This window comes from Triticum urartu, chromosome 7A (assembly GCF_056163025.1).
Source record: "Triticum urartu cultivar PI428250 chromosome 7A, HENAU_Tu73, whole genome shotgun sequence".
In the NCBI taxonomy this organism is placed as follows: Eukaryota; Viridiplantae; Streptophyta; class Magnoliopsida; order Poales; family Poaceae; genus Triticum; species Triticum urartu.
In genome coordinates, this window is record NC_141879.1 from 456,901,628 (window position 1) to 456,973,716 (window position 72,089).

Genomic DNA, 72,089 nt, shown 5'->3' on the forward strand with positions numbered 1-72,089 from the left:
TATGAGGCAGCATAGCCGGCCACGGGAGGCGGGAGTAGGCAGTCCCACCGGTGCTGGTTTGGGCGGCTGGAGCAAGAAGACCAAAGGTTGAAGAAAAACTACGGCCGTTGGATGGACATCGTATGGTCTCTACAGCTAGAATCGTTTATATTAACTAAGTTGACAAAGCCCTTGGTACGTGTCAACTTAGTGAGCTGACTGGTCAGCCTCCGAAACGGTGCGCCCCAGATGTCAGGGGAAGGAATCATTTTTTGGGTGGCTGAAGCTAGAATATCCGAGATTGAAGAAGAAGCACTACATCCATTAGATGGACATCCAACGGACACTGCTGCTAGAACCGTGTGTTGACTATAAGTTGACAAAGCCTTGCATACGCGTCAACTTACTTTTTTATGGGACGCATCAACTTAGTAGGCCCACAAGTGTGTGGCAGAGAACTTATATCCCATTTGCGATTTGTAAGAATGAACAAGCCAATTTTTAATTCTAATAGAATCTACTACAACCCATTTATAGTTTGTTAAAAGTACAACCCATTTTCTAGCTAAGACAACGATTAATAATTTCAACCAACCGTTCAAAACAGAATTTAATAAAATTTCCCACGTTTTGACGGGATCCGAAATATATTTATCCCAAAATTTCTAGTCATATTAAATACAATTTCAATATAAATTTGTATTATGTAAAAATCCAATGAAACATTGTGCGCGCAACAATTAATGAAATTAAAATTTTCAAAATCCAAAAGTAATATTTTATAAACTAATTACGTGTTTGGTGCATTTTTTATAGTTACTACCCAGTTTTTATAATTACATCCCATTTATTATTTCTTAAAGCCCATTTTCTTGTTAAGCCTAATGCATCCCTCCTAGGAAAGATTTGCAGCCCAGCGGGGCGGAGAATAAAAGTTGACCCGGATTGTTTACAACTGTCGGCCCAGTTGCATTGCTGATGTAGAAAAAAAGGCCTATGTACTACAGTACAACCTTACATGGCTACTCAGCCCACATTCAGCGACGCCAGAAAGGCCAAACAAGGCTTCTGTACAATGTTTTGAAGTCACTGAGCTTAATTAATAACTTAAGAAAAAAGTTAGAGTACAATGGAACCTAATTAAAAGTTGTCACGAGCGAAGAAATAATTCAACGAGTCCCACTTGTGTGTGTGTGCATGTGTGTGTATGTTTGTGTGTGTGTGTGCATTCATGTGTGTGTGTGTGTGTTTGTGTGTGTGTGTGAGAGAGACCCATCGGTCGATGCTCGTAAATACATCTTTCAGCCATATGCATTGATGATGCTCAGTAAAAACTTATATAGTTGACACAATCATATAGAACATCATAGCACACTGAACTTGCATACAAAAATTTCACGCAGGCGGCACAATCAGGGTGGAAGCAGTGGATCACTACGGGTAGTGCTATGTTGAAACCAAGGAACTCGTACATAACGGTTCATCGTCTTTATCAATGATGGAGAAATATCTTGAATGCTGTGCAAAGAAAACAGACAGACAACATAATATATAAGTTCTGCAAGAACATTAAGTTGACATTTAGCCCTTTCTAAAAAAAGTTCAGGAAAAAAAGTAGAACAGGTCACAATCAAATGTACTGGCACATCAGTGCTTCACACACATAGCTTGGATTTAACTAGTACAGTATCTGACAAGATTCAGTTGTTACCTCAAATTAGGCAGCCAGCCCTGCCTCTTCTCCCAAAGAAGCAGCGACCTCCGCCGCGCGATGGAGTAGGCCCTGTGCCATCCATCGTTCCGAGCAACATGGGGAAAGTCTGACGTTGACTCCTGTAATGGACGTCGTTGACGGACCCGGTTACCAGCGGCGGCGACATGACTTCAATCGATGGATTGACCACTTCTTTGACATGCACGAACAGTCGATACAGGTACATCCCTAACGTGGTCCACGATGGTCTTGGTGGCAATGAATAGTACAACCCTGGTTCCTGCACCGGTATCTCAACACTAATCACCTTCGGTATGGTGGACGGCTTCTTCATCCATGCCATAACCATCAGATCCCAGCTGTCTGGAGGAACAAACATACTTACGAGCTCACCTCCAAGGTCGTTGATAAGCTCATTCATGGACTCGTTGTTCCAAGCACGTCGAGGCATGCCATGGAAGGTGAGCTTTGTTAAAAACACAAGCTCAGAGGGCATCGAGCTGTATCCTTGGTGCCACTGATCAAAGCTCACCAGTGCGCCATCGCAGAACAAACGCCGGGAAGATTCGAATACACGACTACAGTCAAAAGTTTTCCGGAACCTGAAGAAGAAATCAACCAGTGGTGGACAGACTTCGACGAGCAAGTCACTTATTTGGATGCCATGCGCAATGCCAAGAGCTTTGACAAGGTCGTCTGGAGAGACGGGATGCCGGTCGCCGTTGATGGTTACCATCAGCACTTTGCTGGCAAACTAGTCGTCAAGCGCCGCCATGCCACTATTGAGCGACAGCACACAGCGCCCAAAGGCAGGACGGACCTCAGGATCTCCGGCTCGGAGATCTGTGATGACCGGCGACATGATAGTGCGCTTGAGTAGAGGGAGTACATGAGGAGGATTTGGGGGAACTGGAGTAGGAATCGAGATTCCAGAGGTGGGGGGTGGGAGATTGGGGATGAAAAGGTAGCATGAATTTCGAACACGTGCCAATATGCTCTCGGCGCGCAAGCGCACGAAAACACCGATGGCGCCCACATGTCGGCCTAAGAGTCCCTATTCTTTCTTTTTTTGAGAGCCCGGCCTGAGAGTCATAATTGACCTATTTTGGCATTGCGTTACTACTCGGCCCATATTCAACGACACCTCACTGGCCCAAACAAGTGAACATCATCGAGAAGACACTGAGCTCAAATTATAACTTGAAAAAAGGAGATATACTCTGAACACTAGAGAATGGTGATGCCCTCATTTAGCCCACCAGCAGTTCAAGTCAATTAACAGTTTGAAACAATGATATATACAACATTCAAACGCTGACTAGTGACTACTACTGACATAAACAACAAGAAATGATAGTTCATAAGAAGTCTTGCTACACCACCAAAATGCACCCATCTGCAGCGCTCAGACTCTCCTGATCCATATGAGAATGACATTCTAAATAGAGGCAACTATTACATAGTAAGAGTGACATAGACGAGGATGACCAACTGATCCGAAGACACCAGTACTCCTCCCTTTCGTCACAACAACCCAATTACCTATCAACCTGAAGGCTTGAACCACATCACTGCCTGTCGGACTCGACACATCCAAGGATCAAAGTTAATCTAGATGCCTTTGTCATTCTCACCTTGTTTTGGCTGCAGGCTATATCGTTGACCATCAGGGGAGTTTTCCCCCATACTCCTAGGGCTCGCCGTGTAGACACAGTTTTCCATAGCAAACATAGCCTCTCTGCCATCAAGGTCCTTGCCAACGGTGATCTCCTGGTTAATCGGATAATAGAGTCCGAGAAACAGAGAGTGTGAACCAAGGCTGTTTACCTGCCTCCAACTCAAAAATCTTGAAGGCCCCAACAAGTTGGTATCCTGCTCATAGACGTAACAACCACTGTCTGGATACTCACGTATTTCACGATGCTTGCATACAGTGGGGTTTTTGCAATATAACTTTTTCAGCTCATGTGTTTGAATGATCATCAGTCTTTTGCCGTTGTCTGATCAAGCGAGGAACCAGTTGTGCTTCCCTGTTTTTGGCAAAGGTGGTGTGATTACAAAGGGCGGTAACTGTAGGGACACTGCATCATATAAAAAAGGATAGACATTGTTAATGTAAGATCAGCATTGTTTAGAGTATGAGTAGGATAATGCTAGAAACAACATTGATATGTCCCTATTGGAACTAGGAGGAAAATATAGGGAAATGTATACTGGGTTCGAAAATATAGAAGTGCCATGCATGGTTGTACTCATGTTATCTCACAATCGATTCTTCACAGGAAACTACCATGTCATGCATGTTATGTAATCATGTTCTGTCCCCACAAACAAATTCTTCAAGGAAACTAACAGACCATGCATTGTTATATACTCATGTTCTGTGGGCAAAAATTTTGTGAGCATATTATCCTAGCCATTGATTGATGAAGGGCAAACATAGGTATGTACATATGGTAAACATTACAGGATTTCATTACTTCCAAATATAGAGTTCTCCATATGCACATTTACTTCCCTAATGTATGGTTAGATGAAACCTACAGTGTGATGCATGTTTCTACATTAACATCAGATGAAAACAACTTACACGCACCGTCCTAGCAATATGTGGTGCCATCTGCTTTGACGGTTGCGTATATGATGCCATTGTGTTCAATAGCATCAGAGAAGTGTGTATCAGCTTTGACGACAATCCACTGTGAGTTGAGTTGTCTCCAGCTAAAGAAGGCACCGGTGAAAAGATAGGCGAGTCCCTTGTCGAACAAGGCAATTAGCTTGAAGTCTGCGTAATCTGCATGTCGTGTGGGCACTTGGAAGATTACAATCTTCTGCAAAACAAGGTGCGTCCAACTAACAACATAATCTAGATGACTTGGACCGCGATAGTAAAAGTCTACATCATCCAATGGAGGAAGGATAATCTCATGGGAGGTCTGGAAGTTCACGAGCAACAACTTTTTCCCGTCTTCTCTGACGGCAGCCATCCAGTGGGAGTTCAAGCCGACCCAGTACATACCTGCAAGAAGTTTCGAGCGATGGTGATCGGATCGAATTCCACGGAAATGATGTATGGCGACCCACTACATACCTACAAAGAAGTTTCTGCTAATGGAGGTCGGATTGAAGTCGAGGGGCATCATGTACGCCACCGTATCATGGTGAGCAAATCTCGCAAGACCAGATAGTAGCAAGCAGGGTGTCTTGAAAAGCTTAGGACTCACTTCGACGATGGCCGTGTGCATGTCCCTCGAGCATGCAGCCAGCTGGTAACCTGGTCATAGACGTAACAACCACTGTCCAAATACACATGTATTTCACGGTGCTTGCATATGGTGGGGTTTTTGCAATATAACTTTTCTGGCTCATGTGTTTGAATGATCATCAGTCTTTTGCCGCCGTCTGATCAAGCGAGGAACCAGTTGTGTTTCTCCTTTTTGGCAAAGGTGGTGTGATTACAAAGGGCAGTAACTGTAGGGACACTGCATCATATCAAAAAGGATAGACATTGTTAATGTAAAATCAGCATTGTTTAGAGTATGAGTAGGATAATGCTAGAACATCATTGATATGTCCCTATTGGAACTAGGAGGAAAATACAGGGAAATGTATACTAGGTTCGAAAATATAGAAGTGCCATGCATGGTTATACTCATGTTATCTCACAATCGATTCTTCACAGGAAACTACCATGTCATGCATGTTATGTAATCATGTTCTGTCCCCACAAACAAATTCTTCAAGGAAACTAACAGACCATGCATTGTTATATACTCATGTTCTGTGGGCAAAAATTTTGTGAGCATATTATTCTAGCCATTGATTGCTGAAGGGCGAACATAAGTATGTACATCTGGTAAGCATTATAGGGTTTCACTACTTCCAAATATAGAGTTCTCCATATGCACATTTACTTCCCTAATGTATGGTTAGATGAAACCTACAGTGTGATGCATGTTTCTACATTAACATCAGACGGAAACAACTTACATGCGTCGTCCCAGCAATACGTGGTGCCATCTGCTTTATCGATCGCGTATATGATGCCATTGTGTTCAATTGCATCACAGAAGTGTGTATCAGCTTTGACGACGATCCACTGTGAGCTGAGTTGTCTCCAGCTAAAGAAGGCACCGGCGGAAAGATAGGCGAGTCCCTTTTCGAACAAGGCAATTAGCTTGAAGTCTGTGTAATCTGCATGTCGTGTGGGCACTTGGAAGATTACAATCTTTTGCAAAACAAGGTGCGTCCAACTGACAACATAATATAGATGACTTGGATCACGACGGTAAAAGTCTACATCATCCAACGGAGGAAGGATAATCTCATGGTAGGTCTAGAAGTTCACGAGCACCAACTTTTTCCCGTCTTCTCTGACGGTAGCCATCCAGTGGGAGTTTATGCCGACCCAGTACATACCGGCAAGAAGTTTTGGGCGATGGTGATCGGATCAAAGTCCAGGGAAATGATGTACGGCGACCCACTACATACCTACAAAGAAGTTTCAGCTAATGGAGGTCGGATGGAAGTCGAGGGACATCATGTACGCCTTCATGTCATGGTGAGCAAATCTCGCAAGACCAGATAGCAGCAAGCAGGGTGTCTTGAAAAGCTTAGGCCTTGCTTCAACGATGGCCGTGTGCATGCCCCTCGAGCATGCAGCCAGCCGCACGATGCTCAACATATCCATACACGAACAACAGAGGTCGAGGATGTCACTGGAGAGATTGTTCCAATCGCGGCTCATATGGATGCTACACGGTTCATGTTCGGCCATGGCGGAGTTTGGAAGGTGGGGTTTTGGGGGGCTTGATTAACGGGGGAGAAGGATCTCGGTGCTGGAGCGGCTAGCGAGGGAATAGTGATACTGGGAGAGGCGAGTGAGGCGAGGGTGCGTGGGGGCACAATGAGATGATGAAGAGTGACCTCAGGATCTCTGGCGAGACGGAGATGGAGATGGAGTGGTGCTAGGGGAGAGGGAGACAAGGAGAGGCATGCTGTACAGTGGCGGTGACAGTGATTGCACAGTGCACAAGGTGAGGTTGACTTTGGTAACCAAGACACACCGCCTGGACTGGTGTCAACTCGGGCGCAGGGTCTTCTCACTTCACTGTGAGGACTGGATGAATAATAGTATTTTGACCATCAAGTGTACCACAGTTGTACTACAAGTAGTAGTAGGAGTAGTAGAACATGAGTAGTACTCCCGCGCTAGCATGCCTCTGGGTTCACTTCATCCTCCAGGTATCATCCATATTGCGAGCAGAACCAAATTCTCGTGCATGCAGAAGCACGAAGAAGGACTTTTATCGGTTTGCATAGGTCCCACCTGTTAGGAGGGGTGCCGAAATTAAAAGGAATCATAAAATGTCTCGCCACGGTGATTCGAAAGAGTGACCACAACTAGCCAGTGGCACATGTAGCGCTACAAGGATGGGCATGTATAGGGACAGGCCCCACTCCTTAGTCTATCCGCGTAGCCTTTTCATTTAGTCTACCTAGCCGTCTAATCAACTGCCCGCAGGCCACTTCTCCAATTTACTTCTCCATCGGGAACTGATTTTCCTCGGCTTCTTCACTACTCCTTCATCTTCATTTGCATCCAAACCGCACTGCATTCACATTGTTTTTAACCTCTTCACATCCTCCTGGAGTAATTCCGAAGCCCATATAAATAATCATCTTCTTCAGCTAGACTAGCCATCTAATCCTAATTCTCCAAATCATATCCCTCCGGTCTAGCGGTTCCAAATGGAGAAAGAGATCGAGATGCAGGTTTTTAGCGTCCAACATGTCCTTGTCGAAGGCTCAATGAGCATAGTTGCCACAGTCACCGACCACCACCCAAGGGTTGTTCGGAAGTGGATAAACAATGTATCCAACTCCCTCCAAAAGGTGGAGATGAATGTCGTCGGTCTCGATGCATAGTACACGGAGCATGCCACTGGGAAGATCCAACGCGCCGCCGTCCTTCAGTTGTGGCTCGAAGATGATGTTTCGGTATACCACATCATACACGCGCACTCCATACTAGGTGAGCTTCACGATTTCTTGTCTCGGGAGGACATATACTTCTGTGGGGCAGCCATCGCAAGGGACAAACAGAAGTTGGAGCCGTACAACCTTGATTTGAAAAGCATCGCTGACATACAAACCAAAATAAAAATTCCTGTAGAAGATTGTGAGAAACCGACACCATCCCTATTCGACGTAGCAAATTTTGTGCTCGGAACAAATCTTCAGAAGGGTGGCATTAAGGTTGTCTGGATGGGAGAATTATCCCTTGACATATGAGCGGATAAAATATGCTTCCCTCGATGCCCGTGTGAGTTTCGAGATAGCTGCAAGGTCCAGAGAGCTTGTTGCGAAGCCGTCTCCTATAGAAAATGAGAACAAGAAGAAGAACAAGATGCTGCACCAGCAGCACGGCATTATGGATGGATGAACTATTTCCTCTCTTGTAAATAAATTATTCCCTCTCTGTGTATATTGACATAGATGGACTATTTCAATGGTGTGCATGTCTTTGGAACAAGTAGTAGCGTGGGTCCGCTTGACTATAAGGAACTATTTATCCGCCTAGCTTTCTCTACTACTTCTTCCAGTGATCGATATGCAATGCATGTGTCCGTAGACATGACAGCTTGTCCATGGAAGTTCAATTACAACGACCATCATGTTTCATCCACTGCCACTCGCGATTCCCACGACGCCGCTCCAACCCACGGCACCACGTCCCCCGATGTGCGCCTCACCCCTCTCGGCCGCACCGCCCCTCTGCCTTTGTGTGCATGACATGTGGGCCAACTGAAATTCGGCGAGCATCAAGTTTCTACCACAGCCACACGTGATTCCCACGACGCCAGTCGAACCCATGACACCACACGTCCCCCGACCTGCGGCTCACCCCTCTCGGCCCCACTGCCCCTCTGCCTTCGGGAGCATTACATGTGGATCAGCCACCTATCGGGTCCACATGTTATTGACTCAAAGGCAGGTGTCGTAAGGAGCTGAAGCTCAGACCCGAGGGCCCCGAGAGGTAAATGTAACTCCTGCGTGAGGCCTTGTGGTTGTACCGCTGCATGAACTCGTGCCAAACTCAAGATTTGTTTCTTTACTATACATGCACGCAACAATTTAATGGACATTGTAATCTCAACATGTGATGGGGAGCTCTAAATTTGAATTTGAAACTTATAAAACAAAAAAATTCAAAACAAATAAACTGGGATTGAGGGAGTATACCTTAGTATGTGTCCCATATGGAACAAGTCCCCTGGTTTGTTCACCGCAAAAGATGCGGTTAGAAAGGAGCACAATGTCTTCATACTCGTAAGGCAACAAATCGGCCACAGACTGCATCGTCCACCTTTGACCGCCATGTGCAAAGTTCATGCCATCTTCTTCAATCTCACCGTGGTTCCATCATACCAATTCAGGCGGTGGCCCATTGCATGGCTGATCCCAATGTTGGACAAAGGTTCTACGGGAACGGTTTCACCGTTGTAAATGTCATGCAAATTGATGTTGACACCCTCCCGTACATATGCAAGCCAATCTCCACTCGCATTGAGCCTAACCTGTGAAACAGTGGGTAGGGGGAGAATTAGGAAATGGATACGGAAGTAGTCTTTAGAATGCATTTACTACGTGATCAAACTCATCTTACCTGCTCATCAGACAAAATCTGAGTGCCCCTCAACGTCGGCATCTCAAGGGGAGTCAACTTGCAACTACGGCCACGCCGTGCTGGAGAGACCCCCAAGGAAACATCCTCGTGTGTTGCAAACATCAAGATACATTTGTATGAGTAGCTTATCTTGTGATAGAAAAGTATGAACGAGGGAAGGCCTTATTTGCAAATGTGGAGAGGGGTGTAGGTTTCCTTTTGCAAAATTTCCACATTTTTCTTCCTATCCATCAGATATAAATCGGACGACCTATATTGCAGGGTGGCAGGCACACCATCATCACCAACTCTGTTTTTTATAAGAGTAGAGACAAGCAAGATGCCTGTGCATTGCATGGAACATCAAGATCTTGTGGGAGAAAAGGATGAACGAGGGAAGGCCTTATCTGCAAATGTGGAGAGGAGTGCGGGTAAATTGTCATAGTTTCCTTCCTATCCGTTAGATATATATCGGACGACCTATATTCCAGGATGGCAGGCACACCATCATCACCAACTCTGCTTTTTATAAGAGCTCTTATAAAAAGCAGAGTTGGTGATGATGGTGTGCCTGCCATCTTGCAATATAGGCCATCCGATTTATATCCGACGGATAAGAAGGAAACTATTGCAATTTTGCAAAAAATACCCACACCCCTCTCCACATTTGCAGATAAGGCCGTCCCTCGTTCATCCTTTTCTCCCACAAGATAAACTACTCATACAAATGCATCTTGATATTCCGTGCAACGCATGGGCATCTTGCTAGTATAAGAGAGTAGTAGACTAGCAAGATGCCCGTGCGTTGCACGGAACATCAAGATGCATTTGTATGAGTAGTTTATCATGTGGGAGAAAAGGATGAACGAGGGAAGGCCTTATTTGCAAATATGGAGAGGGTGTGGGTATTTTTTTGCAAAATTGCCATAGTTTCCTTCCTATCCTTTAGATATAACTCGGACAGCCTATACTGGAGGATGGCAGGCACACCATCATCAACAACTCTGTTTTTCATAAGAGTAGAGTAGAGATAGAGATAGAGACTAGTACAACCAATGTGCTGGCCCGCGCGTTGCAATGGATCCAAAGTAGTAGAATAATACTTGTTCATGGGCTTGAAATATAAACACTCTAGTTTTGATATACATATATCAGTAAAAGTAAATCATGCTTCACTCAAAATATATTCCTCGGGCTGTTTTGATGGTTTGAATATAACATGTTTAAAAAAAATTGGAGCTATTTTTTTACATCTTGTAGCATGGCACGACATACGGTGCACCTAAGCGTCTGACAAAAAATTTGAGTTTGGGTCCGTGGCACACCCTGCGGAAAGATGCCCGTGTGGGCTTCTTCTATAACTAGCAAGATGCCCGTGCATTGCAGGGAACATCAAGATGCATTTTTTTTACAAAACACCTGTTGTGATTGACCCTTGCAGGAGTAATCCCATGTGTAAAAACTAATGATATCTCGAGAATTTTATCAAAAAAATGGTATCTTTGGAACAAGTTTTCTCTACTACTGTTCCTTGCAGTGAGAGGTATGCAATGCATGTGTCAGCAGACATGACAACTTGTCCATGGAAGTTGAACCACGGCGACCATCACATTTCTTGTTTCTACCACTTCCACACCCACACACGATTCCCATGACACCGCTCCAACCCATGCCACGACGTCCCCCGATGTGCGCCTCATCCCTCTCGGCCCCACTGCTTCTCTGCCTTTGCCAATAGTCGGTTTGCTCAACGACGGTCCCACATGAAAGTGAAAATGCTAGGCAACACGCCTTCCATAGCTATGTGGCGTGCCGGACGGGCCGTGGAATACTCCCGATTCCCGGGTGTGTGGGGATGCGATGCGAACGCGGAAGGCCTTTTCCTTTTACCGGCAATGTGCCCATGCGTTGCAACGGATCCAAAGTAGTAGAATGGTAGTACTTGTTCACAAACATGAAAGAAATCACTCTTGTTTTGATGTACTCCTAATATATTACTTTTGACTCAAAATATATTTCTCATGCTTTTTTGATGAGGTGTGGGAGGGATGTGGTTGCTTTCAAGATAATAAGGGGTTTTCTGCAAATTGGAGCAGAGAGGTGGGCTATTGTTGCAAAAATGCCACAACTTACCTCATAGTCGTCAGATGCAGATCTAATGGTCAGAAACGACGGATGGCAGACACACCACCATCACCAACTGAGTCTTTTATAGGAGTAGGAGTATTGTAACATTTGGTTCTGCTCCTTGGCATGATCGATAGATACAAATAACAATTGGAAACACTAGGGCGGGGCTATTTCCGCCAGATAAGCAGGGTACATAGTAGCTAGATTGGTGCATCATCCGTTTGTTCACATGCAGTCCGATATGTTCTAGTGTTTCTATCAAGATGCTCGTGTGTTGCACAAAGTTGATGGAAAAGGTAAGCACAACCTATAAATTGACAGATGGAGTACTAGTTACAGTGATGCAATTAAGCAAAGGGATCACACATGTCGGTATTGACTGGAACGAGAATGCAATAGCACAATACTAAGAATTAAGGCCACGATGATGCGATTGCAGTGGTGGTTACATGAGGCAAGAAGAAAGATGCATCCATCAACGTATGACCTCCTCTTTCTCAACTTAGTGCGCCGGGCCACCGACTGGCGGCTAAGGATCGGCGGCTTTTGTGGCGAGGTCAAGGTGCTTCTCAGCAAAGGCATCCAAGGCTTCCAGCCAGTTGAGGAAGGCCAACATTGCATCGTCCTCAATGGCCTTTTAGATACCTATGTACATGATTCTCTCGTGCATGTGGATGTGTAGGTTGACGAATTCTTGCAGGGCGGGGCGCCTCGCGGAGAGCGCGACCTCCAGGTGGACATTCTTCGTGGCGTCGACTGGTAATTGCAGGGCCACTAGTGCTTGAAAGAGGTTCCGGCAATGGAGGCCGATTAGGGTGGCAGGAAATGAGGAGCCCGGGCATGCGGGATGGAGGAGTACGGCGATGTTGTCCGCGAGCTTCTTGAGGACGGTGAACTTGTTGGTGGTAGCAACGATCATCTTTTCAAACTAAGAGTCGTAGTTGGCGTCGACGGCGGCCATCCACCAGCCGGTCGCAAACACCGTCTGGAGACGATCCTCGGCGCCATGCCGCAGGCCAACATCGTGGACCATCTGGCACAGCCACTGGCCGCTCGCGCGCATGGCATCACTGCCATGGGTCTGGAGTGAGCACTTTTGCGCTTATTTGTGTAGGTGCTTAGGAAAATACTTAGGTGCGTACGATGTGGTAGATGCATTGGAATGGAGGGGCGCCTTTATATGAGTGCAAACTGCATTGCATTTACATTGTGCAGCCTCTTTTCCCGGTCCTCCTCCCATTACTTCCCTTATGCATTCACGATGCTAATTGAAGGAGGATGCATCATTGTCCATTCAACATTTTGGGAACCACCACCCCTCCCTTGTCTGCATTAAAGCTGTATCGGGAACTACGCCGCCCGCTGTCAAATCGAATAGTACTATGCCACCCGATGCACGCCCGGCTGAACACGCCTCCTCGCCTCCATCAAACCCCTCCGATAAACCTGCAAGCAAACCGAGAAACCTACTCCGGCCACACGTCCGTTCATGAGCGGGCCAGAATTAAACGCAACACCGGCCGAGCTCCTCCCGCCCGCCCTCAGTTTAAACGAGGACAGACACCCGCCAAGCTTCTACCGTTCGCCCTCTATTTAAACAAGGCCAGGCAGACAGCGGGCAAGAATCGCACCCCTCCGCTGCTCCCCCATCTCCTCCTTCACCATTTTCTCCACTCTTCTGATGGCTTCCGAGGAGCCGTTCTCTGGCATACTACCCGGCTGGGTGGCTCGCCGAGCCCTTCGGATACGGGCGAGGCCGCTCGGTGCTTCACCAACCTCGCTTGGCTCGATGGAGCCAGTTGCCGCCCGAATCCGGCGCGTGGTTCAGCAACTCACCACTCCAGTTCAGCTCGATGAGGAGTGGTGAGTTTCCCCACGCCAGCACGGCGGTGAGCACGCCGGTACGGGCGTCATCGCTGCCGCATTGTACCGCGTCACCAGTGTCTGCGGTGGGCGCGCCTCCCGTGCCTGTGGCAACACCATGCAGGCAGAGACAGAAGACAGGTGCATGGAGAGCGATGAGTCGATGGCCAGCTTCTCCGTGTTCGCCGCCATCATCGAGGAGAAGTAGAACACGGGAGGCCGTTGCCACTTGGGTCCCATGAAGGCCACCGCCGAGGTGACGATTGCGCATTCAGGTGGTTTATTTGTTGCTTCGTCTCTTCCGAGGACCTTCACCGACCCCGCAAGTGTCTGCCGGACATGAGGAAGACAAAGGGATCCACGGGCGGCCATTTAGATTAGGTACTCCCTCTCTGGCCGGCGGGAAATATTTGTTCTAAGAATGGATAAATTGGATGTATCTATAACTAAAATAAGTCTCGATACATCCATTTCTATGACAAGTATTTCCGAATGGAGGGAGTATTAATTATACCAAGAGAGCCGGATTAGCATCGCTTAGTTCATGTAAATGTAATGAAATCCATCATGTTTATATGAAGATCCGGATTTTTTATACGAAATCCTTCATGCTTATATGAAAACAGTCCGTGTTTGCACGAATTTCATCTGGTTGGTTAGAGTTGTGAAAATGTATGCCGCTGGCGTTTGAAGTCGTCCTCCGTGGAAGGAAGCGGGAGGAAATTTGCCGGTTGCCGTTGGAGATGCTCTTATGCTGGAAATAATAGAGTCACATCCAATCCATTTGAGTTAATTGCGTGTATGATTCTTCCTCTATAAAAAGTTAATTGCATGTACAGTGTACACGTGACTTGTAGGGTGGCTACAGCTTCATACAGAAAGTTAAAAAGAAACGAGTCCATCCTTAATCTTGTATTCTAAGTACTCTATGGTTTCCACTATCAATACAGTAGTGAAATAAGTATTTATTAAATAAGTAATGTATAATATAAAAATCTAAAGTTAAAGACAGAATTCGAACTCAGGTCATCGCGTTACGAGCATCCGACGCTAACCAGTCCAGCACATTTTTGTTGTAGACCATGCTGGAGATATATCTCCATGTCTACTCTTATACTCCATCCGTTCCTAAATATTTGTCTTTTTTAGATTTCAAATGGACTACCACATACAGATGTGTATGTAGACATATTTTAGAGTGTAGATTCACTCATTTTGCTCCGTATGTAGTCACTTGTTGAAATCTCTAAAAATACAAATATTTAGGAACGGAGGGAGTAGAAAACAGAGTTGGTGATGACGGTGTGCGTGCCATCCTGCAAAATAGGCCGTCGGATTTATATCTAACAGATAGGAAGGAAACTATGGTAATTTTGCAAAAATATACCCACACCCCTCTCCAGTTTGCAAACAAGGCCTTCCCTCGTTCATCCTTTTCTCTACTCTTACTAGCAATGTGCCTGTGCATTGCAACGGATCCAAAATAGAATAATACATGTTCACAAACTTGAAAGAAAAACACTCTATTTTGGTGTATATATCACTAAAAATATACTCGTATTAGGTTTCACTCAAAATATATTCCTTGTGGCTGTTTTGATGAGGTGGGTGAGGGATGTGGTTGGTTTCAAGATACTAAGGGGTTTCTGCAAATTGGAATAGAGAAGTGGGGTTTTGTTGCAAAAATGCCACGACTTACATCATAGTCGTTAGATGCAGATCTGATGGTCAGAAATGATGAATGGCAGACACACCATCATCACCAACTGAGTCTTTTATAGGAGTAGATATAAAAAACAGAGGTGGTGATGATGGTGTGCCTGCCATCCTGTAATATAGGCCGTCTGATTTATATCTGACGGATAGGAAGGGAACCATGGCAATTTTGCAAAAGGATACCCACACCCCTCTCCACATTTGCAAATAAGGCCTTCCCTCGTTCATCCTTTTCTCTAACAAGATAAACTACTCATATAAATGCATCTTGATGTTCCGTGCAATGCATGGGCATCTTGCTAGTCTCTCACAAGATAAACTACTCATACAAATGCATATTGATGTTCCGTGCAACGTACAAGCATCTAGCTAGTTTCTTTTAAAATAGTTACTATGATAATTGGGTTGAAGTGATATATTTTATGTCTACCCCGAATGATTTCAAATTCACTAGTAGTAACAAATAAAAGGTTGTGTTGTTAATTAATAGAAAACAGGGTGAAAACTATCACATGAGGTCGGTAAAAACAAGGCACACTGGGTTCAGCGTCATCGTCACTACAGTTGTGCGCGTGTGAGAAGTCTACATATCGAGGGGGCTACGGAGAAGAAGACGTATCTAGTGTGTCTGAGCGAGGCACAGAGACACGATGCTTGAGAGAGAAACCAATTGACAGATTAAGATCAGATTGAGTTGTCAACCTTTTGCTGTCATTGTTGGGGTTGGGGGTGGGGAGGGGGGGAGAGAAAGACGTATTGAGAGTGTGCGCGGTAGGCACAGAGGCACAACTAGCGAGTGTGTGTGTGTTTTTGAAATAGTAGTAGATAGATTACTATCAAGATTGATGTGCCACCCTACTCCTTCGGTGTCGGGTAGTGTGTGTATGTGTGTTTGAGAGAGAAGGAAGTCGATAGATTAGTATCAAGATCGAGGTGCCACCCTACTCCTTCGGTGTCGGGAAGTGTGTGTGTGTGGGTGGGTGGGGGGGCAGTGACACTTACGTATATCTACTCTTATAAAAACAGAGTTGGTGATGATGGTGTTCCTGCCATCCTATAATATAGGCCATCCGATTTATATCTGACGGATAGGAAGGAAACTATGGCAATTTTGCAAAAAGATACCCACACCCCTCTCCACATTTGCAAATAAGGCATTCCCTCGTTCATCCTTTTCTCCCACAAGATAAACTACTCATACAAATGCATCTTGATGTTCCATGCAACGCATGGGCATCTTGCTAGTAGGGAGAAGGAGTTTGTGTGACACATATCTATATTAAGGGATAGGTAGATAGCATGTGTGTGAGGCATACTTAAAGCATCATGGAGATAAACAAACGGTGTGCATGCAAGTGCCGGAAAAATGAAGCGATAAACAATGTACACGCGTGCGTCTATGTGTGTGTGAGAGAGAGAGAGAGAGCGCGAAATCTCAAAACAAGAGGTGCTCTGCTGGAATCCCATTGTATGTATTCACATGGTTCCGGAACTCGAGTTAACCTTAGGCATATTGTATGTATTCACATGGTTCCGGAACTCGAGTGAACCTTAGGCATATGTGTGAGAGACATAGTTATCCTTTGAGACATTAGTGGTTGTGGGTGGGTGGAATTAAAGGGGTGGGCGTGTTCGACAGAGAGAGCGTGTGTGTTTCTATGTGAGAGACTTGTAGGACGTGGTAGAAAGACGAACTCTAACCTTGATGGAGGGAGAGAAATACATGAAGTGCGCGTGTGTGATTCCGACGCCCACGGGGAAATGAGATATCTATGCGTGTGAGAGAGATTTCATAATTCATTCACGTATCACTATCTAGCGATCATGGACGTGCATTGCTTGAACATAAATCAATATCTACTTCGTACCGTGGCCAAAGGTACAATATCGATTCAATGCTATAAAGATTGGACACTCACATATCACATTTTTTCTATCTAAATAAACCTTTTCAATTGTGCATGCCAAAGTCTCAGCGATGTTTCTTCGAACAACCAATGTAGCTATCATGTACATGCACCATTGTTACTCTTGCATTCAAATTCATTAGTCTTGGATGATTTAAGGTTCTATTATGAAGTAATATATGTAATATTCATATATGAATTCAACGGGTACGCAATTTATGAAATGGAGGCTATGAATCATATGAGGTAACACTTTTAAGTAGCGGACTACAATATCCATTTCTTTTGTGGGACTACAATATCCATTTCTTTTGTGGGACTACAATATCCATTTCTTTTTGTGCGCCTCTACACTAACACATCAATGCATTATGTTTAAAGTAAATAACCAATGGCACTAAATTATCTATTTACACAAGAAATACATAGGCTGAGCGTTTGATCCCTTTTTTGTGAACGCGCATCTACACCCGTACGATTGGTCGCGCCCGTGTGAACATCCAAGTTATCGGCGCATCATCCCGATTTATTGTCTTTTTTCTGGGGTGGACTTCACACCAGTTATTAAGTGCTAACGCATGCCCCATGTAGACAGTCTCGCATGACCATCCCGCTAACACGATCCAAAATTAGTTGAAACTGGATACGAACAATCCCGCGGGCGGCAAAATCTCCCGCCTCCTTCTAAAATTTCCGCCACCTAGTATTTAGCATGCAAAAAATTCCCCTTTTTTCCTTGGTGCATGGAGAACAATAGTTACAGTACTGCCCTCATCTACATAATAGGTCGGGGCTGCTTTGGTAACTTCCGGTTCCCCCCACCACATGGCACCCCATTTCCTCTACCCTCCCGCAAAAACGACTAACTACGCAGCAGCAGAGCATCTTACATCACGCCGTCCGTACTTCATCGGCCTTTCTAGCCCTCCCCTCTCGAAACCCTAGACTACTCATCCACCGGCGTACTATAGCCCATTCACCGCCAGCGGCGTCCACCACGCTGGATCTGCTTCTGCGGCCGCATGTACCCCTCCCACCTCCACTAGAAACAAGTAGACTGCTCATCCACCACTGTACCACAGCCCATCCAGTGCCGGCCTTTTCCACGGCACCGAATCTGATTCGCCAGCACTCTCGTCAACCACAGCGCATCTGCAGCGGCTCATTTGTACTCTCCACCGGAGACGCTTCGTCCACACCCCCCGGAGCCGCCCCACCGACGCCCCGGTCGACAACCTATGATCCTGTTAGCCGAGACCTTCCTCAACCCTACCGGAGCCGCTTCGCTGACACCATCGTCAACCCTACCGGAGTAGCTTTGCCTATACCATTCTCAACCCTACCGGGGCCGCTTTGCCAACTCACAAGTCCACGGCCACTGATCCGCTTCGTTGCACCCTCATCCAACCTATCAGAGCAGCTTCTGACACCCCGTCCACGGTCACAGATCCGCATCGTTGATGCCATCCTTAACCCAACCACCAGAGCAGCTTCACCGACGCCCTCGTCCACGGCCATAGATCCGCTTCGCCCACACCGTAGTCCACCCTACTGGAGACGCTCCACAAACACCCTACTCGACGGTTCTAGATCTCCTTATCGGACCCCGACAGCCAGCGCAACGTCATCACCCTTGACGTTTCTAACCTGATTCCCACCGTCTGGGAAGATGCCAAGAACCCGCTATGGCCTAGGTACTTCACCTTTCAACCCGTACAGCATCACCTGCCCGATGTACTTCAAATATACTAACATGTCGCTGTTACCTGTTATGAAGCTTGCAAAAACTACAAGGACGATGTTTCTTCTGGATCGAACAGCTTGGCCAACCAAGATCCTGGACTGGGGCATTGCTATGATCTTGTAAGTGCGTCTCTCTCTCTTGTATTGTTGTGTGCCTGCCGACGTGCTTTGCTAGGATTTTCGACCAATAATCCCTTTGTGAAGACAATGATTTCTACTACTGGCTGCTGAATTAGATATGTAGATGTCATACATGATACTACCTGGTACCTCCATTCCTAAATTTAAGTCTTTATAGAGATTCCACTATAGGCTACATATAGAGCAAAATGAGTGAATCTACACTCAAAAATGCATCTATATACATATGTATGTGGTCCATACTAGAATCTGTACAAAGACATATATTTAGGAACAGAGGTAGTACATTACACAAAATTGTAGGTGGCATGTAGGAATTCCAGTGCACTACATTAGGCTCCCTTAGAGTGCCTGCTAGTCCAGCACATAGAGTCATGGCTAGTTTATGCTACGCACACAATCGTTAATTGGTGGTTTAAATATGCGCAAGGGATATGCAATGTATTATCATGTAGAGATGTTTGAAATTAGTCGTGTCAACTTGTAGATAGGGTTACACAATGAAAAAGTACAAGATGTATGTGGCAATTTCATGGAACATCGCAAAAAGGAGAGGCAGCGGTGAGCCTATACAGTGTGCTATGGTAGGTCACTCCTCCATTGCAATCATCATGACATGTTATTTGTATGTCAGTTCTATTGGCCAAGTTTCTTAGGGACAATTATTACGAGTTATCCTAAGAAAATAAGCACATGTGAATATAAGCTCCAGGTAATAAGCCAACCAGTTCTTTTCATTGCCTTCCTTTTCAGCTTATCTTTGGTATGATGAGTGAAAAGTCTAGATTGCATTATATTTTGTCATTTCTCTGCCCATATGAAAATTAATTTGACTTGCAAACATCACAAATTGAACCCACTGCAGTAATTAATATGATAGGAAAATAGGCCGTCACTATTTGTTCAAAATGCATATACAAAGATACCATCTACTTGGCACAATCTACTTTGGTCAATGTCTTCCATAGAGATCCCATTGCCTAATTTAAGCGAAGAATGCATGGCCCACATTTAAATGAAGAACAATTATTTATTAAAATTCGATGGTCCGAGTGGTTGTTATCATATAGAAGCACCACCTAAAAGCGTCATATAGCAGCAGTAGCTCATAGCAACTCATCATACAGTAGCAGTAGTGTGCAATTCATCATATACCTGCAACAGCTCATAGCAATTCATCATATACCAGCAGGAGGAGCAGCTCATAGCAATTCATCATAGAGCAGCAGCAGAAGCAGCTCATAGCAATTCATCATATAGCAGCAGCAGCTTGTAGCAACTCACCATATAGCAGCAGCAGCTCATAGCAATTCATCATATAGCAGCAGCAGGAGCAGCTCATAGCAATGCATCATATAGCAGCAGGAGAAGCAGATCATAGCAATTCATCATATAGTGGATCAGAATGAAAATTTGGCAAAAAATCAAAGGAGATCGTCACCTTGTTGGATGAGCTCATCCTTCAACAGCACCTCAAGGCCACGGCCTGGGAGGAGGGGAGGGGGAATAAGGTGCCTTCTGCCGCAGTGTGGCATCAACCGTAGTTGTGCGGCGCCCGCCGGAGTAGTGCGTTGGACGGACCACAGTGGAGCAGCTACTGGAGACCATGAGGATGAGGGGCGGCGCCAGAGGGAGGAGCAACCGGGGAGACTTGGCCCTACCCGCCGGCCATGTAGCCTAGCTGGACAGAGCATCATCAAGGACAAGGCCAGATGGGACCAGTGGTGACGACTCGCTGGAGGAACCCTAGCGCTACAGGCAGGGGATCGAGGTAGAGGGAAAGGGGAGAGGAGACGCAAGCAGGCAGGGCAATTGCATTTTGAGTGTAATATAGGTAGACAACATAGTCATTTCACTATTCCCCTTCCCTTCAATTTTTAGTGAGCTTCTACCCGAAACACCCCCCTCCAAAGCGAAATGAGTTAAGTCGAAGCCCATAACTCCAAAATGACTTATTTACATCTTTTATGGCTTATTTTGACAATAAGCTCTGAAAAGGCGGAATAGAAGAGGCCCTTAACTTACAATTCAATTGTGTGTGCAAGGATGAATCACTCCCGCCTGCTATAGTGTACATTTAGGCATCATCATACATGGCATAACCTAATACATGTGCATTCCATTGTAGAATCTAGAATATGCAATGTTTATGTTAGTTCATATGATTCACATGATGTTTAAATGCCCCTTAAATCTGGTTAGTCAAGTGGTGGTCTTTAAGCCTCCTTCTTTGCTTCTTTTCTTGATGCATCTGTTCAATTGCTTGTTTGCATCAGCCAGCCATACCAGAACAGTTTGCTTTGGTTACTTGTTGTTCTTGACCTAATTCTCTAACATAGCTTGTCAATGATTTAAACACTAGGGGCTGCTGTAGTGGGGGCTTGTCTAACTCATAGGTGACATAAAGGTTTGGTTGTACACTAAAGTAGGCTCTCCAAGAGTACCTAGAGATCCAGTTCGAAGGTATGCCTAGTTTTTACATATTGCACACATAGTAAATGCTCATTTCATTGTGTGCAAGTGCAAGAGATGTGGCATGTTTCATTATGTGGTGTTGTTTTGTTATAATCTCATCCTTTTGTGTTGTTCATAGACTAGAAAGTATGCATATTTATCTTCCAGGGAGATGAGTAACTAGTTTATGTCACCTTGTAGAGGGGGTGCAATGAAGGTAAGATTGAGGATTTCCAAGTACAAGATGTTAGGAAGGAGCCTTGCAAGAGAAGTAGGAGCAGCGCTGAGCCTGCTCAACCAGTTAAGCTAAGTCACTGTATCCAACTCAACAGTTCAATTCCTTGTTTGTTTTAGGCATAGTTAATTTGCTATTTTCAATTGCTTTATTTGTCCTCGGTTAATGACATGCCCAAACAATGATGCCTGATGTTGGGTACTTGTATAACTATTAGTTGTGATAATTAAAGGCCTTACCATTTAATTACTTTGGCGAAGTGTGCCTGAAGCTTTGAAGTCTATTAACCAAGTATTACTGCATGAGGATCACAATCCAGTTTATACTAGGCTAATGATTGCATAGCTTTGCTTGCTGTAGTAGGTTTGTATGAATCCCTCTGATGTTCATTATGCTCCCTAAGACTTTAATTGAGCTACAGAATGGCCAACTGCTTGCTTACTTATACGCAACGTGCTGTCTAAATTTGTAACTTGTCTGTGTTTTGGATTTGGCCCCAACATCATGCTCCTCTGGTGAGCTAAGAGAGATTTTTGTATGCAGGCTGCACATACTACCATTTTTATAATTTTTAAAATATCACCTGCTTATACTTCATGACGTGTAACATTATTGTTAGTCCTGTTTTTCCATGTACAAAATAGTCTGTCTTGCTTGCTTCACTGTTGTAACTATATTTTTGCCCCAGTCATGTGTACTTATAGAAACATTTCAGGATGAAGTGACATCAACACAAAGATCTTCGAGCAGTGCGACATGGCCGTTACCGAATGATTATGGATTGGAATTGGAATGTGCTGATGTTCTCGAGCATCAACTAGAGGTGGAAAGACAATGTGTACATGATTCTCAACTTATAATCAACAAGTTGAGAATGGACATGCAGGTATTAGATGTAGGAGTCAAAAAAATGAAACAAGACACTGAGGTAACCACGAAGGAATTGGAGATTTTGCAGACTGAAATTTGTGCTATCTGAATCCGGCCAATCCTATTTTCTGAAGAGATAATAGTTCAAATGGTAAGTTTTGTTGATGTGTGTCCATGATGTATGAGCTTTATTTGTCCAGTGTATGTAATTTGTTGTTTGTGTATGCTTTACTATCACTGGTGCCGAACTATAATGCCCAATGGGTATATTCGGCTGTAATTTCTTTATTGTATAGTGTAGGATTATTCAATGTTTCTACGCCTTAGTCTTTTTATTGTATAGTGTATGTTTTTTAGAGGCGATAATATAGAGTAGGATAATTCTTGAATATGCTATATCGTTGAAACGGGGGCCAACATGCCCAAACATTTCCTGGACGCCATACAAACGAACAAACATGTGTAGTCAAAGCGGGCCTTAATTGGGCTGGTCAAAATAATATTAAGTGGATCCCAAATGATGTGGCCCACCGTAACAACGACTCTTAGCAGGCCGTTAATAGGCCAAAAGCTCGATAGGGCTGTATAAATGGAAATGGCCCATGGTCCTCTAGCAGGCCAAAATAGATGTCAATTTTGTCTCGGCCCTTTTACTTTACGAGCCAGTAAGAGGCCGAAAGTGTTATGGGGCAGAGGAGGCCCAATTTGCAAACTAGGCTTTTAACAGGCCGAAAGTCGCGCTAGGCTGAAATGATGCCTTGCGGAACATGGGCCCCTAATGGACCTAAAGTCAAAGGCCCAATTGTTGTGCGGGCCGTTAATAGGCCGAGAGACAAAATGGGCTAGGAGTTGGCCCATTTACCGAATGTGCCGAGTACATGCCTAAAGTCACAGCGGGCTAGAATTGGCCCAACTGCAGAATGGGCCGAGAAAAGACCGAAAGACGCTCCAGGCCGTTAACATGCTGGAACTGACGATGGGCCGCTAACAGGCCAAAAGAATCTCGGGCCGCAATTGGGCCCAAAGACGTAGCGGGCCATTAACGGGCTAAAATTGATGATGGGTTGGAAATTGCCAAATGTAGAATGGGCCTTTGATGGGTCGATTTTGTGTAACTTGTATGGGCCGTGCCTGTAAATGGGCCTGACTCAAGTAGGCCACTAATGGGCCGGACCGCTTATTTTGATAGGCCCGACCTTTTAACCTGAATGGGCCACTGTTGGGCCGGTCCACGTGTCGACATATCATAGGCGCATCCGGCCCATTGGATGAGTGACACCTGTGCCAACGCAGAGCTAACACGTGGTTCCGTCAGCCAATGAGAATTTTACACATGGAAAATCATCATTGGTCGTGGATGTTAGCGGGTTATCGGATCCAAAAACGGACCCCATTGCTTAATGGCGACCCGTTACGGTGGATGCCACGTGTCGGTCACCCTTGATGAAAGCAGTTCCATGACGCGGCATTTATCGTCATGGAAGTGAACACTTCTGTGATGATAATTTTGGTAATGTCATGGAACACTTCTACGACAACACAAGTATGACTATCTTGATTCTTTCATAAAACCGTCATGGATGTACATGCATGACACAAAACATGGCCTACTATGACGGAAGTGTATTTTTTTGTAGTGAGATAAAGAAGACGACAGGAAGCAGCGTTTACAGGGGCTCCAACCTGGTCAGCAAGCACCAATGGATCACTAGGGAGTCGCCAGAGAAGGAGCTGCATCTCGAGGAGTAGTGGAGAGGCGGGGGCGAGCAGAGAGGATCGCCGACAAGCTTGATCTTGAGCACAGCGGCCCGAGGCCTTCCCGGCTGGGCTGCGACTCCTCTACTACTTGTGGTGGATGGTGGAGTGGATGGATGAGCTCGAAGAGTCCAGGGGGCTTGGTATTTATAGGCGGAGGGGGTTGGGGGTTCTCGGCTCCGCCAGAGCTCTTCGGAAGGCGGCGCATGGCGACGAGGAGTGCCAGGGAGGGGTGGACATGGCTCAGCGATCACACGGCAACTGTGAAGCTTCTGGACGAGCACAAGAACGCGGGCGCGGACGAAGACAGTGGCACGGGGCGCACTGTGGCTTTGGCCGCGTCATGCCCGGGCTCACTGCGGCGGCTCCGGTGTCCGCGAGCGCCAGGGAGAAGTCAAGCATGAAGAGACGAAGCTGGTGGCGCGGTGCGGTAGTTGGCGGTGAGCGCTGAGACAAGCACACGCCGAATAGAGGCTTGAACGCAGCGTAGAGTGCGTCGAACACGTGCCAGAGCCCGTGTCCACACGCGGTCACCACACTAGCTCGGTCAAAATGATGCCCAAGCGATGCAAAACCATGTCTAGTGTGTTGTCCGTGCAGTGTTTAGTCTAGGGGAGGAGATGGCACACTGCCAGGCCGACCAGATTTAACAAGAACTAAGGAGCAAATTTCTAGTCAGAAACATTGGCACAGTGTTTTTAGAGGTTCTAGAAGGAGTTTACGGCTAATCTCCTGGGGTTAAGGTTTCCTTAGGAGGGCAATGAAGCTCAAGAAAAAATTAGCCTCATTGGATCAAGGAATAATATACTTGCTGTAGAAACTGCATTTTGAGGCCAGAACAGACATGGTTTTCTATAGCATAAATATTCCAAATAAGTATGTATTATTTTTGCACAGGGAGGTGTGCCAAGGTTCAAAGAATATTTTGGGATTTTTCAGATTTTTTGGAGCAAGAAAAATGAGGGTTGGTTTGGAGCATATGTTGCTGAAATGATTTTTAGAGAAGAAAAAGAATATTTTTCAATCATGAAAAATATTCCAAGGTCCATTTTGGGATTTATCAGGGAGGAAATGATGATTTTGAGAGGGATGGGTCACTTGGGTGAAAATCAAGTACATGCCCAAGTGTTTAAGTCCAATTGACTTGATTCAAAAACTCCAACTTCAAAACCAAAGGCAAAGAAATACGGAAAAAGAGAGAAGGCAAAAACCAGGCTGTCACAGATGTCGACAAGCTTGTTGCACCAGATTCTCTAGAACCTTTGGTGGCCCTACAACAGTGGTAGACAAGAACCTCATCCCGCACACATACCTAGGCGACGGCGATCTGCTGGTCCCTATCAGGAGACGAATGGATGGGCACAAGGCCTAGTCCCGCGACCTTGTGCTTTCTCCTCCTATGGGTACTGCTTGAACTTGGCGAGGCAGAGCTTCACCGAGTCCGGATCATTCATGCACATCACATCCAACTTGGTTCTGCCATGGGTCTGACCGTGAACTCAAAGGTGAACTCCTTGCTGAAGTCCATATCCAGCAAGCTCACCCCTCAGATCGCCATTCGAGTCTCTTCTCACGCAGAGTTGATGTGATGGTTCCCATTTGTGGGGATTGGGGGCAAGGGGGATGAAGACGATCGATGTGTACTGGGGTACTGGGGGTGGCACTGCCGTAGCAGCAGTTTGTTTTTCCAAGGGGAACTGCAATCAACGGTGAACGAGTGGGTAGGCGACGGCATCAGTTCATTTTCCAGCTCTTGGGGAACTGCATCCAACTGTAAACTGAGTGTGTATAGTCAACAACAGTTGCTACACCTCCCTCGCCCGCTGCACGCCCAGCAAAACATGCCCCCTTGGGTTCACGAGCGGGTCTGTATTGGTACTGTAATAGCAAGTGTTAGTGGTCACTTTACATAAATTTTATTAGCTTTAATTAAAATTTATTCTTAAAACAACCAAAGCATTGGCTCGTTCTATTAGCGCCACAGGATCAACATGCACAGCAGTTAGAATTATTATTCTCAGGACGCAAAGGATCTGCTCATTTGCCGCACTTTTTTTCAAAATGGAGGCAATATATTTGCCTCATCAATTAATTAAGAAGAAGAGAGTTGCCGCACTTTAACACAGACAATACTACCAAGTTTGAACAACTAGTTATGGTTGATGTCCTCTGCATCATCATGTCGTGTTTCCTAGCTTGCAAGATTCAGAACCAACCCATTAGATTCAAATAATAATAAATATAACAAAGATGCCTACACATCTCAATGATTCACAGCTCAAAGCCAACCATAAGTGTACAACTCAAACAGTGTGAGAATGTGAACAAATAAATAAAAATTGATTGACGCTTCATGTAAGCAATTTGATCCAAGGATTTTCTTAAACATTGAAACCAATTCTTTTTAAGGCCACGCAGGTCAAACATTGGCAGCTGAAATATCCTGCATCACTGGTGGCACTACCACTTCCAATATATGCACAAGAGGGCCTTCTAGATTTTGAAGTAGTGTGTATAGAGCCTCATCCTTAGTATTTAACAAATACACATAGCAGAATCTAGTGGAATCATCAATCAAGGTCCTAAAATATATCTTTCCACCTTGCACACATGCATGGCACTTTAGAGCCTTTGGATAAAGTGAATCTCGTGATTAAATCCATCTTGGTTAGCCGTGTCATACAACCCTGGGCGAATGCTTTGGACGATCACACCGTCTGTAGTTGAGTATACCTGTTTGCATAGATAAGAAAGAGCATTACAATAATATCAGCACTAGTTAAAGCAACTTTATTTCCAAAATGAGAAAAGATTGCGATAGAATAACTTTATTAAAAAATACAATGTTAGCACAGTATAAAAAAGCACAATCATGTTGATAAAGGACAATACTGACCTATGTGATATGACTTTGGGAGATCAAGTTATTCTTCATGTCCCTGTATCTTGCCATGAAGATGATTTGTTGACATCCATTAACACCTCGGTGTGGCAGTAGAAGGAAGAGCGTCGACTCATTCCAATCACTTTTTTGTGCAGTTCAACTAAAATTGTGGAGCCCTCCAGTTAGGGAGGTGGCCCGCTCCACCTCAACAGTAGGCGTGATGGACTCAACTAGTTAAGTGCAGCTATGTGATTGATGCAGTGCACATCGACTTGAATCTCGGGTGTCAAAACCGGCGAATCTCGGGTAGGGGATCCCGAACTGTGCGTCTAAGGCGGATGGTAACAGGAGGCAGGGGACACGATGTTTTACCCAGGTTCGGGCCCTCTTGATGGAGGTAAAACCCTACGTCCTGCTTGATTATTCTTGATAATATGAGTAGTACAAGAGTTGATCTACCACGAGATCGGAGAGGCTAGACACTAGAAGCTAGCCTATGGTATGATTGTATATTGTCCTACGGACTAAAACCCTCCGGTTTATATAGACAGCGGAGGGGGCTAGGGTTACACAAGGTCGGTTCCAAAGGAGGAGATATACATATCTGTATTGCCTAGCTTGCCTTCCACGCCAAGGAGAGTCCCATCCGGACACGAGACGAAGTCTTCAATCTTGTATCTTTATAGTCCAACAGTCCGGCCAAAGGATATAGTCCGGCTGTCCGGAGACCCCCTAATCCAGGACTCCCTCAGTAGCCCCTGAACCAGGCTTCAACGACGATGAGTCTGGCGCGCAATGTTGTCTTCGGCATTGCAAGGCGGGTTCCTCCTTTGAATACACCACAGAAGAGTTTGAATACAAGGATAGTGTACGACCCTGCAAAATATGTTCCACATACCACCGTAGAGAGAATAATATTTCCACAAATCTAATCTGCTGACACATTTTGGCAGCATGACATCACGCCATGGCCCGGTAATTATTCAAACTGTTTTTCTTTAACCAGCCCCGCACATAACGCGAGGCGGTTCCTTGACACGTCTTGTCAAAGCAGAGATCGTGTTCCCCTTATTATGGGATTCTCATCAATACGGGCGTGGGTAACCCAACCGCGCCACCAATTACGGCGCTTGGGGGATAAGCGAGTTTTACCAGGCTAGTGGGGGCGCATAGTTTCGTCCGCCCTTATAAAGGGATAAAGTCTCACCTTTTCCTACCCACGCCTTCTTCCTCCTTGCTCATCCATTCTAGCACACTCGAGCTCCAACACCCAAGTCCACATCCTTCTCCTCAACTCTCTCCAAACATGTCAGGAGCGGGAGGCAAGTGGATGGCCTCCTCCGTCACGGAGGGACACATCAAAAAGCTACATGGAGCCGGATACTTAGCCGCGGATATCACGCACCAGCTGCCAGCCACGGATATCGCGCACCGGCTGCCAGCCGCGGATATCGCGCACCAGCTGCCAGCCGCGGGGCAGGTCGTCCCAACCCCGGAACCTCACGAAAGGGTGGTTTTCCTCCCCCACTTCGTCCGCGGGCTGAGGTTTCCCCTCCATCCATTCGTCCGAGGCCTCATGTTCTATTATGGGCTGGAATTTCATGATCTGGCCTTGAATTTCATCCTCAACATCTCGGCGTTCATCGTCGTGTGCGAGGCTTTCCTCCGCATCCGGCCCCACTTCGGCCTGTGGCTGAAGACCTTCAATATTAAGCCGAAGGTGGTGGGCAGCCAACAAGCGGAATGCGGCGGAGCCATGGTGGGCAAAATGCCCAATGTTATATGGCTCGAGGGCTCCTTCGTGGAGACCATAAAGGGGTGGCAATCGGGGTGGTTCTACATCACCGAGCCGCGCGACACCAACTGGGTGGCGGCCCCCGAGTTTCGATCCGGATCCCCACGCGGCTCACTTTCTGGAAGGAGAAGGGCATGTCCCGGGGTTCATCGGTGGAGCTGGACGGACTCCAGAAGTGTATCCGGAACATGACAAGCAAGAAACTTAAGGTTGTCAACATAGTCCAGGTCATGCTCTTCCGCCAGATCCTCCCGTGTCAACGGGATTTCAACTTATGGGAGTTCGACCCGGCCCAGCACCAGACTCTAAGCGAGCTCTTCGACACGACGCATAAAGACGTCTGGAGGGTGCTGTTCAAGGGCGCCGAGGTCCCTCCTTCTCTTACCGAGGACCGCGGGCTAAGCGCGAAGCACCCTGCGAATTCGGTAAGTTCTGTACATCTGGTAGGATATTTATTTCCCATAGCTTAACCATGTGCGGGGTCTAAGCTCCCATGCCTTTGACAGGACTGGGTGGAGACTTCAGAGCAGATTAACTGTCCGGCCCCTCTGCCCGAAGAAACTGCGAACGCTCTCCTGACGGAGATGCGGACTCCGGCTCCTTATGACGTGCCGGAGAAGACCAAGAAGAAGGCCAAGGGAACCCGAAAGATTTCCCGGCGCCAGGTGGTATCGGACTCATCGTCCGATAACACCGAGACACCCTCCTCCCGTGAAAAAGAGGAGAAGGAAGATGAAGATTCTCCCCCTCCAGCCGGGGGAGACAAGAAAAGGAAGGACGCCCCAACCAGGGAGGCCGAAGGGTCCAAGAAGGGAAGGACTCTCCTTCCGGACTGCTCCACCACCGCCGCCAACGGCGAAGACGAGTGGCTGCTCAGGGCCAAGCCCCTGGCGAAGTCGTAAGTATTCGGATACCAGAGTAACTCATAGCATACCTTTGTCGCACTGCTTCTCCTAACGTCGAATATGATTATGCAGTCCGCCCCAAGCCCGTATCGATGTATCATCGTCGGACGGTTCCTTGGACTCGTCGGACATGAATAGTGATACACTTCCAACCGCCTCCTCTCCTTGCCCTACAGACAATGCCGAGGTATTGTCTCAAGGGGCACCGAGCCGGGTGGAGACAGTCCCGGAGGCGCCTTAAGGCGACCTTCCGGACTCCAGGAGCAAAGGGAGCAGGGCTCCCGGGGGCTCCAAGTTCGCCTCTCAGCCGAACACCGCACCGGAACCTCTAGTGGTTCCGGACTCGGTGTCAGGACCCCGATTCCAGGCCACATCGATCTAGCCGGTAACACCTCATATCACTTTGCGGCCTCACGCACGGTATCCCATGGGTGTCGCCTTACCATGGCCCGGGACCGTTTGTGCCTTTTGGCTCACGTATATGATAGTGTTGCTAGCATCCATATGACAGAGAACCCGGGCCGACATGGCTAGTCGTGAACCCAAAGCGGCACTGACCTATGGAGACAGGCATACATGAATCACATCGAGCATGTCGGTCATCAGCGAGTGATTCCGGGCTGTAGCACTGGGCTAACAGGACTCCGGGGAACCCGGGCTGTAGCAGGCTAGGTAGGACTCCAGATGTCACCGCGTGACATTTCCCCGAAGGGACAGACATAGGAACGAAGTGAAACACATGCCGGCCAGTCAAGTGGCCTGAACAGTAGTGCTGGGCTAGCAGGACTCCGGTGAACCGGGCTGTAGCGGACTACTATGGCTCGAGGAACACTAGACTACATTTCCCCATAAGAAAGGCTGCCAAGGATAAACAACTAGATTGTCGGATCCCACTCATACCAAGCATTTCAATCATACACACAATATGCCCGATATGAGTACATACAACATGGCATCACAACAAAACTTTACAACTCAAGTACTTTATTTAAAGGCTCCAGAGAGCCATACATAACATGTTCATACAAGTAGGGGTCACATGACCCGACACTCAAGTCATACAAACATACAAGCACAAGCGGAAGTAAATGGTCTGAGTACAGACACTAGAAAGCAAGAAGGCTTCTCGAAGCCTGTCTATCTACATAGGGCCCTCCATGGCCAGGATCACCACCTGGGTGGCTAGTCACTCGTCGACGTCAAGGTCTATGTAGAACCCATAGGAGGGGGCGGTGTTGTCGTCTGAAAACAGTAATTAAGCAAACATGAGTACAAAGGTACTCAGCAAGTCTTACAACAGAACCTACTATACATGCTCATTCTCAAGAGGGTGGTGGGGTTATTGCAGCAAGCCATCTTTGACCCTTGGCTAAGCTATCCTACGGAACTCCACTAGTAAAATAGTTTTCGCACACGAGTCCACTACTCACCAACACAATACTCCACCGGGGATCCTCTCTCGTCATCCTACGAGAGGGCCATCCTTGGTACTCACACTTATCTTGAGTCTTTTAGTAGTATCCATTAACTTGTCTATGAACTGTATAGGCAACCAAGTAGTCCTTCACCGCGGACGCGGCTATTCGAATAGATGATGTTAACCCTACAGGGGTATACTTCTTCATACACGCTTTCACCACTTACCGCCGTTTACACGACATGTACTCGGCAACCTTCAAGCGAAGCCCAGCGAGGGTGTCGGCCACGGCCTACCTAAACACTTAAGTCTCTAGTCCAGGTTTATCACCTATCCAGGTTCCATCCACAGGGAGTCCGGCCGAGGTTTCCACATACGGCCCCGAACGATGTGAACAGGGTCCCGAGACGCCAAACGGGCGCCCGGCATACCTGGCCACGGTGTATCTACTGCAACATAGCCCACCCCTAGGGTCAGCGCTACGCACGGCCGCCAACACATAACCTACAAACACCAGAAACTATTTGCAACTCCTGGATAGAGTACTAGGGTGATTAAGAAGCCGAGAGGGTCCATTGGTTTCGGGCCCAATGTACGGTAGTAACTGCATCTTAAATCACACATACAGATCTCAGTTCTTATGGACGGTCTCAATGAAACCCACCATGTACTCCTACATGGCCTCTCATCGATACCTTTACCAAAACATGTTCAACACATCCCTCACATTACCGACATAAATATTTCACTCTAGCCCATCACCCAGATGAACCAGACCTGACACAACTCTAAGCATAGCAGGCATAGCAAGGTAGGAATCACATACATGGCTCAATCAACTCCTACACATGCTAGTGGGTTTCATCTAGTTACTGTGGCAATGACAGGTCATGCAGAGGATAAGGGTTCAACTACTATAGCACACAGTAGTTTGAATCGCGTTGTCTTAATGCAGTAAACAAGAGCAGAAGCGAGAACATGGGTTTGTATCAGAATGATCAATGGGTTGCTTGCCTGTTGTAGAGGTAGTAGGGTACTGCCCTTCAGACGGATACTCGGGGTTATCCTCGGAGGCAGAACCTACCACGAAAATCACACCGAACATAATCAACACATGGCAATATGCAACAATATGATGCATGCTATGACATGGCAAGATGAAAGTGTCTTGGCCTAATGCAAGCTAAAACAGAAGGGGATGAACTCATTTGAATCAAAGATTCAAATATTAGCTCATTAAACATGGCCTTATTAGTGCATTACCTTATTTTGCTTAAACAGCAAGGTTAACTTGTTTTGTCATGCATGAAACCATTACAGATGGATAGATTGAATTTTTCTGATCATTTTTCATATATAAATCTTTGCATTTGGAGCTATGGTTGATTTTCTATGATTTTTAGAAGTTTTGACTATTTTTTGGAATTTCCTATTAAATAATAAATCCAGTAATTGAATTAATGCGTCAGCACTGCATCACTATGACGTCAGCGGGTCAAAGGCGCCAGCCCAGGTCAAACCTGACTGGTGGGCCCTCTCTGTCAGTGTCACAGCTAACTAACAGAGTTAGTTAGTGTTTAGTTAGCACTAAACTAGGTTAGTTAGGCCCTGGGCCCACATGTCAATGAGAGAGAGTTAGTTAACAAGGTCATTAACCTCTAACAGAGTGATTAGCTCTAATTAAAACTAATCTAATTTAGTTAGGAGCCGGCCCCACATATCAGTGTCTCAGGCGGGGTCAAACTAGGGTCAAACCCCTGGTCAGCAGGGTCAATCCCGCCGGTGTTGAGTCGTCGGCGAGGCCGAGACGGCGGAGAGCGTCGGAAACGCTGCTCCGGCCATGGTTCGATGCGCGGGTGGGTGCTACGGGTAGCTGGCGGTGTGGCACATCCAACGGTGGCGTTGGTTGGTTATGGGGTGGCCGGGAACGACGACGGCGTCGAGCCGGGCGGCGGCTGGAGCTCGGCCGTTGGTGGTTTTGCTGCTGCAGCAAGCTAGCGGGGAAACGGACGCACTAGCGAGGCGCTACGAGGTGTGGTGAGTGCGTTAAGCACCCGCGCCTGACCAAATGGTCACCGGAGTGACGCCGGTGTCGAGCTCGCGCGGCGGCATGCTACGGTGAGCAAGGGGGCGGCGTCTACGGTGAGCAAACGAAGCAGAGAAGAGGGGGGTTCGGTAGAGGAGCTCATGGCGGTTGCAGAACGTGTCTCAGCGGGCTCGGGGGAGGTCGGACGATGTCGGGGCATTTCCGGCGATCTCGGCGGACCGAGGAAGAAGAAGGCGTCGGGGTCGGTGCTTGGAGGCATCCGGCGGCGCGTGAGTCGTCGAGGAGGCATAGACGATGGAGGCAGAGCTCACGGGCACGTCAGAGAGGCGAGGGGGTGGCTCTGGTGACGCCTACGGCGAACGGCGGCGAGGACGGCGTTCGGCCATCGCGGGAGAGGGTGAGGGAGACGAGGGGGAGAGAGGGGAGGAGTGCAGGGGGGTGCTGGCGTCTTCGTGGCGCTCGGATGGGGACGAGGAGGCAGCAGGAGGTGGAAGCAGGAGGTGGCCGCGGGTGTGCGTGCCGGCGACACGCCTCTGCCTACTGGCAGAGGTGGGTGATGACTGGCACAAGCCAGGTGGGCTGGGCCAACACAGGTGAGGCCCAGGTGGGTTTCTCTCTCTCTCTCTCCTTTTCTTATTTGTTTTCTTTTTCTATTTTTCTGCAACTGTTGGGCTTTATTAAAAATACCTAGACATCTTTAAAAATCCTGAAAATAATCAGGGGCTCTGTTTAGATTATTTCCAACAGCCCACACTAATTTCCAGAATTATTTGAGCATTTAAATTATTTTATAGCATTTAAATGCCCAAATCCCAAATTCAAATACTTATGATTTAATTCAAGAAAATCCAGAATGTCCTAGAAAAGGGTGCACCATTTTTGCCAGGGGTTTTAGCCCAAACCAGAAATGATGAACATTTTGTGAAGGGCATTTTGGGTTCATTGAAAATAATTTTAGTAAACCCTAGTTGTTCCAGGGGGGTGCTGGGGGTTCTGTCATCCCCATTTCAAATTTAAAAGGAATTTAAACATGATGCACACTCTAATGCTTGAACTAACTAGGATGTGACACTCGGGCAGGAGGCCCCCTTCCAAAAGGGGCAAGACGCCTGTGCCGGTGACCTCTGTCCATCCAGAGGCACCTAACAACCTGCTGGGAGCGCTTCGCGGCGCTTCCATCGACCAAGAGCACCGCACTATTATGAGTGCGGTGATCAAGAAGGTTCAGTCCGCCAAGAGCGGACTAACTGAAGCCTGTGCCAGCCTTCTAACAGGCTTTGAGGTAAGTATTTAAAATATAGGAAAAATATTACCGCATAGACAGTAGCCCCTGATGCTCTGTTTGGTCTTCACAAAGAAAAGCCGAATAGAGGATCAAATAATATCTGCAGGAGTCTAATATAAGTATGTCTGTATGCGTATGCAGGCTTCGCTGCTCACCTCTGCCGCACTGACTGTGGAGGTCGCTGCATTGAAGCAGGACCTCGAGGGGTCCGAGAAAGAGCTCGGCCTTGCCAAGAGGCAGCTCGAGGAGAACAAAGGTAAGTAATACTTTGTCTATATATAAAAGAAAATGTGGTTGCGAAATGACAGGATCATCATGAATGTGCCAGGGGCCACGACCGAAGTGGCGACCCTGAAGCAAGCGTTGTCAGAGGCCGAAAACAAAGCGGCCAAGGAGCGCACCGAGCGGGAAAAGCAAGAGGAACGGGTGGGCGAGGTGCAGCAAGAGCTCCAGGCTCTTATGAAGAAGCACGAGGCTTTGGAGCTTGACTCGAAGACGCGAGAGTCTGAGCTTGCAGCGGCCCTCGAGAGCACAAAGAATGCCAAGGCTGAAGCCCAAAAGGCCCTCCAGGAGATTGAGGCGATGAGGAAGATAGCGGCGGGTAAGGCATTCAATATGCAAAGCAAGCATGTGAAAGTAAATTACTTGTTACTTACCCGAGTTCGGAGCTCTCCATGAGCATTCGCAGATTTGCCCCGCAGCGTGTCGGATGCCGCGAAATATTACCAGGCCGAGGAGGGAAGCTTGATGGAGAAGTTATTCTGGTCTCAGTATACTGGGACCGAACACCCAATGCCTATGAGCGACCAGCTGAAGCAACTGGTCGAGCTGCACAAGGCGGCCGAACAGGCCATGAAGGGCTTTATAGTCCGGATGTGGCCTGGTGACTCCCTACCCAACAGCTACTTCGGCCTGGTGAGGCGGCTTGTGGATGCCTGCCCACGGCTGGAAGTCATCAAGCGGTCCATCTGTATCGAAGGTGCCCGCCGGGCTTTTGCCCATGCAAAGGTGCACTGGGCCAAGATGGACGTCGAGAAGCTGGTGAAGGAGGGATCGCCGCAGGGCAAGGAGCATCGCCACCCCGAGATGTATTATGAGGGTGTCATGAAGGGTGCCCGTCTTGTGGTGGACGAGTGTGCGAAGGATGTAATTTTTGAATGAACTTGCTCGTGTGATCCTGTATTATGAAAACTTGTTCATATGCGCTATGCAACGCTTGTTTGAATTTAAAATATTACCTTTTGTGCGGCTGTTTATCAAATCTGAGAGATGGCTAGTCGTCAGCTTCTGCGCCCATGCCACGAGTGCTGGGGTGTTCAGGATAAACCTGAGCACTCTTTTCCCCATTTTTGGGTCCTTCGAGGGAGGTGCTCAGCACAACGAACAAGGCAATTGGACTATAATGCTTTATCACTCTCACTTACCCATAGAAGTCTACAATTTTAAATTTTGGCGAAGCCCCTAGTATTCGGAAGGCCGAATTCGGGGCGCTATACATGCCTTAAGCCAGACAAAGCCGACTCCTTGCTCTAAGCAGCGTAAGTCTTTAGGGACTCGAGACCTCTCGAACAACGACCAGCTCTCGCCTGATCATGACAGTCAGTTTTAGCTTTCTCTACTGAGGTGCTTAGCCTAGATGAACCGGGGCACAATCGCAGTAGTTCTCCCAGTGCTACCTTAGCCGATATAGCGGAACGTAAGGTAACAAAACATGGGAGCCCGGCAAACCCAACTATTGACCCAAGACATGATTCGGAGCTGATGCATATAATGTTATAAGTTCGGGGTGCTGCACTTTCGAAAGTGTTCGGACTTCTCATGCCGTATTATGGGGTATGCTTAAGCCCCTGGCGTATTGGCCGTACTAGTGTACGGGTGCTGGATGTCATGAATGAACACATATATATATAAAAAGGAAGAATAGAGAATGCGATAATAGTCTAGTGCTATGCATTGTTTGAGAAAAGGTGCGTCGAAGGAGAATGATACAAGTAGTGCGATAAGCAAAAAGTAGGACCATTGACATGTCCCCTCCAAGGGCAAGCTGAGGAATGGTATTTAAAGCAGGTATTTCACTCGTTATCAGAGACCACCTGGGAGTTCCGTGGTGCGACGTAACTTTCTGCATCCTTGGTTGTTGCATCGTGTGTCCGGCAATCGTACTATCGGACAGGGCTTCCAGAGATTAAAGTCCTGAAAGAGAGAAAAATAACAAAGTGGGAAGCCCCTAATGCGGTTGAGCCGCGTCTTGGGGCGTGCCGTAGGCGTGCCCCCCTCCCCACCTGCGCCCATGGTATTTTCAATGCGTAATTATGTACACGTGGCACAAATTTCGCCGTTTGGCTGGGACTGGGGTGGGGGCCGCATTGCTATGCTAGCTCGGAACGTGCCAGGTGGTCTTGTTGCCGATTAATCTGGGCGCGCTTGAAGGTGTCCGGGTCTTTAATCGCCAAACTAGTGGATTGCCTTAAGAGGCTGCTTTGTGCTTCTGCTGCGAGGGCGGCAGTGTGCTCCTCCGTGCGGAGAGAGCGCTATGTGTTTCCATTGACTGTGATGACCCCCCGAGGTCCTAGCATCTTGAGATTGAGGTATGCATAATGCGGTACCGCATTGAATCTCGCAAATGTGGTTCGCCCGAGCAGTGCAAGATAGCCACTGCGGAATGGGGCTATATCGAAGATTAACTCCTCACTTCGGTAGTTATCCAGGGATCCGGAGACCACTTCGAGTGTGACTGAGCCTGCGCAATGGGCCTCTACACCTGGTATGACGCCTTTGAAGGTCGTTTTTGTGGGTTTGATCCTTGAGGGGTTTATACCCATTTTGCGCACTGTGTCCTGATAAAGCAGGTTCAGGCTGCTGCCACCATCCATAAGGACTCGAGTAAGGTGAAATCAGTCAATGATTGGGTCTAGGACCAGTGTGGAGAATCCGCCATGACGGATACTAGTGGGGTGGTCCCTGCGATCGAAGGTGATCGGACAAGAGGACCATGGGTTGAACTTTGGGGCGACTGGCTCCAACGCATATACGTCCCTTAGCGCACGCTTCCGCTCCCTCTTGGGGATGTGGGTTGCGTATATCATATTCACCGTCCGCACTTGTGGGGGGAACCTCTTCTGTCCTCCGGTGTTCGGCTGCTGGGGCTCCCCCTCGTCATCGCTATGTGACCCCTTATCTTTGTTTTCGGCATTTAACTTGCCGGCCTGCTTGAACACCCAACAATCCCCGTTGGTGTGGTTGGCTGGCTTGTCGGGGGTGACGTGTATTTGACACGAGCGATCGAGTATACGGTCCAAACTGGACGGGCCCGGAGTGCTTCTTTTGAATGGCTTTTTTCGCTGACCGGGTTTAGAGCCTTTGAATCCGGCATTGACTGTCGTGTCCTCGGTATTGTCGCTGTTAATGTGGCGCTTGTGTTTGTTGCGACGTGACCTGCCATTGCCATCCTTGGTATCCGAAGTACCATGGTTCTTTGATATGTTATTGCTGAGAGCCAGCCAGCTGTCTTCTCCCGCGCAAAAACGGGTCATGAGTGTCATGAGGGCTGCCATAGATTTCGCCTTTTCCTGGCCGAGGTGCCGGGCGAGCCACTCGTCGCGGATGTTGTGCTTAAAAGCTGCTAGGGCCTCTGCATCCGGGCAGTCGATGATTTGATTTTTCTTTGTCGGTAACCGTGTCCAGAATTGTCTGGCCGATTCCTCTGGCTGCTGAATTATGTGGCTCAAGTCATCGGCGTCTGGTGGTCGCACATAAGTGCCCTAGAAGTTGTCGAGGAATGCAGCTTTCAGATCTTCCCAACAGCCAATGGATTCTGCTGGCGGGCTGTTGAGCCAATGCCGATCTGGTCCTTTGAGCTTGAGTGGGAGGTATTTGATGGCATGTAGATCATCACCGCAGGCCATGTGGATGTGCAAGAGGAAGTCCTCGATCCATACCGCAGGATCTGTTGTGCCGTCGTATGATTCGATATTTATGGGTTTGAAACCCTCTGGGATTTGGTGATCCATTACTTCGTCTGTGAAGCATAGGGGGTGTGCAGCGCCTCTGTACTGGGCTATATCGCGACGCAGCTCGAATGAGTCTTGTGCGCTGTGTTCGGCCCGGCCGGATTTACTTTTACTGTATCCGGTGTGACGGTTATCGTCTCGCATAGTGGCGCGCCCTCATGATCCGTAGATCGATCTTGCCTGTTTTGCATTGTCCTCCAATACATCTCGCAGGTTTGGCGTATTTCCTCATGCCTTGACATTTTTATTTGAGTGGCGTCGGGGTGCGGGCTGAGCTTTTGGCTGGAATGCCTCTTTGTCGCGGCCACGAGGTGGCCGATCAGCCGCGTCATATGCTGGAGATGTAGGTTTTGGTGCTTCCTCCTCCAGTCGGGGTAGCAACATGCGTTTTGGGTAACTCTTGGAGGGGCGTTCAATTTTATATTCCTCGGCTGCAAGGACTTCAGTCCATCTGCCAGCTAGCAAATCTTGATCAGCTTGAAGTTGTTGTTGCTTTTTCTTAAGGCTATCTGCCGTGGCTATAAGCCGGCACTTGAAGCGCTCTTGTTCGACGGGATCCTCAGGCATGACAAATTCATCATTGTCGAGGCTTGCCTCGTCTTCGGAGGGAGGCATGTAATTATCATCCTCTGCCTCTCTATCTACCGCTCTCTCGGGAGGGCTAGCTTCTCCATCCTCCTGCTCTAAATCTTGCTAGAGGGGATTGTTGTCATCTTCGGCACTGTTCGGAGTGTTATTATCTCCTGTGCCGGTGTCACCATTTTTGCTTTGGCGAGACTTAGAGCGGCGCCGCTGACGTCGGCGCTTGGGTTGCTTCTTGGAGGGGTCATCCTCCGCTGTCTCGTCACCATTGCCTTCTTTGGGTGTGTCCACCATGTATATGTCATATGACGAGGTGGCTGTCCAGTGCCCTGTGGGCAGTGGTTCTTGTTCGCCTCATGCATCGTCATCCATGTCGTCGATGTCTTCGGAGTCGAAGTCGAGCATGTCGGTCAAATCGTCGACAGTGGCTACTGAGTGGGTGGTGGGTGGGCGGCGAATTTCTTCGTCATCCTCATCCCAATCCTGTCGGGCATGGTTCGGCCAGGACTCTCCTGACAAGGAGAGAGACCTTAACGAGTTCAGTATGTCGCCAAAGGGCGAGTGCTCAAAGATATCCGCGGAGGTAAACTCCATGATCGGTGCCCAGTCGGATTCGATAGGCACGGGCGTAGGCGGTTCGGAGCCCGTGGCCAGGGAAGGATCCGACAGCTTGGCATCACGGCTCTCGTGAAGGGTAAGGCGATACTCGGCTCGATCGCCACTGAGGATATGGCCTCCGTGGTGGGGTGTATCCACCCGTCCATGGATGGTGCAACTGGCTCCGAATTGAGGGTCGAAGCGGTTGCCAGCGCGATCTCCTGAACACTGTCCGATGGCAGAGCTAAATCATGCTCATCGTGACCGTGTGGCGCACTAGGCAGGGGCTCGAATCCGTCGAAGATCAAGTCTCCGCGGATATCGGTCATGTAGCTTAAGCTTCCAAACCTGACCTGGTGGCCAGGGGCGTAACTCTCGATCTGCTCCAGATGGCCAAGCGAGTTGGCCCGCAGTGCGAAGCCACCGAACACAAAGATCTGTCCGGGGAGAAAAGTCTCACCCTGAACTGCATCGCTATCGATGATTGAAGGAGCCATCAAGCCTAATGATGACGACACAGAGGAACTCTTAATGAAAGCACCAATGTCGGTGTCAAAACCGGAGGATCTCGGGTAGGGGGTCCCGAACTGTGCGTCTAAGGTGGATGGTAACAGGAGGCAGGGGACACGATGTTTTACCCAAGTTCGGTCCCTCTTGATGGAGGTAAAACCCTACGTCCTACTTGATTATTCTTGATAATATAAGTAGTACAAGAGTTGATCTACCACAAGATCGGAGAGTCTAAACCCTACAAGCTAGCCTATGGTATGATTGTATGTTGTCCTATGGACTAAAACCCTCCGGTTTATATAGACACCGGAGGGGGCTAGGGTTACACAAGGTCGGTTACAAAGGAGGAGATATACATATTCGTATTGCCTAGCTTGCCTTCCACGCCAAGGAGAGTCCCATCCGGACACGAGACGAAGTCTTCAATCTTCTATCTTCATAGTCCAACAGTCCGGCCAAAGGATATAGTCCGTCTTTCAGGAGACCCCCTAATCTAGGACTCCCTCAGTGGCATTGCTTGTTTACCAGATACAATAGATCAACAACAACTAAAGAGTTGGTTTAAGGGCATGGGACAGTGGGGACACTAGGACACTCACCAGCATAAAGAAGCAACTTACTTATCATATTGGGTAAAATTGCAGGAGTACCATTTGTAACACAATATAATTGCATCGTATTACTGGAAGCATTAGATTAACAATAACGTTGGTTACACATGTCCTTACGGTAACAGTGTGATTGCTTCATTTTACATGCACCCTTATACTAAAAACTGCAAAAGGTTGGTATAAGGACATGCAACAGTCGAAACATCAGCACAATGTACCTATGATCCTCGGGTATAAGCACTGTATTCCAACTTATCTATGGTTTATAAACTCTTTTACTAGCCATAGATTCATCAAAATAAGTAAACAACACATGAAAAACAGAATCTGTCAAAAACAGAACAGTCTGTAGTAATCTGGATCCAACGTATACTTATGGAACTCATAAAATTCTCAAATAAATTGCTGGAAGTGAGGAATTTATCTATTAATCATCTGAAAAAAGAATTAACTAAATAGCACTTTACAAATAAAAATGGCAGCAATTCTCGTGAGCGCTAAAGTTTCTGTTTTTTACAACAAGATTAAAAAGACTTTCCCCAAGTCTTCCCAAAGGTTCTACTTGGCACAAACACTAATTAAAAGCATAAAACCACATATAAACAGAGGCTAGATAAATTATTTATTACTAAACAGGAACAAAAATCATGTAACTAAAATAAAATTGGGTTGCCTCCCAACAAGCGCTAACGTTTAACGCCCCTAGCTAGGCATGATGATTTCAATGATGCTCACATAATAGATAAGGATTGAAACATAAAGAGAGCATGATGAAGAATATGACTAGCACATTTAAGTCTAACATACTTCCTATGCATAGGGATTTTGTGAGCAAACAACTTATGGGAACAAGAATCAACTTGCATAGGAAGGTAAGACAAGCATAACTTCAAAACTTTAAGCACATAGAGAGGAAACTTGATATTATTGCAATTCCTACAAGCATATGTTCCTCCCTCGTAGTAATTTTCAGTAGCATCATAATGAATTCAACAATATAACCAGCACCTAAAGCATTCTTTTCATGATCTATAAGCATAGAAATTTTATTACTCTCCACATAAGCAAAATTCTTCTCATGAATAATACTGGGAGCAAACTCAACAAAATAACTATCATGTGATTGAAAATTAAGATCAAGATGACAAGTTTCATGGTTATCATTATTCTTTAGAGCATACGTGTCATCACAATAATCATCATAGATAGGAGGCATGCTTTCATCATAATAAATTTGCTCATCAAAACTTGGGGGACAAAAAATATCATCTTCATCAAACATAGCTTCCCCAAGCTTGTGGCTTTGCATATCATTAGCATCATGGATATTCAAGGAATCCATACTAACAAAATTACAATCATGATCATCATTCAAATATTTAGTGCCAAACATTTTATAGATTTCTTCTTCTAGCACTTGAGCACAATTATCCTTTCCATCATACTCACGAAAGATATTAAAAAGGTGAAGCGTATGAGACAAACTCAATTCCATTTTTTATAGTTTTCTTTTATAAACTAAACTAGTGATAAAACAAGAAACTAAAAGACTCGATTGCAAGATCTAAAGATATACCTTCAAGCGCTAACCTCCCCAGCAACGGCGCCAGAAAAGAGCTTGATATCTACTACACAACCTTCTTCTTGTAGACGTTGTTGGGCCTCCAAGTGCAGAGGTTTGTAGGACAGTTGCAAATTTCCCTCAAGTGGATGACCTAAGGTCTATCAATCCTTAGGAGGCGTAGGATGAAGATGGTCTCTCTCAAGCAACCCTGCAACCAAATAACAAAGAGTATCTTGTGTCCCCAACACACCCAATACAATGGTAAATTGTATAGGTGCACTAGTTCAGCGAAGAAATGGTGATACAAGTGGTATATGGATGATAGATAAAGGTATTTGTAATCTGAAATTATAAAAACAGCAAGGTAACTAATGATAAAAGTGAGCGTAAACGGTATTGCAATGCGTTGAAACAAGGCCTAGTTCATACTTTCGCTAGTGCAAGTTCCCTCAACAATAATATCATAATTGGATCACATAACTATCCCTCAACATGCAACAAAGAGTCACTCCAAAGTCACTAATAGCGGAGAACGAACGAAGAGATTATGGTAGGGTACGAAACCACCTCAAAGTTATTCTTTCCAATCAATCTGTTGGGCTATTCCTAAGAATAGCACAGCTCGCGATACATCAAGATCGTATCACCTCAAGAACACGAGAGAGAGAGAGAGAGAGAGAGAGAGAGAGATCAAACACATAGCTACTGGTACATACCCTCAGCCCTGAGGGAGAACTACTCCCTCCTCGTCATGGAGAGCACTGGGATGATGAAGATGGCCACCGGAGAGGGATTCCCCCCTCCGGCAGGGTGCCGGAACGGGTCTAGATTGGCTTTCGGTGGCTACGGAGGCTTCTGGCGACGGAACTCCCGATCTATTGTGCTCTCTGATGTTTTTAGGGTATATGGAGATATATAGGTGGAAGAAGTACGTCAGGGGGGGCACGAGGGGCCCAAAGGGTGGAGGGCGCGCCCTAGGGGGGTGGGCGCCCCCCCCCCCTACCTCGTGGCCTCCTCGAAGCTTCCCTTACGTGCACTTCAAGTCTTCTGGGCTTCTTTCCTTCCAAAAATGAGTTCCGTGAAGTTTCAGGTCGAATGGACTCCGTTTGATTTTCCTTTTCTTCGAAACCCTAAAACAAGGTAAAAACTGAAACTGGCACTGAGCTCTGGGTTAACAGGTTAGTCCCAAAAATGATATAAAAGTGTATAATAAAGCCCATAAACATCCAAAACAGTAGATAATATAGCATGGGGCAATCAAAAATTATAGATACGTTGGAGACGTATCAACCGCCGGCGTGACACCTTCCACCCAAATCACCGACCCCTCCACCAAATAAGCGCCGCCCTAAACCATGGTGCACGCAGTATAGCCAGGATCTCAAGGAGCATTTGGCAGCGGAGAAGAAAATCGTGGCCGCACGCGCGGATGAGGTCGCGATGGCTGCCCTTTGTGCCGACCCGTAGATCTTGGAGGAGCACCTCGCCGTCGAGGCCACCGTCGATGCCTCGCGCGCTGACGCCGCGACGTGGTTGGCTACTTTAAACGACAGTTTGTGGCGTTTTCTCGAGGCCACCGTCGGTGCCTTCGATGAAGACTACGAGGTGTTTTCTCAGTGTGACGTGCTTACCTCATCTCGAGAGCCAGCAGGTTGGTGCCCGGAGCGGCTTAGGCAACTCACCACTATGACGAGGGCACCCACAATGCAGAGGCCGCGCCCTCTTCCATGTCCAAGGAGCCAATTGTCATCGATATCTCCGACAATGAGGAGTAGCTTGTCTTATTAGCTCACTATAAGGACGCATGTCCAGTTTGCTAGCTACTGCCTTTCCTTAATAAATTCGAGTGAATTGTGCTATCTACTTTTACCATGCAATCTTCTGCTCTAGTGTATATGTTCTATATGTCGTGCAATGTGGTGTTCAGTTAACTGTTTGGTTCAATTCTCCAAATATGATGTTCAATTCTTCAGGGTGCAATTTTCCAAGTTGTCAAGCATGCTTGGTTTAGTAAACTATTTGATCTTCTATTAGGAGTATGTCATATTGTGCAATGTGGTGCTTAGTTAATGTTTGGTTCATTTGTTGTGGTGTTTAGTTAACTGCTTGGTTCAATTCTACAATGCAATGTCCAATTGTCGTGGGTAGAATTTTGTATTGTTGCGCATGTGAGGAATAAATCAAATTTGACTGCACTTAATACATGAGAAACATATACAAGTGCTATATTTCCTAGTTCTTAATCATGCTTGGTTTGGATAAATGGGTTTTCCATGTGGCTTGAATTAATCTGATGAATCTGCAATGTGCTTATTTTTCATCAATATATCTTACTAATAGCATGTGAACCCTCACTTAACCTGATGACTAACTACCTTGTATGTGTTGCAGGGAAACAATGGGAAGCACTGAGGTTTACAATCGAGGTTTTCACATGCATGGTCTTTTGTCCAATAGCACATTATTGTGCAATTGCATGAACCATTCTAATATTTAGGTTTTTAACAATTTGGTCTTGCACATGTAGGTCCCGTTGTCAGAGGTTTTGACCCACTGTTCGACCCTTGTTGCATACGGGGAAATGAGTTGTCCATGAATATCAGTCAAGTCAAGAAACTCAAAAAGATTGTTAGGATAAAGAAATTAACGACAAAAAACAACAAGATCTTTGTCTGCACAATGAAGAAGACATCAGTTCACTACAGGATGGTACTAACTATTATACCTTGCCTTTTTTATTCCTTTGCCCCATTTCCAATATAGAGAAGATATTTGTGCACGTCCTTGTTTTTAGGCCTTTCCAAAGAAGTTCACTGATGATTACCTCTCAAACCACCTGTATGGTCAGGAGGCGAGGAAGGTATTCATAGAACACCCACGGTTCAATATTGAAGTATTCCTGAAGAGGAAGAATGATGGATGGTCAATTATCCATAGGCACTAGCCTAAAGTTGCAAAAACCTTCAACATCAATGAAGGCTCAATATTCGCCTTCTGCTTCAGCAGTTTTCCAGATGAGATACATCTGTCTATGTATCGTCTATGATGCTAATTTTGAAAGGTTATAGATGTTGCATGTGTAACTTGGTGCTGGTGTAGTTGTGTAATGGGGTAGCTGAGTACTGAAGATATATGATGTTGTAATCTTATGTATTTCAATTATGAAAATGAAATATATTGTGTGCTTAATATGAAATGTCAATTAGATTAATAAATGGATTATTAATAATAGGATAGTTAGCCTGCTAATTGGGTTTTTCTATTGCAAACGGTTATTGAGAAAACACCATGTGTGATGCATTCAATAACGCACACAATTTCTAGGAATAAACCGTGTTAGATTAATGAACAATCACACACGACATCCTCTTGAAAACTGTTTGCATTACGCCACTTGGCGCAAACATTTACCACATAAAAACTGTGTGTGATGGACAGCCTTTGCCACATAGTTTCTTCTACGCACTGTGTGTGATGCATTCAATAACGCAAATGATAAAATTGTTAATATCATGCGCAATGGAAACGCTATTACAAACGATTTAACGGGGAAAATTGTGTGTGATGTACTTGCGAACAGAAATGTTTTCCTTGGAGCGACTGTGTGGGATGTATATACAAACAGAAACGTTTAGCGGGGACTGACTGTGTGGAATGTACTTACGATCGTAAATGATTTCTCCTGTATAATTGTATTTTTTGAGCACTACTGTACGTATAACCGTATTTGGTCGCTCGTCGGTCGCACATGACCTCCTTTTGGCGAGCGTGTGTGCCAGGAGGGCATATCCCCGAGAGTTTCTGTGTCGTGTGGGAAGGACCCCCCTATCACCCACACTCACTAGGCGACGGTTCCAAATGTCGTCGCGGAAGGGGGTTAAAACCGTTTGTATAGCACCTCGTTGTACTAGTGTGAGTCCATCATCTTGGTGTTCTGTTCTGGTGTCACAGACGTCAGGATGTGCGAGAAGCTCACCATCAACGATGATCTAGACTCGGTGTTGGAGTTGTTTGACCTTGCCGACAGGTGTGCCAAGGCCGAAGAGGGTCGCCTCTTCATCCACAACGACCCCGATGCCCCGCCGAATGACAACAAGGACAAGGGCAAGGACATCAAGTGCAAAGGCCATGTCGTGCTGGCAGCGGAGCCTGAGAAGAAGCAAGGTTGTGACCACGATGAGCCCGGGAAGGACAGCCGCTCGTTCTGCATCTACCACAATGTGCGCACCCACAGCACGGAGGACTGCCAGGAACTCAAGTCACTCTATGACGAGTGCTTGGGCCACCGAGGGGATCACAGTGACTGCGGTGCCAGTCGTGTAGGAGGTCAGAGCAGCGGCCGATGGGACAATCGCAATGGCACGGGCAACCCCCCGCCAATACTGGCGCGATCAGCCTCATGAGGCACATCTTCAGGCCAGCACTGCCCTTCCACCACTGCCACCGCCACCTAGGAGGAACGACACCAACCGACTCGATGAGGGGTCTAGGGGCTATCAAGAGCCTTGTGCAATAGCATACATCCTTGGGGGAGCCCAGTCCCCTGCGTCCAATTGCATCTTCAAGTAGTTCTCTCGTGAGGTGAACGCCACCCTCTCGAGGCTTGAAGCTGCACAGCCCCTCAAGTGGTCGCAGTATGCCATCACCTTCAACTCCAAGGATCACCTCAAGTCCACGGCCGCAGAGGCACGCTTCCCATGATGTGCACCCCCACCATCAGCAATGTCACGGTCACCAAGACCCTCATCGAGGGGGGCGCCGGCCTCAACGTGATCTCCATCGAGACCTTTGAGATACTCCAAGTGCCCTACAACCAGCTGATGTCGACAAGGCCCTTCTTCGGGGTGACTGATGGGTCTACCATCCCCCTGGGGCAAGTGTGCCTCGCTGTCACCTTCCGCACCCGCCACAACTGCTACACTGAGCTCATCGACTTTGACGTGGCGCACATCAGCCTTCCATACAATGCCATCCTGGGATACCCAGCACTCGCCAAGTTCATGGCGGCGACCCACCACAGCTACAACGTCCTCAAGATGCCAGGCTGCAGCGGTATCAGCACCATCTCTTATGGCGAGAAATACATGGTCTGTTCCCTCGAGCATGCCTGCCGGGTTGCCTCAACCATGCATTCTAAAGGCGAGGACGCTGCCAAGCCTCCCGAGGCTGCTCCCACAAAGAAGAAGTAGCTGCTCTACAAGGACCGCCCGAGGCGAAGAAGGCATCGGCTGATGGCAGTGGTCCAGGCCCTTCCCTTGCTGTTGGTGCCTGCCCTCCTCCCGCATAGGAAGGTGCGCTTGGCACCTTCCTTCGCGCATGCTCAGACATTTTTGCCTAGAAACCATTTGATCTGCCCGCTGTGCTGAGGGAGGTGATTGAGCACCACCTAGCGATGTGCCCCAGCGCACGCCCCGTCAATCAAGGAGCACAGGACCAGGCGCTAGCGAAGCAAGAGTTCATCGTCCAGGAAATTTCCAAGCTGCAGGAAGCTCGGGCCATCTGCGGTTTGCGCCACTCCACGCGGCCCGCCAACCCAATCATCGTCCCCGAGAAGGGTGGCAATGTGTGCATGTGCATCAACCTCGCGGGCCTCGACAGGGCCTGCTCCCAGGACCTCTTTTGGCCATCGTGCATTAGCCCGGGCGTGGGCCTCGCCACAAACTACACCCACAAGCCCTTCTGCCTGATGAATGTCGGCGCCACCTTCCAAAGGCCGGCGCGCCTCATGATGGAATCGTACGAGCCCTCTGCCCCTTGCAAGCCCCCTGGGCATCGGGAGCCTCTCAGCCCCTGAGTGATGAGCTTCCGCGGTGCACCTCATCGAGCAACTTGACAGCGCTGCTTCTCCAGGTGACTTTTTGTTTGTTCAATCGGAGGGCACCCCACGAGCTGCAGCAACCTCGAGCTGACCCGTGCCAGACATGGCAGCCGTGCCACTTTTTGGTTGTGTAACGGATTTGGTCATGCCCTGATGAATTTATATTGCTCGCATAATCATGTGTCCGGTGCCATGCCACCCAAAGAGCATCGTCTCCTCGCGACTCCTCTCCTGACTGTCCCATGTGCGGGGGCTGGGCATGGCGTTTGTGGTTGGGTCAGTCCCTGCAGTGCTGATAAATCCAAGTGATCGAGCTCTCGCTCTCAGGCCTGCCCCCGTGCATGTCACCTCACCAAGATCTTTGGTGCCTTATCTCCTCACGGAACAGCCATGAGCAAGTTGGCAAGTGTGCGTCGCTCCCCATGTCCTGAAATTTGTGAACATGTAGCTACCGTAAGAACGAAGTGTTCGGGAATCACGCAGGTAGTGTCTCACGCAGTAAATGGCGACGATCGCCCGCCCCAAGGGCCTCAAGGGGCCGAGCCTCAAAGGGTGCATCTCGAGGGCTGTGGAGATTCTTTGCGGGTTGTGGCCCGTTCAGCACTGCCTTCGTGAAAGCTAAGTCTAACCACCTCACGAGACACAACTACTGTCACTAGAGTTCCCTCTCCTCGAGATCTTGGCGGGGCCGGTCGCTTCTTTTTAGAGTGAGCTGCTTGCACGTTGAAAAGGAGGGTGTGACAGCCTGGATTTTGCCTTCCCTCTTTTTCCGGACTTGCCTTCTCTCTGTTTCCGGACTTGGTTTTTAACTTGCCTTGATTTGGATTTTGGAATCATTTCAAATGGACTTGTCACTTGGGCATACCCTTGACTTTCACCCAAGTGTCTATCTACTTCCCATTCAACCTTATCTCTTTGATAAATCCCAAAAATAATCAAATGAATATTTTTCATAAAGGAAAAATATTCATTCTCCTCCCTGAAACCCTTTTCAGAAAATTGTGCTCCAAAGCAACCCTCATTTTTAATGCTCCTAAAAATCTGAGATAATTCCTGAATATTCTTTGGACCTTGGCACACCTTCCCAAGCCAAAATATTGCCTGACTTTTTGTAATATTTTTCTATAGAAAATCATTTCTCTTCTAGACCAGAAATGCACATTGTACAACAAGTGCATTTTTCCTTGATCTTTTAGCCCTGATCTTTCTTGAGCTTAACTACCATCCTAAGAGAACCTAAACCCCAGGTGATTAGCCCTAATGGCCATCTAGAAGCTCGCCAAACTTGGCGACCAAGTTTATGGTCAGAAACTTGCCAGCTTGGTTGAGTCAATTCTGGTCGGCCTGGGTATAAGCTTTCAACTTTCCTAGACTAAAAACTGTGTGGACTAGAGCATAGACAAGGTTTGGTCACGTTTGGGCGTCCTCTTGACCATGCCAGTGTGGTGACCGTGTGAAGACACGGTGCCTAGCAGCTACTCGATGCGCTCTAGGTGTCGCCATCTCCTCTGTCCAACGCGTGCTTGATCTAGCGCTCGCCGACGACTACCGCGCCGCGCCACCAGCCCCAACCCATCACCCTTGACATCTCCCTGGCGCTTGCCGATGCAGGAGATGCCGCAGCAAGCACGGGCACGTCGCGGCCAAAATCCATTGTGTGCGTGTGCAATTGTCCGCTCCCCCCCCTACGTCATGTGCTCGTCCACGAGCGTGGACAGCCTCCCACAGCGATGTTGCACGCTTTCCCCCTCGCACTGGAGTGCTTCATCGTCGTTCGCCGGCTTCCAGAGAGCTCCAGTAGTGACACGTTACCCCCTCACTCCGGCTATATATAGAGCCTCCCTCCTCGTTTCCTAGCCACGCACCACTCCTCACCACCTCCACGAACACGTAGAAGGGCCACAGCCCGGTCGGGCAGGCCTCTGAACGGCTGCCCCGACCAGAGAACTCCGGCGACCTCCGCAACTTGGCCACCTTGCTCCGGAGCCTCTCGAGCTCGACCAGCTGCTCGAGCGTGGCATTGGAGGTCTCTTGGTGCTGTCTGGATGCTGCTGAGCCCCCAGAGCTGACTCTAGCCGTCGTCTTCATCCACTCTGGCAAACCCCGTCCGCCACCGAAGCTTGCGAGCTTGACTGCGAGTAGCTCCCTCCATCCCATGGCAAGCCACGGGTACGGGCTGGTGCGCTGCGAGCCCAGCTTCAATCCTATCCCTCTAAACTAGCCTCAAACCCCCTCCTCGCCGGCGTGTGCTCCGGCAAAGCGCCATCGCGTTCGCATCTCATTTCCCCTCTCTTGCTCCTGACGTGCGGGGCCCGCCCGTCAGCCTCACCACTCATGCCCGAAGCGGTACGAGTGGAGGTGTATTTCTCTTTTACGCCTTCAACGTCACCCCCCAGGAATTTCTGTTTAATTCAAATTTATTCAGAAATTGACCCAAACTTTGACCAACCCCCATTTCTAAACCATAAGTCCAAATGATTTGATTCTTTTTGCATTGTCTTTGTTTCAGAAAGCTCTAGCAGCACACCAAAAGGCGGATTTTTCTTTGCTGTCTAGAATTTCTGGTGATTTTCAGAATGGATTTTGATATTTGTTTTTGTGGTGTTTAATTATTTTCTGAAGGAGAAGCTTGTCTTGAAGCAAACCAAGAGGGGTGTGATCCTCCCCTACACTAAGCCAAGCCACACCAGCATTTGGATGGTGTTATTTCAATATCTATGACTTTCTAATTGAATATGAGTTTTTACTTGGATTTAAAATTTGATAAATAAATTTTTCTAATTGCTAGTTACTTCACCATGTTTGATATGCTTGTTTTAGTTGCTGGTAAATTGCATGAACTTGTTTGGTCAAGTAGAGTAAAATTTTGCATTAGTCATTTTGCTATGGTAGAAAATGATAGTTCTTTTACTAAGTGAGATTTTCATAAAAATGATGAGTTAATAAAAATAATGCTGGATAATAAAAATGAATTAGGACTAGTGAAGTTTTTGGATCCTGAATATTGCAAGTTAATTATATAGATAAGTTTGATCCATATCCATCTGTTGTTTGATTGCATGTCGATTAGTCGCGTGATTAAGTCACAATATCATTGTTTTTTATAAAAAGTTTTTGTCAAAGTTCAACTTGAATATGATGTTGATCCCGTCATGGTGCCACTGAATCGGGTTTTTATTCAGTGCGACCACATTTACCTTGTGGGAAGGTCTTGATTCGGTCCTTTGTTGTGCCTCTCACCGGTGCTCCCATGAGGGAAGGTTATGGGCGTGCATACCCTGGCCCAGTAAGCAGACATAACCTTGTGTTCTTGTTTTTGTTTTTATGGTACCTTGTCCCCGTTTGGGACTGTTTTGCAACGACGGTGGCCGTTGGTGCCTTTGGTAGGCACGGGGCCACCCAAGACCTAGCCCTGAGAGGGAGTTGGTCGTAGTGGCCGAGAGAGTGCCATGACAAAGGGAGGGTTTCATCAGAACACTTTGGTCCACCCAAATGGGAGTGCGAGGCCAGGTGTTCCTAGTGTGGGTAAAGTGCACTACCTCTGCAGAGTTTATTTAACCTATCGATAGCCGCGTCCTCGGTTATGGGCATAGCTCGGAAGTAGGTCACACCATGTATCAAGTTTTATAATTAATCTTGCAAACTAAATGGTTGTTGCGATTCTCTATATTTCATGAACTCTCGAGTTGTTCATGAGCGGTTGGTTTTCAGTTGTGACCCCGGTATGGTCACCGCTTGGTTACGAGGTAACCGTCTGGTAAGCGAGTCTGTGAGACTCGGTGCGTGTATTGGTTTCATTGCATGATTAGTAACTCTTGCTTTTGCATTAATTTGATTAATTGTCATGATATTGTCTGTCATCGTGCTTATGTTTGTTGTGAGCTTGCAAGTACATTCAATGTACTGACCTGGCATGTCATGCCAGCTTTCAGGCAAGTCGATTCGCATCGGAGCGCATCTCGCGTCCAGGCCGTGTCCACGTCGGTGTCCTTGTGCTATGGAGTTCCACTTCGTCATTCTTCCGCTGTCACATAGTTCATGTGATCGAGGCCCTCATCATGTTCATTAAATAATGTACATATTGTTCAGCAGCACCGTGCGTGCCGCTTGGCCTTGTATCTCGATGTAATATCAGACTTATGTAATCCTCTAGCATCAATAAAGCGGTTGTTTCTATACCAAGTTGTTGTGTATTGCCAGAAGACTTGATCTCTGGGCTGGCAATGCAGGGTAAACCGGTTGCTTTGAGTCGGGGTGCCACAGCGCTTGGTATCAGAGCTCGTCGATTGTAGGGCACGCTAGACCGTTAGTGCGTTAGTGAAACGGTAGATAGCTTCGTCTGAGTGCCGGTAGTCATAGAAATTGATTGTTGCATTGCATGCATGTTTATTTGTTGTTATTACTAACTGTATGGTTTGTGAGTGTAGATGGCTCTAGTACCGATCTTGTACCATCCTGAGCCAGCTCCGTACACATCGCCGCACCTGCTTCAGAACGTGTGGCAATGACTCTATCCAGAGGGTGCTGATCCAGAGTATCGGGTGTATCGGGAGCATCTGGCCGGTGCATTGTATGAGTATTATGCCGAGGTAACTCTACACCACAGTTCCCCTTCCAGCGCTTACACTCGTTCTACTAAGGGTGGTCTTGCTTCTACGACATCTCAGGCAGTTCAGTTTGCAACTATCGAGGCTCTTGTAGACTTACGCTACAACGAGGTTCGCATGCACACCCACCCAGGTTTCTTCTACTACCCATCTCTGCACAAGAATGGGCATATCGCTTTCCTTTGATTAATCCGGCGTGCGATCGTACACTAGCCACCTTTCTCGCTATATCACTGCCAGTTATCTCCCGAACTACGAATTAGCTCGGGAGCTTTCACGCGCCCGGACAGCTCTCGCTGCTGCTCGTACTACGAACCCTCTTCCCACTGTCATCTACACTACTCCAGTTCCTCCCGCCTCCGTTTCCCCAGTGACTTCGCAGGGTACTGTTAACCCTCTGACGATGACCCCTAGCAGTGCTCCTGCTGCGTGGGCTTCACTTGTCGCTACTCTTGCCGCTCCTATGGTTAGATCCCATCCTGCGCCTACCCCTGAGAGAGAGCCCTCGAGGCAGCGCTGTCGCATTTCTCTTAACCCGGAGGTCTCTACTATCAGTTCAGGATCTGGGTCCGGCTCAGGAGAGGAGCCCGCAGCAGCGCAGTCCGATCAGTAGACTGCTAGAGTATCGCTTTCATCATGAGTATGATGTATGAGTGTAGTCACATGTGTCATGATGCTTAGTTTCATGTATGAGGGTAGTAGACCCGTTGTGATAATTACTTCCATGTTGAGTCTATGTATAATTATGTTGGAACTTTTTATTCGCTTTGGCTTTCTTTCGTTGTTTTCTTCTGGGATTTGTCAATGGCTTTCCTCCCACATTGGATTTTTCTCATCACGGTTGCTATGTATTGGGAAAATAAATAATAGGATGCTGAGTGGCGGCAGCAGCAGTCAAACTTGTGAGGATGTCCCTGTCCGTCGCTCCGCAAGAGAGGCAGGACATTCCCCCGAGCCATACCAGCCACCCCCGTCTCCACTGCCACATCCGCCTTCCACTGAGCAAATCCTGCGAATGTTTGAAGAAAGAAGGAGCAACAATCTGTTGGAAATATTGAAAAGTGTGAAAGTTATGGTTGGGCAGAATGGAAACCAGAATGGCCATCACTCCAAGCTGTCAGATTTTCAGCGAACCAAGCCTCCCAGCTTCAGCCAAGTTATTGATCCATTGGACGCTGATGATTGGTTAAGGACTATTGAGAGGAAAATGGAGATTGCTCGCACTGAAGAGGGAGACAAGGTTCCCTTCGCAACGCATTATCTCGAAGGAGTTGCCGCTATATGGTGGGATATTGCTAAAGCAATATGGCCCGCGGACGAGGAAATTACTTGGGCTAAATTCAAGGATCATTTCCGCAAGTATCATATTCCCACCGGGATTATGAAAATCAAGCAGCGCGAATTCCTCGCCCTCACTCAAGGCAGCATGACAGTCAACGAGTATCTGAATAAGTTCAACCATTTGTCCCGCTATTCTCTCTACGATGTGGCAGAAGAACGGAAGATCGACAAATTTCTTGGAGGCCTGAATCAGCATCTCAGGTGCACCCTCGGCATGTTTGATTTTTCGGACTTCCTGACTCTGGTGAACAAGGCCCTCATCGCAGAAAGGGAACACAAGCTCCTACATGACAACAAGCCAGCTATTAATGACCACAAGCACAAATTCGAGCCGAAGAAGGAGATGCAACCAGTGCAGAAGGCTCGTACTTGGCAATAGACTCAGGTGGAGTACAAACCCAACTGGCAGCAAAATGTCAACAAGACCACCACTCAAGTCAAGAATATTGTGACTAGCCCGGTGCGCGAAGATTGTCAGCGCAACAACTCATGTTTCTGCTATGGGCAAACATGACATTACGCCAAGCAGTGCCCCAAGAACAACAAGCAAACAGCTCCATTCCATCCGCAAGTCAACTACATGGAGCCGTATTCCTCCCCCAATATGATCCCAGGCAAATCCATCATATCTCTGCAGACGAAGCCCAAGAGACCCAGAAGTCGTAATTGGTATATTCCTTGTTAACGGCATACCCGTCGTAATTTTATTTGACTCTGGTGCTTCCCACTCTTTTATATCCTGGAGTTTTGCTGCCCAAAACAAATTTCCTTGCTTGATTTTGGGAAAACACATGCTGGTACAATCTTTGGGTCCCTGCTCAGAAGCAATTTGGTCTGCCGCAATCTGGAAATTGACATCAAGGGCGTCAAGTTTCCAACATCTCTGATAGTCATCGATTCCAACAAATTGGATATTATTCTAGGCATGAATTGGTTAACCCAATACCAAGCATGCATCAATTGTGCGACCAGAGAAGTTACCATGACAAATACGGAAGGTCGCACCACAAGTTTTTATGCCCGCAAGAGCATACCCAAGAAGGATATGATGTTCACAGCCATGGCAGAAGAGGTGGAGCTAATTCTAGTGGTCCATGAGTACCCAGATGTATTCCCAGAAGAATTACCAGGCATGCCGGCTGACAGAGAACTGGAATTTGTAATTGATTTGGTGCCTGGAACCACACCAATACATGATACGTCTCCAACGTATCTATATTTTTTGTTTCCTCCATGCTATATTATCTACTATTTTGGACTATATTGGGCTTTATTTTCCACTTTTATATTATTTTTGGGACTAACCTATTAACCGGAGGCCCAGCCCAAAATTGATGTTTTTTGCCTATTTCAGTGTTTCGAAGAAACGGAATATCAAACGGAGTCCAAACGGAATAAAATCTTCGGGAACGTGATTTTCTCACCTAACGTGATCCAGGAGACTTGGACCCTGCTCCAAGGAACAAAAGAGGCGGTCACGAGGGTGGGGGCGCCCCCCTAGGGCGCGCCCCCCTGTCTCGTGGGCCCCTCGTTGCTCCTTCGGCGTACTTCTTCCTCCTATATATACACACGTACCCCCAAATGATCAGAACGGGAGCCAAAAACCTAATTCCACCGCCGCAACTTTCTGTATCCACGAGATCCCATCTTGGGGCCTGTTCCGGAGCTCCGCCGGAAGAGGGCCGTCATCACGGAGGGCTTGTACATCATCATAGCCTCTCCGATGAAGTGTGAGTAGTTTACCTCAGACCTTCGGGTCCATAGTTAGTAACTAGATGGCTTCTTCTCTCTCTTTGAATCTCAATACAAAGTTCTCCCCCTCTCTTGTGGAGATCTATTCGATGTAATCTTCTTTTTGCGGTGTGTTTGTTGAGACCGATGAATTGTGGGTTTATGATCAAGTCTATCTATGAATAATATTTGAATCTTCTTTGAATTATTTTATGTATGATTGGTTATCTTTGCAAGTCTCTTCGAATTATCCATTTGGTTTGGCCAACTAGATTGGTAGTTCTTGCCATGGGAGAAGTGCTTAGCTTTGGGTTCGATCTTGCGGTGTCCTTACCCAGTGACAGAAGGGGCAGCAAGGCACATATTGTATCGTTGCCATAGCGGATAACAAGATGGGGTTTATTTCATATTGCATGAATTTATCTCTCTACATCATGTCATCTTGCTTAAGGCGTTACTCTGTTTTTAACTTAATACTCTAGATGCATGCTGGATAGCGGTCGATGAGTGGAGTAATAGTAGTAGATGCAGAATCATTTCGATCTACTTGTCACGGACGTGATGCCTATATACATGATCATGCCTAGATATTCTCATAACTATGCTCAATTCTGTCAATTGCTCAACAGTAATTTGTTCACCCACCGTAGAATACTTATGCTCTTAAGAGAAGCCACTAGTGATACCTATGGCCCCCGGGTCTATTCTCATCATATCAATCTCCATCACTTCAATCTTGCTTTGCTTTTTTACTTTGCTTTTACTTTTTACTTTGCATCTTTATACCAAAAATACCAAAAATATTATATCTATCAGATCTCACTCTCGTAAGTGACCGTGAAGGGATTGACAACCCCTAATCGCGTTGGTTGCAAGTAGCTATCGTTTTGTGCATGTACGAGGGACTTGAGTGTGGCCTCCTACTAGATTGATACCTTGGTTCTCAACAACTGAGGGAAATACTTACGCTACTCTACTGCATCATCCCTTCCTCTTCGGAGAAAACCAACGCAAGCTCAAGACATAGCAAGAAGGATTTGTGGCGCTGTTGCCGGGGAATCTACGCAAAAAGTCAACATACCAAATACCCATCACAATCCCTATCTCTCGCATTACATTATTTTCCATTTGCCTCTCGTTTTCCTCTCCCCCCCAATTCACCCTTGCCATTTTATTCGCCCTCTCTCTCTATCCTCCCTCTCTGTTTGCGTCTTTTCCCTCACCATGTCAGAACCAAAAAAGGTTGGGGGTTCTCTCCGAAGTTCTAGTACTTTAGACAATCCTACTATCTTATCTAAACTCATAAATAGGAATACTATAGAACAACTTGCCGGAGTTATCAATGAGAACCTTAGTAATTTGGATGAAGATGATTCTGGAATTTTTCATTATTTACTTGATGAATCTTTGAAAGATTCTTGGGATAGGCTATTAAGGATCCGGGCTAGCTATGTACCCCAATATCAAATTGAGGTTTACTTAAAAAGCTTTTATGTTGGGCTACCCGCTTCGTTCAAACAAGTCTTAGATTCTATTTTCGAGGGGGGTTTTCTTGAATGGGGGCCCATAGATACCTATGAGAGGATGAAAACTATATTTGGGCACCCCATTAATGAGAAAACTGAAATTACTTCTCTCTTGCTTTCTTACCAAAACAAATCTATTAAAGAGATAAAAGCTAGCCTAGATGCCAATTTCCACAACATTCTTAATCTTTCTTCTACCATTAATGGACATGTGCTCTGTCAAAATATAAAGATTAATTCCATAGATAACAAGTTTGCTCTCTTTTTCTCCAAAACCAAAGATGGCAATACCTAGATCTATCCTCGCTTTTATGCCTAGCTAGGGGCGTTAAACGATAGCGCTTGTTGGGAGGCAACCCAATTTTATTTTTATTCCTTGCTTTTTGCTCCTGCTTAGTAATAAATAAATTATCTAGCCTCTGTTTTGGTTGTGTTTTTTGTGTTTAATTAGTGTTTGAGCCAAGTAGAACCATTGGGAAGACTTGGGGAAAGTCTTGTTGAACTTGCTGTAAAAAACAGAAACTTTAGCGCTTACGAGAACTGCTGTCATTTTTATTTGAAGAGTGATATTTAGTTAATTCTTTTCGCAGATTATTAATCGATAAATTCCTCACGTCCAGCAATTTATTTTAGAATTTTTGGGGCTCCAGATCTTGTGCTAGCTACAGATTACTACAGACTGTTCTGTTTTTGACAGATTCTGTTTTTCGTGTGTTGTTTGCTTATTTTGATGAATCTATGGCTAGTAAAATAGTTTATAATCCATAGAGAGTTGGAATACATTAGGTTTAACACCAATATAAATAAATAATGATTTCATTACAGTACCTTGAAGTGGTCTTTTGTTTTCTTTCGCTAATGGAGCTCCCGAGTTTTCTATTTTGAGTTTTGTGTTGTGAAGTTTTCAAGTTTTGGGTGAATTCTTTTGATGGATCATGGAACAAGGAGTGGATAGAGCCTAAGCTTGGGTATTCCCATGTCACCCCCAAAATAATCCAAGGACACCAAAAATTCAAAGCTTGGGGATGCCCCGGAAGGCATCCCCTCTTTCGTCCACTTCCATCGGTAATTTACTTGGAGCTATATTTTTATTCACCAACATGATATGTGTTTTGCTTGGAGCGTCTTGTATTATTTGTGTCTTTGTGTCTTAGTATTCCACAATCATCCTTGCTGTACACACCTTTTGATAGAGCCATACATGAATTAAAATTTGATAGAATACTCTATGTGCTTCACTTATATCGTTTGAGCTAAGTAATTTTGCTCTATGTGCTTCACTTATATCTTTTGAGCGTAGTAGTTTTGCTCTATGTGCTTCACTTATATCTTTTGAGCTAGATAATTTTGCTCTATGTGCTTCACTTATATCTTTTGAGCGTATAATTTTGCTCTATGTGCTTCACTTAGATCTTTTAGAGCACGGTGGTGGATATGTTTTAAAGAAACTATTGATCTCTCATGCTTCACTTAAATTATTTTGAGAGTCTCTTAATAGCATGGTAATTTGCTTAATAATAATATGCTTGGTATTCAAGATTTGTGAAACTTTCTTTTGAGTGTGTTGAATACTAAGAAAAGATTGAAGCATGATAATTGTTTTGAGATATGGAGGTGATAATATTAAAGTCATGCTAGTTGAGTAATTGTGAATTTAAAGAATACTTGTGTTAAAGTTTGTGATTCCCGTAGCATGCACGTATGGTGAACCGTTATGTGACGAAGTCGGAGCATGATTTATTTATTGATTGTCTTCCTTATGAGTGGCGGTCGGGGACGAGCGATGGTCTTTTCCTACCAATCTATCCCCCTAGGAGCATGCGTGTAATACTTTGCTTTGATAACTTCTAGATTTTTGCAATAAGTATATGAGTTCTTTATGACTAATGTTGAGTCCACGGATTATACGCACTCTCACCCTTCCACCTTTGCTAGCCTCTCTAATACCGCACACCTTTCGCCGGTATCATACACCTACCATATACCTTCCTCAAAACAGCCACCATACCTACCTATTATGGCATTTCCATAGCCATTCCGAGATATATTGCCATGCAACTTTCCACCAGCTAGTTCATCATGACACATTCATCATTGTCATATTGCTTAGCATGATCACGTAGTTGACATAGTATTTGTGGCAAAGCCACCATTCATAATTTCTTCATACTTGTCACTCTTGATTCATTGCATATCCCGGTACACCGCCGGAGGCATCCATATAGTCATACTTTGTTTTAGAATCGAGTTGTAATCATTGAGTTGTAAATAAATAAAAGTGTGATGATCATCATTCAATAGAGCATTGTCCCAATAAAAAAGAGAAAGGCCAAAGAAAAAAAGAAGGCCCAAAAAAAGAAAATAAATAAAAAGGGGCAATGCTACTATCCTTTTTTCCACACTTGTGCTTCAAAGTAGCACCATGATATAGCGAGTCTCATATATTGTGCTTCAAAGTAGCACCATGTTCTTCATATAGAGAGTCTCATATGTTGTCACTTTCATATACTAGTGGGAATTTTACATTATAGAACTTGGCTTGTATATTCCAATGATGGGCTTCCTCAAATTGCCCTAGGTCTTCGTGAGCAAGCAAGTTGGATGCACACCCACTAGTTTCTTTTGTTGAGCTTTCATACATTTATAGCTCTAGTGCATCCGCTGCATGGCAATCCCTACTCACTCACATTGATATCTATTGATGGGCATCTCCATAGCCCGTTGATACGCCTAGTTGATGTGAGACTATCTTCCCCTCCTTTTTGTCTTCTCCACAACCACCATTCTATTCCACCTATAGTGCTATATCCATGGCTCATGCTCATGTATTGCGTGAAGATTGAAAAAGTTTTGAAAAAGTTAGAGTATGAAACAATTTCTTGGCTTGTCATCGGGGTTGTGCATGATTTAAATACTTTGTGTGGTGAAGATGGAGCATAGCTAGACTATATGATTTTGTAGGGATAACTTTCTTTGGCCATGTTATTTTGAGAAGACATAATTGCTTTGTTAGTATGCTTGAAGTATTATTATTTTTTATGTCAATATAAACCTTTGTCTTGAATCTTTCTAATCTGAATATTCATACCACAATTAAGAAGATTTGCATTGAAATTATGCCAAGTAGCACTCCACATCAAAAATTCTCTTTTTTATCATTTACCTACTTGACGACGAGCAGGAATTAAGCTTGGGGATGCCTGATACGTCTCCAACGTATCTATAATTTTTGATTGCTCCATGCTATATTATCTACTGTTTTGGACTATATTGGGCTTTATTTTCCACTTTTATATTATTTTTGGGACTAACCTATTAACCAGAGGCCCAGCCCAGAATTGCTATTTTTTTCCTATTTCAGTGTTTCGAAGAAACGGAATATCAAACGGAGTCCAAACGGAATAAAATCTTCGGGAACGTGATTTTCTCACCGAACGTGATCCAGGAGACTTGGACCCTGGTCCAAGGAACAAAAGAGGTGGTCATGAGGGTGGGGGAATATTGTGACAAGCCCGGTGCGCGAAGATTGTCAGCGCAACAACTCATGTTTCTGCTGGGGGCAAACATGACATTACGCCAAGCGGTGCCCCAAGAACAACAAGCAAACAGCTCCATTCCATCCGCAAGTCAACTACATGGAGGCGTATTCCACCCCCGATATGATCCCAGGGCAAATCCATCATATCTCTGCAGACGAAGCCCAAGAGGACCCAGAAGTCGTCATTCGTATGTTCCTTGTTAACGGCATACCCGTCGTAATTTTATTTGACTCTGGTGCTTCCCACTCTTTTATATCCTGGAGTTTTGCTGCCCAAAACAAATTTCCTTGCTTGATTTTGGGAAAACACATGCTGGTACAATCTTTGGGTCCCTGCTCAGAAGCAATTTGGTCTGCCGCAATCTGGAAATTGACATCAAGGGCGTCAAGTTTCCAACATCTCTGATAGTCATTGATTCCAACAAATTGGATATTATTCTAGGCATGAATTGGTTAACCCAATACCAAGCATGCATCAATTGTGCGACCAGAGAAGTTACCATGACAAATACGGAAGGTCGCACCACAAGTTTTTATGCCCGCAAGAGCATACCCAAGAAGGATATGATGTTCACAGCCATGGCAGAAGAGGTGGAGCTAATTCTAGTGGTCCATGAGTACCCAGATGTATTCCCAGAAGAATTACCAGGCATGCCGGCTGACAGAGAACTGGAATTTGTAATTGATTTGGTGCCTGGGACCACACCAATACATGACACGTCTCCAACGTATCCATAATTTGTGATTGCTCCATGCTATATTATCTACTGTTTTGGACTATATTGGGCTTTATTTTCCACTTTTATATTATTTTTGGGACTAACCTATTAACCGGAGGCCCAGCCCAGAATTGTTGTTTTTGCCTATTTCAGTGTTTCAAAGAAACGGAATATCAAACGGAGTCCAAACGGAATAAGATCTTCGGGAACGTGATTTTCCCACCGAACGTGATCCAGGAGACTTGGACCATGCTCCAAGGAACAAAAGAGGCGGTCATGAGGGTGGGGGCCCCCCCTAGGGCACGCCCCCTGCCTCGTGGGCCCCTCGTTGCTCCTTCGGCGTACTTCTTCCTCCTATATATACACACGTACCCCCAAACGATCAGAACGGGAGCCAAAAACCTAATTCCACCACCGCAACTTTCTGTATCCACGAGATCCCATCTTGGGGCCTGTTCCAGAGCTCCGCCGGAAGAGGGCCGTCATCACGGAGGGCTTCTACATCATCATAGCCTCTCCGATGAAGTGTGAGTATTTTACCTCAGACCTTCGGGTCCATAGTTAGTAACTAGATGGCTTCTTCTCTCTCTTTGAATCTCAATACAAAGTTCTCCCCCTCTCTTGTGGAGATCTATTCGATGTAATCTTCTTTTTGCGGTGTGTTTGTTGAGACCGATGAATTGTGGGTTTATGATCAAGACTATCTATGAATAATATTTGAATCTTCTTTGAATTCTTTTATGTATGATTGGTTATCTTTGCAAGTCTCTTCGAATTATCCATTTGGTTTGGCCAACTAGATTGGTAGTTCTTGCCATGGGAGAAGTGCTTAGCTTTGGGTTCGATCTTGCGGTGTCCTTACCCAGTGACAGAAGGGGCAGCAAGGCACGTATTGTATCGTTGCCATCGAGGATAACAAGATGGGGTTTATTTCATATTGCATGAATTTATCTCTCTACATCATGTCATCTTGCTTAAGGCGTTACTCTATTTTTAACTTAATACTCTAGATGCATGCTGGATAGCGGTCGATGAGTGGAGTAATAGTAGTAGATGCAGAATCGTTTCGATCTACTTGTCACGGACGTGATGCCTATATACATGATCATGCCTAGATATTCTCATAACTATGCTCAATTCTGTCAATTGCTCAACAGTACTTTGTTCACCCACCGTAGAATACTTATGCTCTTGAGAGAAGCCATTAGTGAAACCTATGGCCCCCGGGTCTATTCCCATCATATCAATATCCATCACTTTAATCTTGCTTTGCTTTTTACTTTGCTTTTACTTTTTACTTTGCATCTTTATACCAAAAATACCAAAAATATTATATCTATCAGATCTCACTCTCGTAAGTGACCGTGAAGGGATTGACAACCCCTAATCGCGTTGGTTGCGAGTAGCTATCGTTTTGTGCAGGTACGAGGGACTTGAGCGTGGCCTCCTACTGGATTGATACCTTGGTTCTCAAAAACTGAGGGAAATACTTACGCTACTCTTCTGCATCATCCCTTCCTCTTCGGGGAAAACCAACGCAAGCTCAAGACGTAGCAATACACAAGAAATATTATCGGATGCCTTCATCAGAATTGGTGGAATTAAAGAAACAGTTGGATGAGATGCTGCAGAAAGGATACATCCGCCCCAGCTCTTCACCATGGGGATCACCCACGATATTCGTGGATAAAAAGGATGGCAGCCTACGAATGTGCGTAGACTACCGACAGCTGAATGACGTCACCATCAAAAACAAGTACCCGCTGCCAGGGCTTGATGATCTGTTTGATCAACTCAGCGGAGCCAAAGTATTCTCCAAAATTGATTTGAGGACCGGATATCATCAGCTCAAGATAAAGAAGGAGAATATTCCCAAGACCGCGTTCACCACTCGGTACGGTCTTTATGAGTATACCGTTATGTCCTTCGGCCTCACCAACGCCCCTTCCTTCTTCATGCATATGATGAACAAGGTGTTTATGGATTTCTTGGACAAATTTGTGGTGGTGTTCATTTATGACATCCTCATTTACTCCGAGAGCAAAGACGAACACAAGGAACATCTCTGAGCAGTTTTGCAAAGGCTTCGCGACCATCAGCTTTAAGCCAAGTTCAGCAAATGTGAGTTCCATCTCCACAAGTTGGATTCCTCGGGCATATCCTCTCGGCAGAAGGAATCTCAGTGGATCCAAGCAAGGTGAAAGATGTACTTGATTGGTCCGCACCCACGACAGTCTCAGAAATCCGGAGTTTCCTCGGACTAGCCGGATATCATCGCCGTTTTATTGAAATATTCTCCAAGATTGCCAAGCCAATGACCGATCTCCTCAAGAAGGATAAAAAGTTTGAATGGACTGAGGACTGCGAACGGAGTTTCAATGAGTTAAAAATAAGGCTGACGTCAGCACCAGTATTGACTCTTCCATACATCTACCGCAGTTTTGATGTCTACTCTGATGCCTCCAAAAAAAGGTCTTGGATGCGTACTCATGCAAGATGGCAAGGTTGTGGCTTATGCATCCCGACAACTGCGGCAACACGAAGGAAATTACCCCACTCATGATTTGGAATTGGCCGCGGTGGTGCACGCTTTGAAGATCTGGAGACACTACCTGATTGGAAAGAAGTGCCAGATATTTACCGACCACAAGAGTCTCAAGTATATATTCACTTAGCCCGATCTGAACCTTCGACAGTGAAGATGGCTCAAGTTGGTTAAGGACTACGACCTCAGAATAAATTATCACCCGGGCAAAGCTAATGTAGTGATTGATGCCCTCAGCCGCAAACCAGCCAACCTTAATGCTCTCATGGATTCATTGCCTCCTAAGCTTTATGAAGAAACCACTCAGCTCAATTTGGTGATCACCGATGTCCGTCTTGCCCACATATTGGAAGTTGCCCCTACTCTCGAAGAAGAAATCTGTTTTGCTCAGGAAGATGACAAACTATTGAAAATATATGTCCAGAAGATGCACAAAGGGCATCCACCGGATTTCTCTAGGGATCAACGAGGTACGCTAAGGTTCCGCAGAAGGATTTTCGTACCCAACCTTGAAGGTCTAAAGAACAAGATTTTGGCAGAAACACATGAAGCGCCATACTCAATTCACCCAGGTGGTACCAAAATGTATGAAGACCTTCGTCAGGTATTCTGGTGGGATGGAATGAAGAAATACATCGCATACTTTGTGGTTTGTTGCTATATATGCAACAAGGTAAAGGCGGAACACCAAAAACCCGCCGGACTCCTCCAACCTCTGCCAGTATCCCAATGGAAATGGGACAATATTTGCATGGATTTTATCACCGGATTACCAAGGTCTCACCGAGGAAACAACGCAATATGGGTCATAGTGGACACCTTAACAAAGGTGGCACATTTACTTCCCATCCGGACCACCTACCGTGCAAATCAACTTGCACAATTATATGTGTCACGAACTGTCAGTCTGCATGGAGTACCCAAGACCATCACCTCCGATAGGGGATCACTCTTCACTTCAGCATTTTGGTCTCGACTATATCAAGCCTTGGGGACTGCTCTGAAGTACAGCATGGCTTATCATCCCCAGACAGATGGACAGACTGAGCGAGTAAATCAAATACTCGAAGATATGCTCCGGGCATGTGCATTGGCCCAAGGAACCAAGTGGGAAGACTGTCTGCCCTACGCCAAGTTTTCCTACAACAACAGTTTATGGCCGGAAATGCCGCACTCCATTAAACTGGTCTCAAACTGGAGACCGCTGTATTTTTGGGACTGATTTAATGCTCGAAGCAGAGAAGCAAGACAAGGAAATCCGAGACATACTACAGCTGGCCAAATCACGACAGAAGAGCTACTATGATGTCAAACACCGTCAGATCAGCTTCGAACCCGGAGAACACGTATATCTCCGAGTCACCCCTATGAAAGGAATCAAGAGGCTTCAGACCCGCGGGAAATTGGCACCCAGATACATCGGTCCATTTCCAGTTATGGCCAGAGTCGGAACAGTTGCATATCAATTGGAATTGCCACCGGAACTGTCAGAAGTACACAATGTGTTCCATATCTCGCAGTTGAGGAGATGCATCTCGCCACCAGAGAAAAGGACTGATATGGCAGAGATAGAATTGTCTAAGGATTTAACTTGTGAGGAAAAGCTAATCAGAATATTGGATCAGGCAGAAAGGGTCACTCGCAGCAAAGCAATAAGGTTCAATGGGAGCATCACACCGAAGAGGAAGCAACCTCGGAAAGAGAGGAATTTTTAAGGATTGCATACCCAGAATTGTTTTCCCAAGCAACCGAATCTCGAGGAAGAGATTCATCCTAAGTGGGGGAGGTTTGTGATAGCCTGGATTTTGCCTTCCCTCTTTTTCCAGACTTGCCTTCTCTCTGTTTCCGTACTTGGTTTTTGCCTTGCCTTGATTTGGATTTTGGAATCATTTCAAATGGACTTGTCACTTGGGCATACCCTTGACTTTCACCCAAGTGACCTATCTACTTCCCATTCAACCTTATCTCTCTGATAAATCCCCAAAATAATCAAATGAATATTTTTCATAAAGGAAAAATATTCATTCTCCTCCCTGAAACCGTTTTCAGAAACTTCTGCTCCAAAACAACCCTCATTTTTAATGCTCCTAAAAATCTGAGATAATTCCTGAATATTCTTTGGACCTGGGCACACCTTCCAAGCAAAAATATTGCCTGACTTTTTGTAATATTTTTGCTATAGAAAATCATTCTTCTTCTGGACCAGAAATGCACATTATACATCAAGTGCATTTTTCCTTGATCTTTTGGCCCTGATCTTTCTTGAGCTTAACTACCCTCCTAAGAGAACCTAAACCCTAGGAGATCAGCCCTAATGGCCATCTAGAAGCCAGCCAAACTTGGCGACCAAGTTTCTGGTCAGGAACTTGCCAGCTTGGTTGAGTCAATTCTGGTCGGCCTGGATATGAGCTTTCAAGTTTCCTAGACTAAACACTGCGTGGACTAGAGTGTAGACAAGGTTTGGCCGCGTTTGGGTGTCGTCTTGACCATGCCAGCGCGGTGACCGCGTAAAGACATGGTGCCTGGCAGCTACTCGACGCGCTCTAGGTGTCGCCATCTCCTCTGTTTAACGTGTGCTCGATCCAGCGCTCGCCGATGACTGCCGTGCCGCGCCACTAGCCCCGATCCATCACCCTTGACCTCTCCCTGGCGCTCGCTGATGCTGGAGACGCCGCAGCAAGCCCGGGCACATCGCGGCCAAAAGCCACAGTGCGTGCGTGCACTTGTCCGCTTCCCCCTGTGTCATGTGCTCGTCCACGAGCGTGGACAACCTCCCACAGCAACGCTGCACGCTTGCCCCCTCGCACTGGAGCGCTTCGTCGTCGTTCGTCGGCTTCCAGAGAGCTCCGGTGGCGACACGTTACCCCCTCACTCGGGCTATATATAGAGCCCCCATCCTCGTTTCCTAGCCACGCACCATTCCTCACGACCTCCACGAACACATAGAAGGGCCACTGCCTGGTCGGGCAGGCCTCTGGCCGGCTGCCCCGACCAGAGAACTCCTGCAACCTCCGCAGCTCGGCCACCTCGCTCTGGTGCCTCTCGAGCTCGGCCAGCTCCTCAGGCGTGGCATTGGAGGTCTCTTGGTGCTGTCTGGATGCTGCCGAGACCCCGGAGCCACCTCTAGCCGTCGTCTTCATCCACTCCGGCAAACCCTGTCCGCCACCAAAGCTTGCGAGCTTGAGCACGAGCAGCTCCGGCCATCCCATGGCAAGCCACGGGTACGGGCAGGTGCGCCGCGGGCCCAGCTTCAATCCTATCCCTCTAAACTAGCCTCAAACCCCCTCCTCACTGGCATGCACTCCGGTGAAGCGCCGTCGCGTTCGGATCTCATTTCCCCTCTCTCGCTCCCGACGTGCGGGGCCCGCCCGTCAGCCTCACCACTCGCGCCCGAAGCGGTACGAGTGGAGGCGTATTTCTCTTTTACGCCTTCGATGTCACCCTCCCAGGAATTTCAGTTTAATTCAAATTTATTCAGAAATTGACACAAACATTGACCAGCCCCCATTTGTAAACCATAAGTCCAAATGATTTGATTCTTTTTGCATTGTCTTTGTTTCAGAAAGCTCTATCATTACACCAAAAGGCGGATTTTTCCTTGCTGTCTAGACTTTCTGGTGATTTTCAGAATGGATTTTGATATTTGTTTTTGTGGTGTTTAATTATTTTCAGAAGGAGAAGCTTGTCTTGAAGCAAACCAAGACGGGTGTGATCCTCCCCTACACTAAGGCAAGCCACACTAGCATTTGGATGGTGTTATTTCAATACCTATGACTTTCTACTTGAATATGAGTTTTTACTTGCATTTAAAATTTGATAAATAAATTTTGCTAATTGCAGGTTACTTTAACATGTTTGATATGCTTGTTTTAGTTGTTGGTAAATTGCATGAACTTGTTTGGTCAAGTAGAGTAAAATTTTGCATTAGTCATTTTGCTATGGTAGAAAATGATAGTTCTTTTACTAAGTGATATTTTCATAAAAATGATGAGTTAATAAAAATATTGCTGGATAATAAAAATGAATTAATACCAGTGAAGTTTTTGGATCCTGAATAGTCCAAGTTAATTATGTAGATAATTTTGATCCATATCCTTGTGTTGTTTGATTGCATGTCGATTAGTCGCGTGATTAAGTCACAATATCATTGTTTTTATAAAATGTTTTTGTCAAAGTTAAACTTGATTAAGTTCAACTTGAATATGATGTTGATCCCATCGTGGTGCCACTGAATCGGGTTTTTATTCAGTGCGACCACATTTACCTTGTGGGAAGGTCTTGATTCGGTCCTTTGTTGTGCCTCTCACCGGTGCCTCCCGCGAGGGAAGGTTATGTGCATGCATACCCTGGCCCGATAAGCAGACATAACCTTGTGTGCTCGTTTTTGTTTTTATGGTACCTTGTCCCCATTTGGGACCGTTTTGCCACGACGGTGGACGTTGGTGCCTTTGGCTGGGACGGGGCCACCCAAGACCTAGCCCTGAGAGGGAGTTGGTCGGAGTGGCCGGGAGAGTGCCAAGACAAAGGGATGGTTTCGTCGGAACACTTTGGTCCACCCGAATGGGAGTGCGAGGCTAGGTGTTCCGTAGTGTGGGTAAAGTGCGCTACCTCTGCAGAGTGTATTTAATCTATCGATAGTTGCGTCCTCGGTTATGGGCATAGCTCGGAAGTAAGTCACACCATGGATCAACTTTTATAATTAATCTTGCAAACTAAATGGTTGTTGCGATGATGTGTGATTCATGAACTCTCGAGTTGTTCATGAGCGGTTGGTTTTCAGTTGTGACCCCGGTATGGTCACCGCTTGGTTACGAGATAACCGTCTGGTAAGCGAGTCTGTGAGACTCGGTGCACGTATTGGTTTCATTGCATGATTAGTAACTCTTTCTTTTGCATTAATTTGATTAATTGTCATGATATTGTCTGTCATCGTGCTTATGTTTGTTGTGAGCTTGCAAGTACATTCAATGTACTGACCTGGCGTGTCATGCCGGCTTTCAGGCAAGTCGATTCATATCGGAGCGCATCTCGCGTCTAGGCTATGTCCACATTGGTGTCCCTGTGCTATGGAGTTCCACTTCGTCGTTCTTCTGCTGTCGCGTAGTTCGTGTGATCGAGGCCCTCGTCATGTTCATTAAATAATGTACATATTGTTCAGCAGCACCGTGTGTGTCGCTTGGCCTCGTATGTCAATGTAATATCAGACTTATGTAATCCGCTAGCATCAATAAAGCGGTTGTTTCTGTACCAAGTTGTTGTGTATTGCCAGAAGACTTGATCTCTGGGCTGGCAATGCTGGGTAAACCGGTTGCTCTGAGCCAGGGTGCCATAGAGGGCTTCCAGGGCATCGCATCTTAGGGGCCGCTACTAGCTCTCGATGCCCTTCACCCCTTGCATTGTCCATGCATCACGACCTGACATGCCAGCAGCGGCTGAGGCTCGCTCGGGGGCTGGGTCCCAATGATGTAGAGCGTTTAGGAGAGCAAGAAAAAGAAGGGCAAGCCTCGCGAGGAAACTGTAGGGAGAAGTGTATGGTCCGAACTGCAAAAGCATTAAATCCGAGATCCAAGAGCCATTGTTTCTTACACATCCCCAACGGGGCCACATCGATACAGTGCAGGTAAAGATAAGTAATAAAAGAAGAAACATCATGCGGGCGTGACCACTCCCCAAGTATGCGGCTCGAGTGCTAGTGTCACCCTAGTTGGAGTCCTCGTCTTTGCTCTTGATGTGGGGGGAGCCACCACTGCTCTCACTCCTGTTGGAGGGGGACGTGTCACCTTCGCCGTCATTGTCGCCGGAGGTGTCACTATCCTCGCTCTCCATGCAGCACCTCAGGCGGTCGACGGTGACCCCGAAGATCTTCATGAAGAGTGTGGTGTCCCCGTCATACATGAACTAGAGGACGTACCCCCTATTCAAGCCATGAGTAAGGGCAAATGACTTCCACCCCTACTTCAAGAACATGAAGCTGGTGGGGGTGAACTCCATCGCCACCCAGAAGGGGCCATTGCAGCAGCCGTCCGCCTACACCCACAAGCCTAACAGCGTGCGATCCGCCATCTCCATCGCGTAAGAGTCTGGAGCTGGAGCCAGGTACAGGGCCGGCGGTGCATGTCCATGATGAACTTGCGGGCCGCCTCAGCTGAGTGGTGCCCCGCCTGGGGAGGTAGGGCGGCTGCACCATCTCGGCCACGAATGCCTCACCCTTTGCGGCCACGCCCGTGGGAGTCACCCCTTCTGTAGCTGCTTGGGCCAACGTCGGCGGCCGCGGGAGAGCGTCGACGCCCTCGGGACGACACCTTGGGTGTTGCGGCAGCTACGAGAGCACAGCCTCTCCCCCTCGCCATTGTCGCAGAAATGGGCTCGGATTGTGGAGTAGGAGGAAGGAGTCGGAGGAAGAAGATAGGCCGGGGGGTCCTTCTCCCTTGCCTTTATAGCACCTGAAGAAGGATTGCCCTATGCCTCTTTGCCTTCAGCGGGACGAGAAGGAAAATGATGGCCTTGCACCGCATGAAGGCATGCTTTATGTCAGCCAGGGCGGTTGCCGCGACATCATGGGAGAAATGGGGGCGCCCCACGTTTCATTGTGCGCCATGCGTCGATCCTAGCCCGCAAGCGGTTGGGGCCCGTGCCGTTTCGTCCCCTAACAGACGGAGACGTGTGCACCGTGGGCCTGGGGGCTAAAGTTGGGCCCATGGGACCAGGGGTACCTAGGCCCGTCTGCCTTCGGCCCAAAACATGGCGCGTGCCGAGGGCCAAGTGGATGGACCACCAGCAAGCTTCACGAACAAGACTCCTTGCGAGGCCCTTACCTCACGAGGCCCACGTCGGCAGGCATCCCAAGCGGACTGCAAGGCACCACCAGGAGCCTTGCGAGGGCCCCTCGCGGAGGCGGATAAGTTAGGGGCTGCTCAGCATGGTCATGCGGCCCTGAGTCTTCACGTGGGTGACGCGGGCGGTGACGGACGATGCCAGAGGCTGTGCCAGCAGCCGCGAATGAAGAGGCTTTCCTCTTTTCTGCTAAGGGAGCAGGGCCCGCATGCTGGTTCCCAAAGCAACCCCCAAAGGTTGCCCGATCGGTGCAAGAAGACCAAGACGACGGGCACGCAGGGCGGAGGTCATGACCGAGCCCACCGGTGCGTCATCGACGGTGGCTTTGCAAACGAAAACCACCTTTTGTCAGGATAGACTGCGCCCTTGTCCCCCCTTCAAAATTGATGTTGTGTGGCAACCCTTCCCGCCAGTGTTTTCTAGGAAGAGGACCAAGGAAAATATAAAAGGACGACAGGGTGCGGCCGTAAAGGAGTCGACCACTTGAGCCTCCACCCTTGTATTCTCACTGAGACACCGGTGCAATCAAAAAACCAAGTAGGAGTATGGTTCTACACTACAAGGTGGCCCAAACCTAGGTAACTATTGTGTCACCGGCCTGCTCCCGCTAGCTCGCCCTCGCCGTAGCCTCGTCGTGGTTTGTAACACAAAAGAGTAGGGCGGTAGGAACGATCGCACCCTAGAGTTAGAACCTTATGGTCCCCGGAGTCCAAGTTCCGACAAGGTCGGTTGGAGCCATTCTTTTGCCCCAAGAAATCCAATTTCTAGGGGAAAATCCCCTCAAAATTTTAAGCCCAATCAGAATTACATATCTACGGCTATAAAAGAAATGGTGAAAGGCCAGAAAATAATCACGAATCAGAGAAGAAAATAGAGAGAGAGATAGAGAGAGAGAGAGAGAGATGCAATCTCGGAGGGTGATATGTCTCCAATGAATCTATGATTTTGATTGTTTCATGCTATTATATTATCAATCTTGTATGCTTTATATGCAGTTTTGTATCCTTTTTGGGAACTAACCTATTAGCTCAATGCCCTGTACCAGTT